Source organism: Lathyrus oleraceus, chromosome 2, assembly GCF_024323335.1.
Source record: "Lathyrus oleraceus cultivar Zhongwan6 chromosome 2, CAAS_Psat_ZW6_1.0, whole genome shotgun sequence".
NCBI classification, from domain to species: Eukaryota; Viridiplantae; Streptophyta; class Magnoliopsida; order Fabales; family Fabaceae; genus Lathyrus; species Lathyrus oleraceus.
Genome location: NC_066580.1, coordinates 232,956,920 through 233,029,008, shown reverse-complemented (window position 1 = coordinate 233,029,008; position 72,089 = coordinate 232,956,920). Strand labels below are relative to the sequence as shown.

At 38.2% G+C, this 72,089-nt stretch overlaps 1 protein-coding gene, 1 non-coding gene and 5 pseudogenes across 2 annotated transcripts; 2 read left to right on the top strand and 5 right to left on the bottom strand.

Moving 5' to 3' along the window:
• Nucleotides 1-16,389: 16,389 nt before the first annotated feature.
• Nucleotides 16,390-17,479, bottom strand: LOC127121327 (photosystem II protein D1). Its single transcript, XM_051051854.1, has one exon. It carries the CDS (start codon nucleotides 17,449-17,451, stop codon nucleotides 16,390-16,392), a length of 1,062 nt encoding a protein of 353 aa, XP_050907811.1. The 5' UTR covers nucleotides 17,452-17,479.
• A 1,357-nt stretch (nucleotides 17,480-18,836) lies between these two features.
• On the bottom strand, nucleotides 18,837-19,832 carry LOC127122712 (maturase K-like; annotated as a pseudogene).
• A 1,084-nt stretch (nucleotides 19,833-20,916) lies between these two features.
• LOC127118988 (ribulose bisphosphate carboxylase large chain-like) lies at nucleotides 20,917-22,464 on the bottom strand (annotated as a pseudogene).
• A 482-nt stretch (nucleotides 22,465-22,946) lies between these two features.
• LOC127118987 (ATP synthase subunit beta, chloroplastic-like) lies at nucleotides 22,947-25,771 on the top strand (annotated as a pseudogene).
• A 2,466-nt stretch (nucleotides 25,772-28,237) lies between these two features.
• Nucleotides 28,238-29,496, top strand: LOC127118986 (NAD(P)H-quinone oxidoreductase subunit J, chloroplastic-like; annotated as a pseudogene).
• Nucleotides 29,497-33,303: 3,807 nt separating this feature from the next.
• TRNAS-GGA (transfer RNA serine (anticodon GGA)) lies at nucleotides 33,304-33,391 on the bottom strand. Its single transcript has one exon. It is a non-coding gene; the product is annotated as a tRNA-Ser (tRNA).
• Nucleotides 33,392-37,466: 4,075 nt separating this feature from the next.
• Nucleotides 37,467-38,076, bottom strand: LOC127121326 (NAD(P)H-quinone oxidoreductase subunit 1, chloroplastic-like; annotated as a pseudogene).
• Between the last annotated feature and the right edge of the window lie 34,013 nt (nucleotides 38,077-72,089).

The following is a 72,089-nucleotide window of genomic DNA, read 5'->3' as shown; positions in this document are numbered from 1 at the left end:
TCACCCAACTGAGTAGGAACGGGATTAAGAACAGAAAAGATCCTAATGGCGTTCACATCCACAAATTTGTCGATGTTGGGGAACAATACCAATCCATAGATGAGCAGCACGAATAAAGCCTCAAAGGCATCCTCACTCATGGCCTTCCCATAAATGGTAGCTTGAGCAATGAGGAAATCAGAAGGAAGACCCTGAATTCCACCTTTGGTGGTCATATGCGCTTCAATCAGGGATTCATCTATGTGGAACAAGTCTGCGATCTCTCGAGAAGTCGGAATACTCTCCAAGCCATTGAACGGCACCTGATCCAGAATAGGAATACCCACAAGATGAGCATACTCCTCAAGCGTAGGCAACAACTGAAAGTGTGGAAAAGAGAAGCAGTGATACAAAGGATCATAGAACTGCGCCAAAGTACTCATCAACCCTTCATCAACCTGAGTAGTCAACAGAGGCAGAAGCTTCCCATAACGAGCTTTGAAACCCAAGGGATCTAATACATAAGATGTCAGATTCCTTAACTCTTTCACATTGGGCTGTCGAAAGCTGTACTTCTTTGTATGCCTTTTTGGTCTTTCCATGTTTGAAAATTTTGCAAATAAACCCTTTAAGTTCCTTGAAAATTTTCTTTTTTATTTGATGATATGGATGCAGATGAATGCATGAATGTATGAATGCAACAATCACACTCAAGGATCAAGCAAAGCACACCAGACAAAGGTCGTGGGATGGTTCATGTTATCCTTAATATCAATCATCCATTTTGGTGGATTATGGTTTTCACCTTATCGACACCCAAGTTCCATTGATATTAAGGATGTCTGAACGACTCAACCATGAATCACGGGTTTGTTCAGAGTCACGAGCATGGAGTCTCGGTTAAGAACCACCCAAAGGGAGTGTACTAGGGTTTAAACCTGCCAAACATGCTCTACCAGAGGTTCCCATAGTCATCATCCCATCTTTCGAATATTATCGGAGGAACGAATACTCGTATTCCAAAAATATTCTCAAGAGAGACTCTTATGAGTGTAGTATCGCGTAACAATCGCATCAGATCTTACATCTGAACGACCTCCGCACTACGTCCTAAAAATAATGCCAAGATGGGCTAGGTAAACTAAGGTCCTTGGCTTCTAAGGCACATGATTGAAAGAATAATGCCTAACCACAAATAACTTGTGTGAAATTATTAATCCAACATGACCTCCACCAAGTGAATGGACTCGCAAGTCAACTTGCTAAGGAATACTCCACACAAGTCGACAAGACTATGCCATTCTCCTATCCTAAGGTGCACTCGAGTTCGGGTATAGAACTCATCTCCCAGAGATCACCAAGCAAACAACAATTGTATATCAAGCAATTCAATCATTACAATCAATACAGTTATCCCAAATTGTACAAAAATATGTCATATAACAAATAAACAATATCACACAACAAGGGTGAAAAGTAGGCAAAACCACCAAGGAGAGCATTATCCCCAGTAGAGTCGCCACTTTTCTATAGCGGTATATTCGTCACTTTATGATTTATTGATTAAATCAAAAGCAAAGCATACAAAGAATCGAGTCGCCACCGTACTTTTATTTATCCAAAGGAATGGCTAAAAAGCGAACAAAAGCCTAAGAAGTTTTACACATAGAAAACTAATGAAAAGGTCAGAGATCTGGGTAAGGAGTTAATTACGCAATGGGAAGGTGTTAGGCACCCAAAACGTCCTAGGTACTCCTAGGGAGCCCTTTTCACAACTTGTTGTACGAAATTTTATTTGTTTATGAAATATTTATTGTGCAAACATGATTGAAGGGATGAGAAAAATAATGTACAAGTTAATATTTTTGTGTTTGAACGGATGAACTCGTTGCCTACGTACCTTTCCATGGAAGGTAAGGATCAAAACGCCGTAGTTCGGCTAAAAGATTTCCAAAATATGAGTGGATTCATTTTAAAACAAAAGCCCTAAGGTCTTTCGTTATCCACGGGAGAAAACTCAACCTTATACAAACAACAAGTCCACCACGTGAGAAAAGCTTCAACTTGCTAGTGAGGGGTTAACCCTATAATAAGCAAGGAAGTCTTACAATTCAATCACTAAGGACAAAAGGTGAGATTAACATCAACCAACTAGGATAAATCAAACCTATGACTAATGTATGAAAACTTATCAAGAATGGACAAAGCCACAAAAACAATTGAGTGAGTGAAATTAACCAATTAGGATTTATTCACAAAAGATGGTCAAAGTTTGATTAGAATTCAATTCAAAAGAAGTATTATGAAAATGAAGTTTGAAAAATCAGAGGCTTAAGGCCTAGGTTTTTTTAATTTTTGAAAACAAATGAAAATGTTTGCACAATAGCTTTTCTTTGGTTTAACATGCAAATGGAGGTTTAAAGAAACACAAAAGGTGGGAGGGTGAGGAAGTAAAACTTCTTAGATGTTCACCTCTTGAGATCATATGTAGATGATCCAAGTGATTCCTTTGGAATAGGCAACAAGCAAATAACAGATGGACAAAGTAAACGGATATCGGATGCCAATCAATGGACTTATTCCAATCTCACAAAACAAAATGGATACCGGATGCCAATCAATGGACTTACACCACTCTCACAAAAACAAAAAGAAACATGGATACCAGATGCCAATCAATGGACTTACACTAGTCTCCTAAAACAAAGAGAAACATGGATACCAGATGCCAATCACTGGACTTATACTAGTCTCACAAAGCAAAGAAACAAGGATACCAGATGCCAATCAATGGACTTATACTAGTCTCACAAAGCAAAGAAACAAGGATACCAGATGCCAATCGATGGACATATACTAGTCTCACAAAGCAAAGAAACAAGGATACCAGATGCCAATCAATGGACTTATACTAGTCTCCCACCATATCATAGGAAAAAAATGCCAATAACTGGACTTACAATTGGCTCCTCAATGGACAAACAAAGTGTTACAAAGTAATGAACAATGATTATGAAATGATATACAAGTAATGATGATACATGCACCAAGGCACACATAAGAAAATATGTACAGATGAATCAAGTAAGCAGACAAACAGGTCAATTAGCACACACTATACACAATCAATTAGGCTCAAGCAAGGTTAGGCTTTACAGCCAACTGGAATGGGGTATTTCAGCTCTTAACCCTAACATTGAGAGTTAGGGTGAAGAAGATGAAATGGAGATGAGGGGTGTGCCTCATAGCTCTTATCCCTGGTCAGGGAGAGCTTTAAACAAATGAAAGTGTGGGAGTTCAGAAAGTTGGAACTCTTCTCCACAAATGATTGACTCTATAAGATCTTGGGTTATTATTCACCATGCATCAACACATGGCGTGAGCAAGGTGAATGACACACTGAGTAGCAGGAGATGGATTACACATCTCTTTTATCTGCCAATTGCCTCATAAGAGGACTTTTCCTGCTTGGCACAAAAGATAAACAACCACAAGCGTTGCCTCTTAAGGAGGACTTCAGACAGGTGCCTGCCCACATAACAGGACAGGTCTTCCAGACTACATGAAGATTAGGGATTATACCTAAGTCGTTAAGCAACAAAGCAAAGGAAAGTTCAAAATGAACTTAAAGTGACCTAGATGGAATTTGCCCATCCTGCATAACAGGATAAATGTCTATGGGCCCAATATTGAACTGGACAAGGATGACACGGTATATGCCTTGTGTTCAATATAGACATAGGGGCAAAAGGGTAATTATACACATAATTATTATCACAGAAGGAATTGTCAGATCACATGACATTTTCGTGTCTTGGGTAGCAGTGATGTGTTGCTAGATACCGCTCACTGTTTATTATATTAAATGCGTGATTTAATATAATTGCCAACGTCACGAAAACCTACAGGGTCACACGCAAAGGACGGATTGATGAGAGATAGAGTAACTAAGGAATACCGTAAGGTACGGTGCCCTTAAGTGGATTATAGAACATCGTAAGGTACGATGTACTTGAGTAGAATACGAAATATGGTAAGGTACCATGGGCTTAAGTGATTTTGGGCATATTATAAGATATGGGCCAAAATACACTTAAGTGGGCTTTTAGCTTGAAGCCCACACAACTGGTTCTATAAATAGAACCCTTGTGCAGAAGCAAAAATTGGCGGTTGCATTCTTTTCGTTTTCTCTCTCTCTCTCTCTCTCTCTCACTCAAAGCCTTCACTCGTACCAGCTAGCACTGAGATTGAAGGAAACCGTTCGTGTGGACTGAGTAGAGACGTTGTCATCGTTCAACGTTCGCGATCGCTTTGTGGATTTGCATCAAAGGTTTTGATTGTCACAAGAGATCTGCACCAAAGGTTTCAATCGTCACAAGAGGTAAATATTCTATCACTGATCATAACCATTCGTAAGGATCTCTAAAGGAGAAATTTTTAATTTCCGCTGCGCTTTGGGTCGCAATTCTCCTTCACAATCAGCAATCTGAATACTTGGGAGTTGAGAGGATAACAATATCCTAACCAGTCTTTTTCATCCAAACGAGATTTGAATTGTGAAAAAGTTAGACAAGTCTAATCATTGGGGAAGGTTGAGAAAAACAAGAAAGGGGGGTTTGAATTGTTTTAACGGATAATAAAAACTTTTGCAAATAAAACACACGCGAAAAATTAAAGCTATCAACACAGAAGTTTTATCCTGGTTCGCTTGAAATTCAAAGCTACTCCAGTCCACCCGGCCAAGGTGATTTCACATTGAATAAGGACTTAATCCACTAATCTTGAAAGATTACAACACTCAGCGTCTAAGAGGATAAATATCTCTTAGCCCTCTCAATATATATATATATATATATATATATATATATATATATATATATATATATTTATGTTCAGCGTGTGCATCTTCAGATAGTTGCTGAAATCTGATTGACTTCAGAGGTTCTTGATATCTTCCTGATAGTGATTACATCAGAGGGTAAAAGTATCAGACCCTAGAGTGCGCATTTCAGATTCAGAGCGTCTGATACCTCTTTCTTCGTTGAGCTTTGTACACTTCCTGTGTGTTCAGAGTCAGAACTTCTACCTGAATAATTTCTAAGTGGTCATTCTGGTCTTGCGTGTATATTTTATGTATGTCTATCTGACCTCTTTTGGATTAGAGTCCTGCACACTTCGATAAATTATGTTAGGGTACCAATTTGTTTCATCCTTTGTTATCATTAAAATCTTAGAGATGAATTGTAGACACAAAATCTTGTTGTTATAATCTCCCCCTTTTTGATGATGACAAAAAACTCAGAGTGATGATGAAACAATGATACTAACATCTAGAATTAAAAAAATTATCTCAGAGTCAGATGAGTGACACCCCCCCGAGATATATCATAACATGTTTTCAGCTATTCTTACCAGATCTTCCTTGTGTAGTAGCTAGTTTTTACCTTTAGATGTTTGTTGCATAGCTTAGAATTTTCATAAGATATTAATATGCGCAGTGCAGCGAGAGGCATTAGATATATTTTCATTAGAGCTGTTTTTATTCTCCCCCTTTTTGTCAGACTAAAAAAGACTTAACACATTAGAGAGTAGTCAAAATCAGATTCATATATGAGAAATAGAATTACAAATAAATAGTTATTTAAAGCAGAGAGAAGAGCACAAAATACATAGCAGATAAGTAAGAGAAACAACAAGCAAAGCCTAGGTGCCTAAGGGTTAGGAGGCGGAGGCATCCTTTGGAGCAGTTGAGTCAACAAGTTCTGAATGTTGTTGTTGACAGAGTCCTGTTGGTCCAGTCTTGCTATCACTATCTGTTGCTCCTTCTGTAGCTCTTCTAGAGTCTTCAGGACAAGAGGAGCGAAATTAGAATGAGATTGCTCCCCCTGAGTTAGAGCATCATTGCTTGCCTTTGCAGCTTCTTCTGCAGCTACGCGTGCTGCCTCTTCAACATCAGCTTTTGCTTTTGCTTCAGCTTCGGTAGTAGCAACAACCTTCTCTGCAGCTTCTCTAGCCCTTTGCTCTTCTTCCAGATGAGCCTTCTCTTCTGCTTCTCTTTTGGCCTTCTCTTCTACCTCTCTGACCAGACGTGCTTGTAGCCTCTCTCCAACTTCTCTGATGAAGTCGTTTCGGACTTGTTCAGAGAGGCCTTTCAGCTTGAAAGCCTTAGAGGTCATCCATCTGATTACTCTGTTCCAGTGAATCCTCATTGCAGAGGGATCGTCACTGATACCAGCATTCTCAGATAGTGATATGATCTTCTCCACTGAAGACTCAGCAAATACAGTAATCGCTTCTTCCAGGGTGGGGAAGGTAGGTTCTGGTTCAGGGGTAGGAGATGGAGATGCTGGTGGTGTGTGAGTGGTTTCAGCGGGAGGTTCAGAGTTATGGATGATAGAGTTTTCAGAGGGTGTTTCGATGGGAGGTTCAGATGGTGTTGTTGTTGGTTGTTCAGATGGTGATGGAATGTTGGCTTCTGATTCAGATGGTTGATGTATGGAAAGGGCACGAGCCTAAAGCTGAGCCAAGGTGGGAGATTGGGGGTCTGCAGGCTCTGAGTTAGAGGAGATGGTGTAGTAAGGTGGGGATGAAGGTGTTGAAGAGGGTGGTGAAATTGGTTCATTGAACATTTCTGCTTCAGAGATGGCCAAGGTTGTGGTGGTGAGGTTGAATTTTTTAAGAGAGGGTGAAGGTTGGTTAGAGGTAGGTGTTTCAGAGGGTTTGGTAGTGGATGGTGAAGGTTCAGAGTGTGTGTAGATATGTGAGGTTTGAGGAAGGGAAAAAGCAAGTTGCTTTAAATGAATAGAGGGAGAGTTAGGAGGTAGAGACTTATTTGGAGATTCAATCAGAGGGACATGAGGTCTTGATATAGAGGGTTCCCCCAACTTTGCTTTCTTGGCCTTCTTTGACTTCTCGGAAGGTTCTCGCATTCTCTTCATGAAATTCGGTGGATGCTCAAGCAGCCAATCCACAGAGAAATATGAGATGTCCACTCCTTAGTTGGCCAGATCCTGCAGATAGTACGCAATAACCTCTGGAGGATTAATTTTTGAGAAGAGGTAGAGGCTATTTGGTATCTTCCTCTGATTTTTCAGGGCTTCCCAGGAGGTGTCCAACAAGGGCTTTACTCGAATCTTCTCAATTACCCCCATGTTCTTCAGATTTCGTGCATTCAGAGGCCTCTCAATGTCAACAGTTACATCCTCCATCAGATTATGATGGATCAGATGATCCACTAAGTCGCTCTCTATCAGAATGCCGGAAATCAACCTTCCCAGAGGGATGTAGGTTCTGGGCTTCATGTTGTTCTTGGTGTCTCTTACAAAGTCCCTCAGGTACTTGAACAACAAGGCTGGTAGATTCGGCTTGAGCCCTTTATGGAGGAAGCAGAGTATACACTTCTGATTAGTGTTGATATAGTCTGAAGAGTTGGACGTTGGGCGGTGATGAATTGTCCCCAGAATGATCTTTAGCCAGACTTTGAGGTTCTGATGAAGTTCATTGTTCTTAGAAGAATTACCCTCAGCGTTCTACTTGAAGATAGTTGGGGCAATTTCCCGGGACATGTATTTTGCCCTAGGGTTGATGTTGTAAATACGTCTTCCCCCTGTCTTATCCATGTTCAGAAGGGAAGAAATTGATTTCTCGATGATGAAGATCTTCACCCCCAGAACATAGGACATAATATAGTGATCATCTGAATCTGCAAAATGCCAGAATTCCTTGACCAGATATGTGTGTACGAGACCATAGAGCCTTTGAAAGTAGGTTTCCCACCCTTGCTTTCTGAGTTCTTCAGTAAGATCTATTCCATTTCTTTTCATGTTTTCGAAATCAACCAAGGATTCACACAAGACTTCAAGCTTGTCAAACGGAGTGGCAAGGTTGATGTGGGGTTTACGATCCAAGATATGGGGTTCTTTGTATGTGGGAGTGGAGACAACGCCAATTGTTGCAGTGGTTTGTTGGGAAGAACTTGGAGGTTGTTCCGCTGATTCCATCTGTTGTGAGTAGTTATACACAGATTGTTGCTGGTAATCCATGAAGAAGATGAAGTTGTTTAAGAACATTGAAGAACTTTGAGGATGCTTGAGAGAGAGAGAGAGAGAGAGAGAGAGAGAGAGAGAGAGAGAGAGAGAGAGAGAGAGGTTTGTGTAGGATGTGAGTGAAAAGTGTGAAAGTGTGAAAACTATAAGTACAAACAAGGGCATGCAAAACTACAATGTTAGATGGAAAATGAATAGTTAAATTTAATGATGGCATAGAAAAAGAGTTGACACGCTAGGGGAGAAATTGATTACAGCTAATGATGGATGTCTAATCCACAAATCAGCACACTGCTCGAGGAGATCTCAAGGGTCCGTCTCTTAATTTCTGCTAGACAGGTGTCTAGAAGATCCAAAGTCAGACATAAGAGAAACCATGTGTTGATCTATCAAATCTTCAGGAATACCAAGGGATTGGATCCTGAGGATTTCTGATTCAGATGACTCCTAACTGGTAGAGTATTAGAGTCAGATCCAGATACCAGATGTTACGTTCAGAGCCTTATTTTGCCATTTCAGAGAAGCACGTCTGATTCGTTCTGGGCAATTTTCAATTTTCAAGTGTTTCAGAATGAATGAGAATCTATCTTTAGCGAGGGGTTTTGTGAAGATATCAGCCCATTGATGGTCTGTATCTATAAATTTTAAAGAGATTACCCATTTCTGAACATAGTCTTTGATAAAATGGTGTTTTATTTCTATGTGATTTGCTCTGAAATTCAAAATAGGGTTCTTACTCAAACAAATAGCAGTAGTATTATCACAGAAGATATGAACGTTACTCTCATGTATCTGAAGATCTTCTAGTTGATTTTTCATCCAGAGCATCTGAGTAGTGCATAATGAAGCTGATATATATTTTGCTTTTGCAGTAGAAAGAACAATGGTTGATTGTCTTTTGCGGGCCCAGGATATAAGATTGTTTCCCAAGAACTGACAGTTTCCAGATGTGCTTTTATGTTCCATTCTATCTCCTGCATAATCTGCATCACAATATCCAGAGAGCCTATACTCTGATGTTTTCTCATACATCAGGCCAATGTTAGGTGTTCCTTTCAGATACCTTAGGATTCTTTTGACTATTGTTAAATGAGATTCCCTTGGGTATGATTGGAATCAGGCACATAAACATACACTAAAAAGAATATCTGGCCGTGTAGCCGTCAGATAGAGAAGAGAGCCTATCATACCACGATAGAGCTTTTCATAAACCTTTTGACTTATTTCTTCTTTCTCCAGAATGCAGGTTGGATGCATGGGTGTCTTTGATGGTTTACATTCTGACATTTCAAATTTCTTCAGAATGTCTTTTATGTATTTACTTTGATATACATATGTAGCTTCTGAAGCTTGATTAATTTGAATTCCCAAAAAGAATTTTAGTTCTTACATCAGACTCATTTCAAATTCTTCCTACATTAACTCAGAGAATTCTTGACAAATAGATGCGTTAACTGAACCAAAAATTATATTATCAACGTATATTTGACATATCATGATATCATTTCTAATGTTTTTACAGAAAAGTGTATAGTCAACCTTTCCTCTAATAAAATCATGTTCTAGAAGGAAGTTGCTTAGTCTTTCATACCAAGCTCTAGGAGCTTGTTTTAGACCATACAGGGATTTTTTCAGTTTAAAAAGATGTTCTGGACATTTAGAGTTTTCAAAACCTAGAGGTTGATGAACATACACTTCTTCTAAGATATAACCATTAAGAAATGCGCTCTTGACATCCATCTGATATAATTTGATGGAATGATTTACAGTGAATGATACAAGTAAGCGAGTAGATTCTAACCTGGTGACTGGAGAAAAGGTTTCGTTGTAGTCAATGCCTTCTTGTTGACTGTAACCTTGTTCTAACATTCATGCTTTATTTCTGACTACTTCTCCCTTTTCATTTAGTTTGTTTCTGAATACCCATCTTGTTCCAATAATATGAGTTCCTTTTGGCTTTGGGACAAGATCCCAGACGTCATTCTTTGTGAGCTGATCAAGTTCTTATTTCATTTCCAGAATCCAGTCATTGTCTTGAAGTGCCTTATCATAGGAAGTAGGCTCAATCAGAGATACTAATCCCAGAGGAGTTTCTTCAGATACTTTGAATGTAGACCTTGTTCTGACAGGTTCATCCTTGTTTCCCAGAATCAATTCTTCAGAGAGTTTTGAACGATTTCTTGATCTTTTCTGGGTAGTTGAGATTTCAATTATTTCTGGATTTTTCTTTTCAGCTTCCTCTGATTCTTTAGTCTTTTCGTCAGAACCTGCAAAAGTTATCTCCAGATCTGCAAGTTTTTCAACTAGCGTTGACTTTTCAGAGTCAAGCTTATCATCAAATCTGACATGTATTGATTCTTCCACAATTTTGGTTTCTGTGTTGTATACTCTGTAGCCCTTAGAGCGTTCTAAGTATCCTAACATAATACCTTTTTATGCTTTTGAATCAAACTTTTTGTTCAGATGTTCTTTAGTATTAAGAATAAAACAGGAGCATCCAAAAGGATGGAAGCAAGAAATGTTGGGTTTTCTTCCCTTACACAGTTCATAATGAGTCTTCTCTAGAATAGGTCTTACAGAGATTCTATTCTGAATATAGCACGTTGTATTTACTGCTTCAACCGAAAAGTGCTTAGCCACATTTGTTTCATTAATCATGGTTCTGGCCATTTCTTGGAGTGTCATATTCTTCCTCTCTACAACCCCATTTTGTTATGGAGTTCTAGGACAGGAGAAATCATGGGATATTCCATTTGCATCAAAAAGTTCTTCAAAGAACTTATTTTCGAATTCGCCACCATGATCACTTCTGACTCTGATGATTTTAGAGTCAAATTTGTTTTGCACTTTAGAACAGAAGCTATTGAATACATAGTGAGAGTCATTCTTATGCTTTAGAAATTTTACCCATGTCCAACGACTAAAATCATCAACAATGACCAATCCACACTTCTTTCCATTGACTGAAGCTGTCTTAACAGGTCCAAACAAGTCAATGTGAAGACGTTACAGAGGCTTAGAGGTAGAAACAACATTTTTCTTTTTAAAAGAAATTTTTGAAAATTTTCCTTTCTGACATGCCTCACATAGAGCTTCTGAAGAAAACTTCAATTTAGGTAGACCTCTGACTAACTCGAGTTTATTTAGCTGAGAAATTCTTCTCATGCTAATGTGGCCCAAGCGTCTATGCCATACCCATTGCTCTTTGTTTACAGACATTAAACATTTTACATTTTGATCTTTTAGATATGAAAGATTTATTTTGTAAATGTTGTTTTTCCTCTTGCCAGTGAATAGAACTGTTCCATTATTCTGATTAATTGCTTTACATATTTTTTGATTGAAGATTGTATCATAACCGTTATCACTTAATTGGCTTATTTATAATAGGTTATGCATTAATCCTTCTACATAGAGAACATCAGATATAGAGGGAAGAGATCCATTACCAATAGTTTTGGAGCCTCTGATTCTTCCTTTCCGATTTCCTCAGAAACCTACGAAGCCAACATCCTTAAGATCCAGGCTTTGGAACATATGCTTTCTTCCCGTCATGTGTCGCGAGCACCCAGAGTCCAGGTACCATGATTGGTGTCTTAACTCTATTGCATAGGATATCTACAACATAAACTATCTTATCTTTTGGTACCCAGAATCTTTTGGGTCCTTTGTGATTAGTTCTCCTAAAGTTTCTTGAAACTTTGGGTTTTCTAGCATTGGTGAAATTTTGTGTTTGTACATGTGTGTAATGATAAGAAAATGGGGATTTAGGTTTGTCATATGTAGAAGATATGTGTTTGTCTTCATTAGAATCATATCCTATTCCTTTTTTCTTATTCTGACTGACTCCATAAATCATAGAGGCCATTCTGCTTTTTTCTATCCCATTTTTCAGAAACTTTTGAAAAGCCTTTTCATATTCGTATATTATTGTGTTAGAAGTTTGTGGGGCTTGAGATAATGCTTCTTCAAGTTTTAAACATTATTTATTTGTAGATTCTTTTTCTCTTTTCAAAATTAGAATGCCATCCTTTAATTCAGAAACTGTTATCTCAAGCTTATCATATTCTTCAATGGTTCCTTCAAGGACCCTTTTTAATGGTTTAAATTTTTGTTTAAGTTTCTGATATGAGTTTAGAGATTCAGATATGCAAGATTCAAGGTCAGAGCGAGAAAGATTAGAAAATACCTCTTCAGGATCAGATTCTCTCTCTGATTAGTTTCCAGATGTGGTATCCATGAATGCCACATTTGCCTGTTCTTCTTCAGAGTCTGATTCTGAGGCGTCAGATCTAGAGTCATCCCAAGTGGCCATGAGTCCCTTCTTAGTTTTGAAGGAATTCTTCTTGAATCCTTCTCTTCTGGAGCTTTCTTTCTTAAGCCTTGGGCATTCGTTTCTGTAGTGACCTGGTTCTTTACATTAATAACATGTTACCTCTTTGTTTGATTTGTTTATGGAAGTTGATTCTGAGCGATCTCCGTTAGGTCTTGGTCTTCTGAAGTTATTATTCCTTTTTATCCAAAGTTGTTTTACTCTTTTGGTTAGAAGGGATAATTCTTCATCATCGTCAGAATCGTTCTTTTCAGAGTCGTCATTATCTTCTTCTTCAACTTGGAGGGCTTTGTTCCTTTCTAGTTTGTGTCTCTCAGATCTGTACTTCAAAGCTACAGATTTGTTCTTCTTTTGGGGCTCATCTTCCTCAAGTTCTATCTCGTGACTTCTGAGGGAGCTGACGAGTTCTTCCAGGCTTATGTTGTTCAGATCCTTTGATAATTTTAATGCAGTGACCATAGGTTTCCATTTCTTCGGCAGGTTTCTGACAATCTTTTTGACATGATCTGCAGTTGTGTAGCCTTTGTCCAGAACCTTGAGTCCTAGAATTAAAGTTTGGAATCTAGGAAACATTACCTCTATAGCTTCATCGTCCTCCATCTTGAAGGCTTCATACTTCTGAATTAGAGCCAGAGCCTTTGTCTCTTTGACTTGTGAGTTGCCTTCCTGGGTCATTCTTAAGGAGTCAAGTATCTCTTTAGCAGTTTCCCTATTGGTGATATTTTCATATTCATTGTAGGAATGATATTCAACAATATTGTTCTGGCTTTGTGATGATTTTTGAAGTCACGCTTTTGGTCATCTGTCATCTTGTTTCTGGCAATAGCAATACCGACATTAGATATAGGAGGTACATAGACAATAGTAACTATATTCCATAGGTCAGCGTCATAACCCAGAAAAAAACTTTTGATTCTGTCTTTCCAGTAATCAAATTTTTCTCCATAAAAAACTGGAGGTTTGGCATTGTAACTGTCTCTTTCATTGGTGTTGGCCATAATGTTTTTCTCACGCTGGATCTCTCTACACTGTTAAATGTTTGATTAGAAAATCAATAATAAAGCCGAAGCTCTGATACCAATTGAAGGTTGAGAAAAACAAGAAAGGGGGGTTTGAATTGTTTTAACGGATAATAAAAACTTTTGCAAAAAAAAGATATGCGAAAAATTAAAGCTATCAACACAGAAGTTTTATGCTGGTTCGCTTGAAACTCAAAGTTATTCCAGTCCACCCGGCTAAGGTTATTTCGCCTTCAAGAAGGACTTAATCCACTAATCTTGAAAGATTACAACACTGAGCATCTAAGAGGATAAAGATCTCTTAGCCCTCTCAAGTTTACAAAGTCACTTGAGGAATATTCAACAGTTAATGAAAAATACAGTTATGTGCTTAGTGCTTCTAAGTAAGCAGAAATTACACAATATAAGAACAGAAGAATAGTCCACACTTGGAGCAACAACTCGTGTGAGCAAGAAAAGAGATTACAATATTGTTTGCAGTATGCTTGTGTGCTTCGCTAATTGTTATGAAGATGATCCATCCGATATATATAGAGAGAAATTTGATGAAGAGACCGTTGGAAGACAAAGATCTTGGCAATGATGGGCGTTTTAATGTAATTAATCTCTTTGCTCTTTCCATAGCAGTTTGGGGCGCATTAACTTTCTTCCAAAAATAGATTCTTGCCATAAGCGGAAGACTTCATAACTAAGTCTTATTGTTCGTTTCTGATTTATAGTGTGCAGAAATCAGAGTTTCTGTTCAGCGTGTGCATCTTCAGATAGTTGCTGAAAGCTGATTGACTTCAGAGGTTCTTGATATCTTTCTGATAGTGATTGCATCAGAGGCTAAAAGCATCAGACCCTAGAGTGCGCTCTTCAGATTCAGAGCGTCTGATACCTCTTTCTTCGTTGAGCTTTGTACACTTCCTGTGTGTTCAGAGTCAGAACTTCTGCCTGAATAACTTCTAAGTGGTCATTTTGGTCTTGCGTGTATATTTGATGTATGTTTATCTGACCTCTTTTTGATTAGAGTCCTGCACACTTAGATAAATTATGTTAGGGTACCAATTTGTTTAATCCTTTGTTATCATCAAAATCTTAGAGATGAATTGTAGACACGGAATCTTGTTCTTATAATTGGTACTTAGAGGGAGACAAGTATATGACCCTTGACTAAGTACGACCAACAATCAGAATACTTTGGAGTCGAGAGGACAATGGGATCCTAACCACTTTTTTTCTCCCTCATAGCACCTAGATTGAACATGTTTTAATCATTAGATATTTTGAGGAGGAAGTCAAGTGTCGGGTCCTCAAGCTAGGTACAAACGACAACCCAAGTACTTGAATGTTGTGTACAAGCACGTACACCCCATTTTTGCATTCCAGTTTGTTGAGAAATTGTTTTTGAAAAGGCACTTGACGTTGGATCAAGTGTTTGATATTTATTATGAAAAAATGTGTGTGAAGAATGGAGATAGAGATAGAATGAGATAGATTGAGAAGAGAATTATATGGATAATGGAATGGATAAGATATACTTGATGTTGGATCAAGAACTCGCGTTTCTATGGTGAATGTAATTTCGAAAACACTTGACGTTAGATCCAGAATACCTTCGTCTTTTGAAAAGGTTTTGTTTTATCGTTTGGTTTTATCTTTTTAGTTAGCATGCATGGTAAACTATAAAATGAAATAAACCTAAGCTACTACACTTGCATGGGATGAGGGTACATATGACCCACAATGGAGGGATGGAACCACACAATACAAAGGGTAAAGAATGGAGATTAAACAAGTTACAAACCAAAAACCATGCCTAAAACAATCAAGTGGCATGGTGTCCTCAAACAATATAAGGTAAAGTGAATGGATTAGAGGGATAATGTCTTGGAATAAATTTAAGATCTCAATGGACATGTGAACACACCAACATATGGAATTAGTATGAATTAAAATAAATGAACTAAATGGACATTATATGGAAAATGCAAATTCAAATGGAAATGGACTATGATGATTAAATGATGATTAACCACAAGATCATGGAAAATGATATGGATATACACAAGCATACATCACATAAATTGAAATGGACTTTTCAATTTAACCCAAATAACAACAATATAAATGAAAAAAATAAATGGAATTAAAGTGAGATTAAATCATTTAAACATGGCATATGTGCATTATGGATCAAGTTAGCAAAATATTTTTAACCTAACTAAACATGCACATGGTAATTAAATCAAACATGTCAAATTATAGATCAATATCAAATCAAAGGTTAATCATTTATTTATTTTCAAGGCATTTTTCCAAAGTGATTATAAATGCTTTTTTGAAATATCTTTAATTGCGAGTGTAAGAAAGTTAGCTAAATTCAATTCTTTTTTTGAGAGACAGGTAATTGATGGAATTCCAAATGGAGTTGGTATTTCCAGTTTTTTTTATAGGAGAGGCTATCAAATATGTGGGAGTTGGGCGAATTTCTTCGTATATTTTCTTTTTTGTATTTATCTTTTTAGTAATTTGTTATTATATATTTCTTTCTATATTTATATAATAAAATTATGGAACATAATAAAATTGACTGTACTATAGTATTCAACCTAAATTGGGGTTATCCGCTAAGAATTATGGTAGAGTTGTTTATGAATGTCTCATCTGAAAAGCATCGGGTAAATCACAAATGTTGCCGTAGCAACTGCAATAGGAGTATAAATTATTTTCTCTTTTTTGTTTGAATTTGAAGAGATTCATGGGCAGGAGAACAACGGGAATTGAACCCGCGCATGGTGGATTCACAATCCACTGCCTTGATCCACTTGGCTACATCCGCCCTCTAACTATGTATAAATTATACCTTTTCATTATTCTTTTCTTATGATCTTCTAAAATATTAAAAAATAAGAAAACATTTATTTCTATATATGTATACAGAAAAAGAATATTAACAAAAAGTAAGGGAGTAATATCCACAATGTTGATATTACTCCTTTACAAAAATTCGTATCTTTAAACAAAAATATTATCCATTTATAGATGGAGCCTTAACCGCAACTAGGTCTAGAGGGAAATTATGAGCATTACGTTCATGCACAACTTCCATACCAAGGTTAGCACGGTTAATAATATCAACCCATATATTAATTACACGACCTTGACTATCAACTACAGATTGGTTAAAATTGAAGCCATTTGAATTGAAAGCCATAATGTTGATACCTAACGCGGTAAACCAGATACCTACTACAGGCCAAGCAACTAGGAAGAAATGTAAAGAGCGAGAATTGTTGAAACTAGCATATTGGAAGATCAATCGACCAAAATAATCATGAGCAGCTACAATATTATAGGTTTCTTCCTCTTGATCGAATCTGTAACCTTCATTAGCAAATTCATTTTCTGTGGTTTCCCAGATCAAACTAGAAGTTACCAAGGAACCGTGCATATCACTGAATAGGGAGCCGTCGAATACACCAGCTACACCTAACATGTGAAATGGGTGCATAAGAATATTATACTCAGCCTGAAATACAATCATAAAGTTAAAAGTACCAGAGATTCCTAGAGGCATACCATCTGAAAAGCTTCCTTGACCAATTGGGTAGATTAAGAAAACTGCAGTAGCAGCTGCAACAGGAGCTAAATATGCAACAACAATCCAAGGGCGCATACCCAAACGAAAACTAAGTTCCCACTCACGACCCATGTAACAAGCTACACCAAGTAAGAAGTGTAGAACAATTAGTTCATAAGGACCTCTGTTATATAACCATTCACCAACGGATGCAGCTTCCCATATCGGGTAAAAGTGCAAACCGATAGCCGCAGAAGTAGGAATAATGGCACCAGAAATAATATTGTTTCCGTAAAGTAGAGATCCAAAAATAGGCTCACGAATACCATCAATATCTACTGGAGGGGCAGCAATGAAAGCGATAATAAATACAAAAGTTGCGGTCATTAAGGTAGGGATCATCAAAACACCAAACCATCCAATGTAAAGACGGTTTTCAGTGCTGGTTATCCAGTTACAGAAGCGACCACATAGGTTTTCACTATCGCGTCTCTCTAAAATTGCAGTCATGGTAAAGTCTTGGGTTTATTGAAATTGAATTATCAGGGACTCCCAAGCACACAAATTCTCTATAACTATAGAACTAAGGGCTTGTTATAAAACAATATAACATGACTTATATACTGGTGTCAACCAATACCAATATCCACCGTATCCTGTTATTGATCTAGGTTCAGACAAATTTTATTTTTTTACCTCATTTCACCATCCATTCAAAAAAAAGAAAAAAGGTTTTATATATTCTCTAGATATGACTTCGCTATGATATGTAATAGTGATCTATTCATTCTTTCGCTATATTAATTATAATATATAATTTATCTATTAATTAGAATGGGTTGCCCGAGACTCGAACCCGGAACTAGTCGGATGGAGTAGAAAATTCCATGTTTAATCAAATAAAACAATAAAAAACCCCTCCCCAAGCCGTGCATGCATTTTTTCATTGCACACGACTTTCCCTATGTATACATCTAAACCTGAGTTACTTTTCCAGAAGAGGAATCTTGAAACTCAACTCTTAACATTTCACAATCCTTTCTATATAGATATATATAATATTTAAGTATCATAACCAATCATTCATCATGGACCAGATCGTTACTGAAAAGAATATCCAAATACTAAATACGATTTTTATGTAACCTCTGCAAAGTAGAGGAATCTCTTGGAAAAATCAAAGAAATAATTTCTTCTTCCTCTCTAAAGAATTCTTGAAGTAATTCTTCTGAACCTGATCTTTTCAAAAAAGCGCGTACAGTACTTTTGTGTTTACAAGCCAAAGTTTTAATACAAGAAAGTCGAAGTATATATTTATTCGATACAAACTTTTTTTTGAGGATCCATTATAATAATGAGAAAGATTTCTGCATATTCACAAAAATCGATCAATAATATCAAAATCGGATGAATCGGCCCAGACCGACTTACTAGTGGGCTCCCCTAATACATTACAAAATTTTGCTTTAGCCAAGAATCTAATTAGAGGAATAACTGGAAATATTATATCCAATTTTTTGATAACAATTTCGATTAGAAATTTATTTTGCAGCATTTGACTTCGTACCACTGAACGATTTAGTCGCACATTTGAAAAATAGCCTAAAAGCTGAAATAAATGTTCAGATAATGGGTTTATATTGATCATTCTTGGTTGAGACCAAACATCAAAAAAACATTTCCATAAATGGATAAAACAGTGTTTCCATTTATTCATCAAAAAGGCGCATTCTTTGAAGCCAGAATGCATTTTCCTTGATATCGAACATAATGAATGTTAGGTTCCTTGAAGAATGTTAAAGGATACAAAAAATCTTTAGCAAAAACTTTTCCAAGATGCTCTCTTTTTCCATAAAAAAAAATTCGCTCAAAAAAAATGCTAAAAGATTTGAATCCTAAATGAGAGGATTTATTATGTAGAAAAACGAGGATATATTCATATTTACATACATAAAAATTATGGAGGAACAAAAATAATCTTGGATTACTTTTTGAATAAGTCGAAATCGATTTTTTGGTAGTAATAAAACTATTCTAATTACAAAAATGATAAAGAAACAACCGTAATAAATGGAAAAAAGGAGCATCTCTCACCCAGTATCGAAGGATTTGAACTAAGATTTCCAGATGGATAGGATATGGTATTCGTATATCTGACACATAATTTAAATATGTAAATTTATCTTCCAAAAAGGGGAAAATGGAATGAATTGATCTCAAATTTTTAAAAGATTTGAGGATTTCTGCCTCCTCGAAGGAAGAGCTTAATTGTCGGAAAAATGGAATTTCCATGACGATGGCAAAACCCTCTGATATTATTTGACAATCCAAATTCTTATTATACCCCCAAAATGGATTTTTGTTAGAATCATTAGCCAAAATGATTAAATGATTTTGTTGATACATTCGAGTAATTAACTGTTTTACAATTAGTAAACTATATTTATTGTTATAACCTACATTTTCCAAAAAAATGGATCTATGAAAATGATGAATATAGGCAAATCCATAAATATACTCCCTAAAAAGAAGTGGGTATAGGAAGTCCTGTTGGCGAGATCTAGATCGTTCTAAAATATACTTGATATTCCTTCATTTTCTAAATTTGATTTGGTCAAAGGATCAGATATTCATTGGATTCTCAAATGATACATAGTGCGATACAATCAAAACAAGGTATTCTATATATATATATATATTCGAATTGAAATAAAAAACAAATATGAATAGATACCTATAAAACGAGTTAAAACTGATTAATGGACTATCTCCCCTTGCTTGTTCCTTCTCATTTTAACAAGCTAGTTAGAAATCCTTTATATTTTTGGACCAATCGCTCTTTTGATTTTGGAAAAAAATATCTTTATCAATATACTCTTTCTTCTACACATTTCTTGCTACCCCATAACATAATGGGGTATAGCTAATAATTAGGACTCATAACAAAAATCCTTAATCCATTCATGGGAAAAAGTTTTTCCACAGCAAGCACTAATCCTTTTTAACGTATAATTAGATGTGGTAATCATTCAAATAAAAAATGAAAGCTCGTTGCTTTTTGTTTCCCTATAATTGGAGCAGCTAAGCTCTATCCCTTTATTAATTCAATAGAACGTAATTCATTTGTTCTGAGTCAACAATTCAAAGAAAAATATTGGTTGTATCCAATATGAATGGATTTTTTTTAGAATTCACCGTTGATACGACATGCTGCTTTTTCCATTCATTCCTTTCTGGATCAGTCGTGGTCTTACAAATCCTACCGATGGTATAGATGAACCAATTAGTTTATAGAAATGTGTAAAAAATGGAGTCGCACTTAAAAGCCGAGTACTCTACCATTGAGTTAGCAACCCTAATCAAATTACAAACAAGGATGTGTATAACCAATCGCATTAAAAAAAGATGCAATTCTATAAATAATAGAATCAAATGTTACATATTACATTAAATTACAATGAAAAAAAAACAGAAAAAAAATTAGAATAAAAAATGATAGACCACTTATTTAGTACAGTACTGTAGTTATTTGTGTATTACTATAGTTTTAAATTACTACTATTTTTTACATATTTTTCATATTTCTATTTCACTTTGAATAAAAAAAAACTTCTTGTTTGTATCAAACAAAATACAACAAATCCACCATTAAGATTAAGTAAAAACCCTATCTGACTTGAGTCAATCGATCCATTTATTCACGATCATATTATATTGGTTGATACACTGTTGTCAATATTAGTTTTGAAAATATATATATATCGATCCTTCGGATCAATAGGATTTATTATAGATACAAACAATAAGTATTATGTACAGTATTCGGCTCAATCCTTTTAGTAAAAGATTAGGCCGAGTTTAATGGAAATTAATAGAACGGATGATATTACTGGATTACAAAGTATCCTTTGCTGGGAATTCAAATTTGATTTCCTTCCAGACTTCACAAGCAGCAGCTAATTCAGGACTCCATTTTCAAGCTTCACGGATAATTGCATTACCCTCGCGAGCAAGATCACGTCTCTCATTCCGAGCTTGTACACATGCTTCCAGAGCTACTCGATTCGCTACGACACTAGGTGCATTTCCCCAAGGGTGTCCTAAAGTTCCTCCACCGAATTGGAGTACAGAATCATCGCCAAATATCTCGGTGAGAGCAGGCATATGCCAAACGTGAATACCCCCTGAAGCAACAGGGATAACACCTGGTAAAGAAACCCAATCCTAAGTGAAATAAATACTGTGACTTCTATCTTTTTTAATATAATCATCACGTAGTAAATCAACAAAACCTAAAGTAATCTCCCTTTCTCCTTCAAGTTTACCTACTACAGTACCAGCGTGAATATGATCTCCACCAGACAAGCGTAAGGCTTTAACTAATACGCAAAAGTGCATACCATGATTTTCTTGTCTATCGATAACTGCATGCATTGCATGGTGGATATGAAGAAGTAGACCATTATCTCGACAATAGTGAGAGAAGGTAGTATTTGCAGTGAATCCACCTGTTAAGTAGTCATGCATTACGATAGGAACACCCAATTCTCTAGTAAATACAACTCTTTTTAGCATTTCTTCACATGTACCCGCAGTAGCATTCAAATAATGTCCTTTGATTTCACCTGTTTCGGCCTGTGATTTATAAATTGCCTCGGCACAAAATAAGAAACGGTCTCTCCAACGCATAAATGGTTGGCAGTTCACATTTTCATCATCTTTGGTAAAATCAAGTCCCCCTCGGAGACATTCATAAACTGCTCTACCATAATTCTTAGCGGATAAACCCAATTTTGGTTTAGTAGTACATCTCAATAGGGGACGTCCATACTTGTTCAATTTATCTCTCTCAACTTGGATTTCGTGAGGAGGACCTTGGAAAGTTTTAACATAAGCATCAGGGATTCGCAAATCTTCCAGACGTAGAGCGTGCAAGGCCTTGAACCCAAATACATTACCTACAATGGAGGTAAACATATTAGTAACAGAACCTTCTTCGAAAAGGTCTAAGGGATAAGATACATAAGTAATAAATTGATTATCTTCTCCAGGAACAGGCTCGATCTCGTAGCAACGTCCTTTATAATGATCGAGGCTCGTAAGTCCATCGCTCCACAGAGTTGTCCATGTACCAGTGGAAGATTCTGCAGCTACCGCTGCACCTGCTTCTTCAGGCGGAACTCCAGGTTGAGGAGTTACTCGGAATGCTGCCAATATATCAGTATCTATGGTTTGATAGTCAGGAGTATAATAAGTCAATTTATAATCTTTAACACCAGTTTTGAACCCAACCTTTGCTTTCGTTTCTGTTTGTGGTGACATAAATCTCCCCCTACAACGCATGAATTAAGAATTATAGCAACAACAACAAGGTCTACTCGACATAACTTAGGAGTTAATAAAACCTTTTTACAAATGATCCATCAACTAATATTATCAATGAATCCGAATGGGTCACTGTTAAATTTTACCATGATATTTGATTTGGGAAATACATCATTATTCTACATTCTTTCATATGTATGGCGCAACCCGACCGTTTTTTTTAGTCTCTTATTTTTTTTTTTAATTTTCGAATATCATTTTCTAATCTAAATAATAAAAAAGATATTCTTGACCTTGACAGTGATCTATGTTGTATATGTAAATCCTAGATGTAAAAATCGGCAGAATTTTCCCAATAAAAAGAAAAATTGGTAAAAATGATATGCTAAGTATAAATCCTATGCCGAGGAAATAAAAAAGAAGGACCAATGAGATAGAAAAACGGAATCATAAACAAAGTTCAGGTTCTAATTCCATAGATAATATAGTATTGTCTATAATCTAGATGACTGGAATGACCTTGAAAATTCAATCATTGAAATTTTAAAATAATTGAATTGATGGGATGGTACCAAGAAAATAGGTTATTAACTTACATTTATTATTCAATATCATTAACCACTTTCTTTGTTATCGAACATCTTCTTTTTTTTAAAAAAAAAACCCCGATATTTTGCAATATGACAATAACTCCTCCCCCTTCTGATACTGAGGTTTCTGTACTTGAAAACAAAAATCTGGGGCGTATCACGCAAATAATCGATCAGGTACTCGATGTAGTTTTTCCACCAGGGAAGATGCCTTATATTTACAATGCTCTGATAGTTCAAGGTCGAGATACGGTTGGCAAACAAATTCACGTAACTTGTGAAGTACAACAATTATTAGGAAATAATCGAATTAGAGTTGTAGCTATGAGTGCTACAAATGGTCTAAAGAGAGGAGTGAAAGTGATTGACACGGGAGCTGCTCTAAGTGATCCAGTCGGCGGAGCAACCCTAGGTCGAATTTTCAACGTGCTTGGAGAGCCTATTGATAATTTCGGTCCTGTAGATACTCGCACTGTTGGTGTAAGCCCTAGAGGCCAATACTTTTGGTACTTGTATCGAATTATTTATTAATCATAAAAGGCATTTTCTTTATTATGGTTGATTAATAAAGTCCCTAGAACAGATAGTCCGTTTAATGTATTAAGTGTGACTTAATCATGAGAACACATTAAACATAAGGACACTATTCTTAAAGTATCCGTAGTCGAGCTTTAATGTGAAGTGGGATAACATTAAAGCATTAAGACTATTATGTTTGTAGACTGATGATCACATCTCATGGATCATGGATAAAGAGTTATCAAGTCTTAAACATAGGTATGAATATTAGGAGTAATATTTATACCGGATTGACCTGCTATGAGAATACTATATAGAAAGTTATGCAAAGTGTCATAAGTTATTATCATGGTGATAATAGTGTATACCACTCTTCGACCTGAAACCACTATGGATCCTAGATGTAGAGTTGAGTGCCTTATTACTGATCCAACGTCATCCGTAACTGGATGACCATAAAGACAGTTGATGAGTACTCCACGAAGCATGCTGAGGGACATGAGTGTCCTAGATGGAATTTGCCAATCCTGCGTAACAGGATAAATGTCTATGGGCCCAATATTGAACTGGACAAGGGTGACACGGTCTATACCTTGTGTTCAATATAGACATAAGGGCAAAGGGGTAATTATACACATAATTATTATCACAGGAGGTTTTGTCAGATCACATGACATTTTCGTGACTTGGGTAGTAGTGATGTGTTGCTAGATACCGCTCACTGTTTATTATGTTAAATGCGTGATTTAATATAATTGCCAACGCCGCGAAAACCTATAGGGTCACACACAAAGGACGGATTGATGAGAGATAGAATAATTAAGGAACACCGTAAGGTACGGTGCACTTAAGTGGGAGACGAAATATGGTAAGGTACCAAATACTTAAGTGATTTTGGCATATTATGAGATATGGTCCAAAATGCACTTAAGTGGGCTTTTTGGCTTGAAGCCCACACAAGTGGTTCTATAAATAGAACCCCTTGGGTAGAAGCATTGTCACTCCATTCCACTCAGACAGAAATTCAAGCAGAGACTTGGAATTTTGTTTCCCTCTTTCTCTCACTCAAAGCCTTCATTCATAACAGCTAGCACTGCGATTGAAGGAATCCGTTCGTGTGGACTGAGTAGAGACGTTGTCATCGTTCAACGTTCGTGATCGCCCCGTGGATCTGTATCAAAGGTTTTGATCATTATCAGAGATCTGCACCAAAGGTTTGAATCGCCACAAGAGGTAACGATTCTATCACTGATCATGCCCATTCGTAAGGATCACTAAATGGAGAAATTTTTAAATTCCGCTGCGCCTTGGATGGCAATTCTCCTACACGCACAACATCTCCTATTCATAGATATGCGCCTGCTTTTATACAGTTAGATACACAATTATCCATTTTTGAAACAGGAATTAAAGTAGTCGATCTTTTAACTCCTTATCACCGTGGCGGAAAAATAGGACTTTTCGGTGGAGCTGGGGTAGGTAAAATAGTACTCATTATGGAATTGATCAATAACATTGCCAAAGTTCATGGAGGTGTATCCGTATTTGGCGGAGTAGGTGAGCGTACTCGTGAGGGAAATGATATTTATATGGAAATGAAAGAATCCAGAGTAATTAATGAAAAAAATATTGCGGAATCAAAAGTAGCTCTAGTCTACGGTCAAATGAATGAACACCATGGAGCTCGTATGAGAGTTGGTTTAACTGCCCTAACTATGGAAGAATATTTCTGAGATGTCAATGAGCAGGACGTCCTTCTATTTATTGATAATATCTACCGTTTTGTCCAAGCCAGATCCGAAGTATCCGCCTTATTGGGCCGAATGCCTTCCGTTGTGGGTTATCAACCCACCCTGGGTACTGAAATGGGTACTTTACAAGAAAGAATTACTTCTACCAAAGAAGGGTCTATAACTTCTATTCAAGCAGTTTATGTACCTGCAAATGATTTGATCGATCCTGTTCCTGCCACGACATTTGCACATTTGGATGCAACTACTGTACTAGCAAGAGGATTAGCTACCAAAGGTATCTATCCAGCAGTAGATCCTTTAGATTCAACGTCAACCATGCTCCAACCTCATATCGTCAGTGAAGAACATTATGAAACTGCATAAAGAGTTAAACAAACGTTACAGCGTTACAAAGAACTTCAGGACATGATAGCTATTCTTGGGTTGGACGAAGTATCCGAAGAGGATCGCTTAACCGTAGCAAGAGCACGAAAAATTAAACGTTTCTTCTCACAACCTTTTTTCGTAGCAGAAGTATTTATCGGTTCTCCAGGGAAATATGTTGGTCTAGCAGAAACAATTAGAGGATTTCAATTGATTCTTTCTGGAGAATTAGATAGTCTTCCTGAACAAGCTTTTTATTTGGTGGGTAATATCGATTAAGCTACTACGAAGGCTACGAACTTAACTTAGAAATGGAGAACAAATTCAAGAAATGACTTTTAATCTTTGTGTACTGACCCCCAATAGAATTGTTTGGGATTCCGAAGTGAAAGAAATTATTTTATCTACTAATAGTGGACAAATTGGGGTATTACAAAATCATGCGCCTATTGCCACAACTTTAGATATAGGTATTTTGAGAATACGCCTTAAGGACCGATGGTTAACGATAGCTCTGATGGGCGGTTTTGCTAGAATAGGCAATAATGAGATCACTATTTTAGTAACTGATGCAGAAAGCGCTAGTGACATTAATCCATAAGAAGCATAACAAACTCTTCAAATAGCAGAAGCAAACTTAAATAAGGCTGAAGGCAAGAGAGAAACAATTGAAGCAAATCTATCTCTCCGGCGAGCTAAGACATGAGTAGAGGCTATCATAGAGACTATCAAGAGATCTCCTAACAAGTTAGTGCAAGAAAAAAGATGGAAAATTACAATAAAAAAATGGTGAGTAGAAAAACTTATTAGATACCGGAATCAATGGTATCTAATAAGTTCTACCAATACCTTACCTACTATTGGATTTGAACCAATGACTCCTGCCGTATGAAATCAATACTCTAACCACTGAGTTAAGTATGTCATTTATCATCCTAAATAAAAAAAGTCGTTGTCTATCAGATCAATGGATTCTAAATGTTATATTACTTATAAACAATACAAACACAATATAAATCAAAGAGTTTGGATCATGTAATGTAATATTTATCTTGACAAGAATTTATTTATCGAATATCATCCAATATGTATGTATCAAAAGCACAAGGGCTATAGCTCAATTAGGTAAAGCACCTTGTTTACACATGCACCAAAGTTTTTTCATAGGAGTCCATCATGTAATTAAAAGAGTTGATCTTAATTGATAAATCGATGTCTTACTCCAGGAACAAAATGTGAGAACAATAGCCTGACAAAGGATTTAGACGTCAAATGGAATCCATAATGGATTGGAGATATTGGTAAGGTGAATACTTAATCTATTCAATGCTAGACAATGAGTCTAGGGACCTAAAAAAATTCTCTTTTCTTACTATCTTCTAAACTTTAAGGTGTATGAAGTTTCATTTCCTATTTTATATTTTTATTTAAGTAGGTTGGTAGAGAGTCCATTTAACTTAAGTTGATCCATGCCAGAAGCAGACATACGTCAGGATAACCTTCTTCTTTGAAAAACTTTGGTAGTGCTCTTAGATTTTCATCTAAGTAAGAAATCAGAGCACAGGGAGTCATTTCCTTTTTCTTTGTGGAAAGAAAAAAGATGGTAGAATAATTGATATTTCTATCAGTTAATGAAAAAGGCCAATGCAAAAAAATGCACGTTGGGTCTTTAAAACAATTCAAATCATTTTGATAAGAATAGTTTGGTCTGTTTTACCGAGAAGGTCTACGGTTCGAGTCCGTATAGCCCTAATATTACTACTGATACTACTCAGATTTCTATTTATTATCTCATATCTGTCATTACAAATAGATTTTTAATAATACTATATTTATTATATTAGTACTATATTGAATACGAAATACTAGTAATACTATACTAGTAGTTTAAATATACTTGAAATACTTTTTGGAATAGAAAGAATGATAGAATGATATTAGTATACTCAGATACTAATTTCAATTTTATTAGAAATAATGTAAACTTAATAAAATACAAAGCATTTCAATTTTGATTAGATTAATGAATCTAAGAATTTGAAAATTTCAATTCAAATTGACTAAGAATTAATATGAATCCAGTATATTTTCCACATTCATAGGAGTATATTTATGTTTTTGCTTTATGAATATGATATTTTTTGGACATTTCTAATAATATCGATCTTGATTCCTATTTTGGCATTTCTCATTTCTGGAATTTTAGCTCCAATTAGGAAAGGGCCAGAAAAACTTTCTAGTTATGAATCTGGAATAGAACCGATGGGCGATGCTTGGTTACAATTTCAAATCCGTTATTATATGTTTGCTCTAGTTTTTGTTGTTTTTGATGTTGAAACAATCTTTCTTTACCCATGGGCAATGAGTTTTGATGTATTGGGGGTATCAGTGTTTCTAGAAGCTTTCATCTTAGTGCTTATCCTAATTGATGGTTTAGTTTATGCATGGCGAAAGGGAGCATTAGAATGGTCTTAATTCTTGAATATTTAGACAATTAAACAAAACATCGAGACAATTGTGAATTCCATTGAGTTTCCCTTACTTGATCAAAAAACCAAAAATTTAGTTATTTCTACTACATTAAATGATCTTTCAAATTGGTCAAGACTATCCAATTTATGTCCGCTTCTGTATGGTACTAGTTGTTGCTTCATTGAATTTGCTTCATTAATAGGATTGCAATTTGACTTCGATCGTTATGGACTGGTACCATGCTTTAGTCCTAGGCAGGGATACCTCATTTTAACAGCGGGCACCGTAACTATGAAAATGGCTCCTTCTTTAGTTCGATTATATGAGCAAATGCCCGAACCAAAATATGTTATTGCTATGGGAGCCTGTACAATTACAGGAGGTATGTTCAGTACCGATTCTTATAGTACTGTTTGGGGCATGGATAAGCTAATTCCTGTGGATGTCTATTTGCCAGGATGTCCACCTAAACCGGAAGCTGTTATAGATGCTATAACAAAACTTCAGAAGAAAATATCTCGAGAAATCGATGAAGATCTAATTAGTTATCAATGAGAGAATATGTCTTTTACTACCAACCACAAATTTTATGTTGGACGCAGTACTCATACCGACAATTCTAATCAAGGATTATTCTATCAAGCATCATCTATTTCAGAGATGACCTCTGACACATTTTTGAAATATAAAAAAGTTCAGTATCCTCCGACGAACGAAAAAGTGAATTAAATATCATCCTTTTGTACAAAATACAATAATAAATAGCAAGCAAGTCAATCTTAAAAAATTTCATTGTAATGTAAATAAAAGGTAAATACTTATACCAATCTGATAAAAAATTCGGGAGAAGTAAAAAAATGCAAGGTAATTTGTCTGCTTCACTAGTCAAACATAGAATAGTTCATAGATCTTTGAGTTTTGATTACCAAGGAATTGAGACTTTACAAATAAAGCCCGAGGATTAGCATTCAATTGCTGTTATTTTATATGTATTTGGTTACAATTATCTACGTTCCCAATGTGCCTGTGATGTAGCACCAGGAGGACTATTAGTGAGTGTCTATCATCTTACGAGAATAGAGTATAGTCTAGATCAACCCGAAGAGGTATGCATAAAAGTATTTACCCCAAGGAAAAATCTGAGAATTCCTTCTCTTTTCTGGGTCTGGAAAAGTGCAGATTTTCAAGAAAGGGAATCTTATGATATGTTAGGAATCCATTATGATAATCATCCGCGTTTGAAACGTATTTTATTGCCCGAAAGTTGGATAGGATGGCCTTTGCGTAAAGATTATATCGCCCCCAATTTTTATGAAATACAAGATGCTCACTAAATGATAAAAATAAGAAAGTAATCAGAACTTCGACAACCCCAGATGTTAAAGAAATATCTGTATGGACATTTTCTTTTTCTTATAGATTAGACAGAATAATAGAGGTTTCATTCCTATCTTATTCTGGATTATGATAAATAAGAAAATTGATAAATAAAAAAGACAATAATATAGGGATTCATTGAGATTCAAAAATGGGATGGAGTAATACTTATTTCGGACGAGCCAATAAGATGAATTGAAAAAGTTCTGCATCATTAACTATGTAAGATGCACATCAGCATCAATTAGATATATGGATAAGAAAAAGAAAAAGTACGATTAAATACAAAGAAATGGACCAGATTTTTGGATAATGTATCTCAGATAAATTTTGACTATTCTCACCTATGAACTCCCCTAGATTCCAGTTTTTGGTCTTTCAACCAACTAATTTAACCATTTGAATATTGTTTCAATTGAAATATTAACATCCGTTATTGTAGCGCACAAAAAATAGAAACAAACTTGAATCATTCATTTTTAGACTTCCTTTTCATACCTAGAATATAAATCTATTCATTCTTCATCTAGAAAGAGCATATCTCCTACACCTACATAAATTATATAGGATGATTAAGACCACTAATAAATATCTATCTATTCCCCCAATTTTTGAAAAGAAATATGGGAATAGATACTCATACATAATGAGTCATCAGGAACCAGATTTGAACCGGTGACACGAGGATTTTCAGTCCTCTACTCTACCAGCTGAGCTATCCCGACCATTCTTGACGCACCATCCTAATTTTAAGAAATTACTTGAGTCTATGTCAACTAAATAAAAAAAGGGCCATCAAAATGAGGGAATTTAATTGGCTTTTGGGGATAGAGGGACTTGAACCCTCACGATTTCTAAAGTCAACGGATTTTCCTCTTACTAAAAATTTCATTGATGTCGGTATTGACATGTAGAATGTGACTCTATCTTTATTCTCGTCTGATTAATCAGTTATTCAAAAAATCCATCAGATTATGGTGGAGTGACTGATTTGAGCAATGAATATTCAGTCATTTTTTCTTCCAATTGTAATTGATTCTAATGTTTCCATTGTGATAGAATCAAAATAGTTACAAATAGAAGTTAGAAATCTTCATTAATAAATTGAATGTTGTCAACTCCATTTGTTAGAACAACTTCCATTGAGTCTCTGCACCTATCCTTTTTTGATTTTCACTTTCTAAACTTTTATTTTTTTTAAGAAAGAAGGATTTGGCTCAGGATTGCCCATTTTGAATTCCAGGGTTTCTATGAATTTGAAAGTTTTCACTTGGTAAGTTTCCAAACCAAGGCTCAATCCAATTAAGTCCGTAGCGTCTACCAATTTCTCCATATCCCCCGTTTTTTCTTTGAGATTGATATCATATCGCATTAGGCTATTTTTTTCATTTGTTTGTATTATGAGTATTATGAGAATTATATGCTGGAACTGTTGAATTTATTCGAAACCTACACTCATATTGGGTGGGGAAAAATTTCCTTCTATTTGTTTTTTCTTGATTGATTTTCTTTCATCTATATCAGCTACCCATAATTTAGTCGAATCAGAAATGATTCTATTATCTATGTATTCACAATTCAATATACAGAGATATATACTACATATATCTCTATCTTAGATGTCCCCCCTTCTATTCTTTTTTGATAGAATTTAGAATACTCTAAAGTTCGATTCTTTTTTTCCTTCGAGCAGACAGATACAAACCTTATAATAACAAAACGAAAAATTATTAAAATCTATTTATTAATTTCTAATTCGACATTTATTTAGAAATTCAATAGAAAGATCTAATTTTTAATTACTTATCCAATCCAATTTCTTTTGATAATCCATCCAATATTTTAGAATTCGAATGGATATGTATAAATCGATATGGATATATTTATGTATAAAATAAAAGACATTCTACATATTTCATCTTAATGCATAATCATTTTGGAATATAAATAACTGTAATCAAATTAGTCATTATTTAATTTTAAATTAAATAAAATGATAATATAATATTGAATATATCTTAATATAGACATTTCTATTTTTATTTCTATTGAAGATGATATTCTATATACTCTTTACTATTTTCTATATATATATAAAGAGTATATATACTCTTTACTATTTTCTATATATATATATATATATATATATATATATATATATATATATATATATATATATTATATTAGAAAGAAATATAAGGTATTCTAGAATATTAAAGAATATCTAAAGAATATATACATAGAAATAATATTCCTATATAATTTTACTTTTAATATTTAAAAGTAGATATAATAGATAAAATTATATAAAATAAATTTAAATAATAAGGATCGGGATAAATACATATAATAAATATGAATTTTTAATAATAGAAATAGATAAAATATAATAAATAATCGAAATTTAAAGAATCTAAAATATTAAAAAATGGGATTAAAAACTAAAAAAAAAGAGAATCTTACTATATGAATGAAAATTCTTGTTTATCAAATTATTTTTTTATGGATCAAAAAAAATTGGATAAATGGACAATAAAGAGTATTTGAGGTAACTGGTAATTAAAATAGTTTTTATTCGTATTTTAAAATGATTCCGTTTTTTATCATATGTTATATACTAGAATATCAAATAAATATAGGATATTCTAAATTTTTTTGTATGTTTGTATTTATTGGATTATGTTATGATATAGTAATTGTGTTATGAAGAGCTAATATGAAATAGTTAATAACTAGGAAGGATCCCAGTAGTTTAGGAAAAAATTCTGAGAAATGAACAATTTGTATTATGAGAGCCCGCTTAGCCCAGAGGTTAGAGCATTGTAATGCGATGGTCATCGGTTTGATTCCGATAGCCGGCTTTTTTCTCTATTTTTTTTCCAGATAAGGGATAATCTCTTATTATTTTAGGAAAATAATAGGAAGTTCCTTTTCTGTAGAACAAAGCAATAAAATAACCGCCTTTTTTATTTATATAGAAATATAATAGAATTCAATTCGGATACTAATAGAATCTTTCCAATTGTTCTTTGTACTACACTATTTCTAATACAATACTTTAAGTAGATTTTACTTCATTTATAATATTTGTCATTTAGTTTAGTTTTAATTTTTCTTTATGAAAATTTCCATTTTAAAAAGGAGTGTTTATGTCACGTTACAAGGGGCCTCGTTTTAAAAAAATACCGCGTTTGGGGGCTTTACCAGGACTAACCAGAAAAGAGCTTCCAGTTGGAAGCGAACAATCGCGCTCCAGTAAAAAATCTCAATATCGTATTCGTTTAGAAGAAAAACAAAAATTGCGTTTTCATTATGGTCTTACAGAATGACAATTGCTTAAATACATTCGTATCGCTGGAAAAGTGAAAGGGTCAACGGGTGAAGTTTTACTCTAGTTACTGGAAATGCGTTTGGATAACATACTTTTTCGATTGGGTATGGCTGCAACTATTCCTCAAGCCCGTCAATTAGTTAACCACAAACATGTTTTAGTTAATGGTCGTATATTAGATATACCAAGTTATCGTTGTAAACCTGAAGATATTATTATAGCCAAGGATGAAAAAAAATCGAGAACTCTGATTCAAAATTCTCTTGAATCAGCCCCCTGCAAATAATTGCCAACCCATTTGATTCTTCCATTCCAATATAAAGGATTAGTCAAGCAAATAATAGATAGTAAATGGGTTGGTTTGGAAATTAATGAATTGCTGGTTGTAGAATATTATTCTCGTCAGACTTAAACCTCGTCAAAATGACAAGAATTTTGGTCCGAGTATTTTTCCCCATTCGTGTATAGAAGTGGGTGTAGGAAAATTGTTATTCCTTACCCACTTGATCCACAATTTTCTATATTATAGAAACAAACTAGGAATAGAGAATGCATATCAAAGTTGCAATAACGTTATCTATTATTATTTCAAACATTGAGGTCAGTAACATTGATGAATTTGGTAAGGGTGCGGAAAGAGAGGGATTTGAACCCTCGGTAAACAAAAAGCCTACATAGCAGTTCCAGTGCTACGCCTTGAACCACTCGGCCATCTCTCCTACATAATGATTATGTCCCTAAACAGAGTGAATAGTAAGCCATTTATATCCCATTTGCATAGGCGCACACAATCAATTGAAACTAAAAAAAATGGAAAAAAATTGTATTTTTTTTGAAAAAAAAAAATCTACTTCAAGGCCTACCGTAGAATAAAGTAATTTGATTAAGAAGTCCATTTTTACTTTATTTCGTACTGTATTGTACAATTCCTTTATTTGGGGAATTTTTTTATCACGCGATAAAAAAGGAAATTATAGAATGGATACCTATGACTAGATCTAGGATAAATGGAAATTTTATTGATAAGACCTTTACCATTGTAGCCAATATCTTATTACGAATAATTCCGACAACTCCTGGAGAAAAAGAGGCATTCACTTATTACAGAGATGGTGAAATTTGATTACTTTTTTTACCGACTTCAGAGACAAATAAAAACAAATTGAAAAGAAAACCTACGCTTGCTGAAGGTGAAGTTTGGAAATAAAAAAAATGATTAATCCCTTCTATCGTGTATTCCCGATTAACGCAACCTCAATATGCTTCAATTTTAGGTAGTATTAAGCGAAAGGTTATACCTATATATACCTATGGGGTTAGGTGAATCCTACTCCACTAGTACCAATAGGCGGCATGGGGGAAGAAGCACTACGCTAGGGAATCAACAACAGGAGAAAACTTTGTAAAAAAAATCCTTCCTTTCTTCTTATCGGGATCGGGACTAACTAGAATGGTTGGGACAACAAACATCCATCTCGTTCGTATTTTGGATACCCATATAACCATCGAAGACTGTTGAAGTGACTAATTCCGGGAAATTAAGTGGCATTGAGGACAAAGAAATTTTTGAAGTTACTATTTATCCAGTAATAACTAACTAAATGTTAATAAAAGATCATTTACAGAAAGGTTGGCTAGAGATTTCGTGTAAAAACACTAGTCCCGCTCAGTTGATAATGAGAATATTGCAATCTTTTTTGATTCCATGGATGTTTATCATTATCCACATAAAGGAGGAGCCGTATAAGATGACTATCTCACATACGGTTCTGGAACGAAGATTCTTTGAACTGAGTGACGATCGTAATGGATGTTAGCTCAATCAGAAGGAATTTATGCGGGAGCTTTTACATAATTATTATGAGGCTATGCGACTAGAAATTGATCCCTATGATCTAAGTTATATACTTTATAACACAGGCCTTATCCATACAAGTAGCAGAGAACATATAAAAGCTTTGGAATACTATTTTCGGGCACTCGAACGAAACCCTTTCTTACCTTAAGCTTTTAACAATATGGTTGTGATCTGTCATTACGTGCGACTATCTCCACTATAGAAAGAAAAAAGAAAAGAACGTCCACTAATAGTAATAAATACTAGACAAATAATAGAAATAGGCTTTCTACATAGATATCGTTCGAAACAACGATTTTTATGAGCTGTAGGAAAGAAACTTCATAGAAGTAAAAATATGAAGAAATAGAATATATATGCCTAGATACTTTTTTCTATGGATAAAAGATCTATTTGATAGAGGAAGCACCGTAAAGATCAATTAACAAGGTTTTCGGCTGATACAACAAGAACTGCTTACTTATATGATGATAGATTAGAAATCAACTTATGTAATAAAGTTGGTCCCCTAAGGTTTTGAGCAGCGGTGTAGTATCATATCCCAAAGATAGTAAGTCTTTTCTTATGAAGAAAAGTATTTCTCAAAGATTCTATAGAAATAGATATATTATATATGAAATGATATATGAAATCAAGATGGTTACCTTTCAGAAAATGAGAATAAGGGCGTTAGTGTTAATGTCGATGCTTTATTCTTCAGAAGGTAGGAGAAAAAATAAAACTAAAAACAAACGATTAAATTGAATTATTAATCCAAAGGCAAGTTTGAAACTCATGTAATTAACCTCTTTTCTTATTATTAACTCCATGGAAGATCAAAAGAATTGACTATTGAGCTGTATGAGACAGGAAACTCTCAAGTACGGTTCTAAGGGAAGGATTTTACTCACCTAATCCAACCGCGGAGAACAGGCCATTCGATAGGGAGATTATGAAATTACAGAATCTTGGTTTGATCAAGCTGCTGAATATTGGAAACAAGCTATAGCTCTTACCCCTGGTAATTATATCGAGGCACAAAATTGGTTGAAGATCACAGGGCGTTTTGAATAAGAACAGTCTTTTATTATTTTTTTTTTTTTTTTCAATTTTCTCACATTCATTTCTGTCGAATTCTATGTGACGTGAAAGAGTTTTATCAAGATTCTTTTTTTTATTACCGATATATTTGTTAATGAATCAAAATTTATAAGGAGTTGGTTAATGATGCTCGAACATGTACTTATTTTGAGTGCCTATTTATTTTCTATTGGTATCTATGGATTGGTCACGAGCCAAAATATGGTTAGAGCCCTTATGTGTCTTGAACTTATACTGAATGTAGTTAATATAAATCTAGTAACCTTTTCTGATTTTTTTGATAATCGCCAATTAAAAGGAAATATTTTTTCAATTTTTGTTATAACTATTGCAGCCGCTGAAGCGGCTATCGGACTGCCTATTGTTTCTTCAATTGCTCGTAACAGAAAATCAACCCGTATCAATCAATCGAATTTGTTGAATAAATAGCATTAATCCTATCATAATTAATAATAAAGTCTAATTTCACATAGTGAAATATTAATCAATTCATTTGAGTATTTATTCGACACAACTTATGATCATATCATGTTTGGATTGCCTAAATCATAAGAAATCAAAGTATCCTGGTCCTCTTCTATTCCCTCTTCTAAATTTATCTAGACACCTTTTTTTATGAATAGTTAACAATATTATCACAAATCATTGATTCATCTGGTATATAAATATACGATTCATTTACGAGTTTACTAGATCAAAATTTTCATTTTTGAACATCAACAATTACTATATATATATAATGTCACATTCAATAAAGATTTATGATACATGTATAGGATGTACTCAATGTGTCCGAGCCTGTCCCACAAATGTATTAGAAATGATACCTTGGGGTGGATGTAAAGCTAAGCAAATAGCTACTGCCCCAAGAACAGAGGATTGTGTTGGTTGTAAGAGGTGTGAGTCCGCTTGTCCCACGGATTTCTTAAGTGTTCGAGTTTATTTATGGCATGAAACAACTCGAAGTATGGGTCTAGCTTATTGATTCGTTTCAAACAACACCACACGAATACGTTTTTTATTGGAAAAAACTCGTGCTCAAAATAAAATAGAAAATCTTTTTTCTAGTTTGAGCACAGGCTTTTCTGGCCCAAGTGTATATTATTTTTATCACGAATTATTTTCCTTGGTTAACAATCGTTGTTGTTTTGCCAATAGCCGCAGGTTCCTTAATTTTCTTATTTCCTCATTGGGGAAATAAGGTAATTAGGTGGTATAGCATTTGTATATGCTTAATCGATCTCCTTCTAACAACCTATGCATTTTCTTATCATTTCCAATTGGATGATCCACTGATTCCGAATTAGTATTCTTTTTATATTCTGCATAAATTTTCTTTTGGATAATTTACAAAATCTGCGTTACTAATCCTTTGTGTATCTTGGTGTTTCTAACCATCCACTCTTTTTTATTAATCCCCCTTATTTTTATATATCTATGAGAATTCATAAAAATGGTAACTAAAACTCAATAAGGTTGGTCTTTTGAGACCGCTTCAAAACAGGATGACAAATTATCCAATCTTGGGTTAAATGGCCTATTTTGTTTATCATTTTATTTCATTCTTATACATAGAAAATGAGACTCCATATTTTTACTGCCCTTTCATTCAAATCATCATACTATCTACTAACTAGAAGTAACAGAGTATTCTGAAATTAGATTAAATTGAAGTTGTTTTATTTCACTCATATAACTATCTAATTTAGTTCTTCAATCAGAATTGTGAAAAAGAAAATAAGGATAATGAAGGTTTATATTCAATTTATTAGCCTCCTTTCCTATATAGTACTATATAGAAATATAGTACTATAAAGAGAGGAGCATAATAATAGCATCGAATAGCTTTTTCGGTTTCAACGAATCACACGTAGAGATATTGATAAGACACATAAAGTTAATGGTATTTTATAACTAATCGATTGAGCAACAGCTCGTAGACCACCCAAAAAGGAATATTTATTATTTGAGCCATATCTTGACATAAGAAGTCCAATGGGAGCAATACTCGAAATAGTAATCCATAAAAAACACCTATATTGAAATCAGATAAAACAAAGTTATAGCCAAAGGGAATTACTGAATAACTTATTAGAATGGCTATGACTGATAGAGATGGTCCAATACTGAATAAATGAATATCTCCCCTAGATGGAATAAGATTCTCTTTGAATAGTAGTTTTGTTCCGTCTGCTAGAGCTTGAAGAATTCCAAAAGGACCAACATATTCAGGTCCAATACGCTGTTGTACCCCTGCAGATATTTCTCTTTCTAACCATACAATTGCTAGTACACTTAGTGTGATTCCCAAGACAAGAATAAAAATTGGTACAAGTATCCATAGAATTCCATAGACCTCTTTGAAAGATTCCAATCTGAAAAAGGAGTTTATTTCTTGGACTTTGGTTGTATCAATTATCATTTCAACGATCAACTTCTCCCATAATGATATCTATGCTACCTAGTATTGTCATAATATCAACCAATTTCATTCTTTTAACTAATCGAGGTAGAATTTGCAAATTGATAAAACCAGGTGTAATACCCCAAAATTTACCCTTCATTTTTCTTGGAAGCATGGGATTATATTTTACATTTCATTGGCATCATACTAGGTCATAATCATTGCATACTGCATTAGTGACTTGGGAAATCAGGTTTTGATTGATCACTCCTTAACAGAAGGAGCCCACACAAAGCAAGATTGAGAATTGGACTTCATTCTCTAAATATACAAGTCTCAAGAGTCTCAGGGGTCTCCAGGTATCTTATTATGGTCCTCAGTTCATCAGTGGAGGATTCAGAACTATCAGAGTATTCATCTGGATTTAATCAGGAAATTAGGGTTTCATGGCTACCTGCAACAGGAAATGTTTGGTTGGAAGTAGAGGGGCTCATCCATGTCATGATTAGAGAGGCATCTTTTCCTAGGAAGACTCACAATTATCTCAGAAAGATCCATTGGCAATCAGTGCAATCAGTTCTTGATCATTTTGCCCTAAAATTAGGGTTTGGTATAAAATCAGTTTATTTCTGATTCTTTGGGTGAAACTCTTTTCCATGGCCCTCCATATGTCCACAAGGGTCTACATACAAAAAAATCAGCTCTTTATTTGAGCCAGAGATGCTTCAATTGATCACTGGAATCGGGAATCAGACAGTTTGGGAAAGTCAACTACGGGGCCAGAAAAGTCAACTCCTGACATTTTGAGAGTGGAATCTAAAAATTCATGCCTAGGGGAGCCTACATGTGAAATTTGATCAAGGTTGGATCATGGATTCATCATTTAATCAGGAATGGGAAAAGTTACTTAATTTGGAAATGGTTGACTTTCCATTTAGGGCAAGTTTTCATGATTGTTGCACTCACTTTAAGCCCATTTTCCATCAAGATAAAAGCTCCATTTGAAACTTTATCCAACATAAACGTTGTTCCTCTTGTTCCAAGCTTTCTAGAGATATAAATTTTGCTCCATTTGGATCAAGATTGAGAAAGTTATGCTTGGTCAAAGTGAGACATTTTTTTAGGACACTTAGGAAAATTTCTAAGTCCAAAAATCTTCAAAGTTTGTCAAGACTTCTTGGCCAGTTTTCTTGCACTTCAAGGCATCATTTGAAAATGTTTTCTTCACAATAATTATACCTTGCCATGTCCTCTTTCACCTCCTTTTGGAATCATCTTATTTGGATTCATGGTTTGAGAGATGCATTCACTTAAAGTGGGCATCATGACTTGATTTTCTAGGCAGATTTTGGGCCTAGCTGGCCCAACCATTTTGCAAATGGTGTGACATGACTTTGAGACCATTTTTCACCTTCTTCCATTCATCATTTCCATTTGTGCTCAACATGAAAGATGACATACTCCATGAGATCTTTCTACTGTTTGCATTGCCTCACCAATTGGTAGCTTGCTCATCAAGTTACATGGCCACAAAGTCACGACCTTGGAATGTTTTCTTGCTTGCCAAACCAGCCATGTTGTATGCTGCACAAACCAAGTCATGTTTGTTTCCTCATTTGGCCATGCATTGAATATTCACTCACTTAATTTTGGCCCAAAATAATAACATTTCACATGCCCTCTTTCTACACCTCACTTGGCATTATTTTGATTATGGATAAATCATGGATTTCTGAGCCCATTAAGATTATTTGACCACCATATTTAAGAGACAAAAAACCCTAAACCTAAGAGAGGCATTGGAATTTCGTTGGAAGCAAGCAAGGCAAGGTCACATAGCAGACTTCATTTTCTCATCAAGTTCTTGAAGTGAGGCACAAAGGAAGCATCATATTCTTCCATTCTCTCCATAATCAAGAGGCAATGGACCTAGCTTCCACTAGGTAACTTTATGACTCCATTTCCATGGCCATGTATTGATACATCTATATCATTACCATGTTTGTTTCATGCCATGCCATGCCCATCATCATGCTTGCTTCCATGCTAATCATGCTATGCCTGTTTTTTAAAGCCCTCAACATGAAGCAATGTTCATGTTATGGATTTATGCTGTTATTTTATGTTCATATCCGTGCCCATATTGACATCTTATTGTCAATATTTCTCCATGATTAAGCCATCATTTTACTCAAACCAAGTTACCATGATAATCTACACATTTCATACATGAGATCTGGATTTTATTTCATGCCATTCGGTGCGTTATAATGCTTGTATTCTTGAGTGGAAGTTTGGAAAAACTCACTGCATGGGCTGCGTTTCCTTGTGCATGGCGTTAGGGTTTGTTCCATGAGGAAGATGACTACGTGTCATCTTATGAACCATTGGATCCAAGACACATCTTTTAATCCTGGTCGTGCATGCTATTTTGTCCTGTAGTGACTTAAGTGGCCTTGACCAATTGATACAATGTCACATGCATTATTTTAATAAAATGTTCATTTAATATTTTGTCACGCTGGACTTAATTTTGGTTGGACTTTGGGCCTGCACCATTCGCTTTCAACACCCCCTTTTTTCAGGCCCATCAGCACTAACACACTCTCTTTTCATTTTTCTTTTTTAATTTCCATTTATTTTTTGTTTTGATTTTATTTATTTTAAAATATTTTATTTATTCATAAAAATATCCAAAAATATGTTCCACATTTCTTGATGCATTAATTAATTTTATTTAATTTTTATTTTCGTATTTATTTAATGTTAATATTTTATTTCAATTATTAATTCTAAATGGTTCATATTAGCATACATTTTTTTATTGATTTTATTTTTATAACTTAAAATTATTTTTAGCTTTTGATTTTTGGGATGAAGGTTGACCACTGTCCCATGGTCAATGACCTTTTCTTGGAATTTTATTTCCCATTTTCAATTTATTTTGGATTTATTTTTGACCTAGTCTTGTTGATTGACTTTTGGTTTGACCTCTATTTTATTTCAATTGATTCAATAACCAATTTTCATTATTTTTAAAATCTTTTTGGGGGATGATGATGTCCTGACCCCACCTTATTTAGTTTAATTTTCATTAATTTTCTTGATTAATTTGCTATTTATTTGACATTTTTTAAGTTGGCTCGATTTTTCAGTTGACTTCTTTATGATCGATGTTTGACTTAGGGATTGCTTATGGAAATTGAAGAGATCTTTTGATCCTCCCTTGTTAATCTTATATGCCATGTATTAGAGGCCTTTTACCTTGATTTTATTTGATCCTTACCTCATTTCCTGATTAAATTATTCAGTGGATTCGTTGTGTGCATCTTTTCATCTGTCTGATTCATCAGTTACCTTTTACACTTGTCTCTTTCATCCATGCTTAATATTGCTTGATTGTTTAACATGTTCATACTCCCATGCATTGTTTAATGCTCCATTATTTGATACTTTGGTTTGATTATACACCTGTTTACTTATCTGATTTAATTGATAGCTGTTGCCTACTTGTATGATGATTGAGGCATATATTCTTATTGTTTAATTGCCATGACCAATCCCCATTCATAACAAATGTACCCCTCTCCCATGAAGTGTATAATATTTATTCTTTTAATATTTATTCATCTGTTAATACAAGAATTAAAACGAACATCCGATAATCATTTCAAAACAAGATCAAAAGCTCGATCCAATGTCGAGTAATCATTTTCAAAACTTAACAGAACCATCACGTATTCATCCATCCTTTTGTAAGTCGATTGCTTCATGCATCGCCATTTCTCTTGTAAGTCGATTGCTTCATGCATCGCCATCTACCTGTAAGTCGATTGCCTCAGGCATCGCCATCTACCCTTATCCGTGGCTCCTCTCCTTGCTCCATCCGTCGACTCTTGTTCCATTTAGGTAGCACCCATTAGGTAGAACCCTTTGTATGATAACATAGGTAGAATTCCCTTATTCTTTGCATGCTAACATTAGGTAGATGTTCCTTCTGTAAATCCTAACACATAGGTCCACATTGCATGACAACACTAGGGCAGAGCTTCCCCACTTTTAGACCTTCCGTGCGTCTCCGATCTTGTGGCATGTCAATCTGTTCTATTGCAAAGAGGTAACTGCCTAAGACTCGATTCAGCGAGCTGCGACACCTACTGCTAGGATGTTGAACACATTGCCCACATTCCTTTGACACAGCTGGTGTCCTCTTCTGTAAGTCCATGTTCAGATGGAAATCCTTAACCCCTAGTTAGTCGAACTACGACCACTCTGATTCTCATTCCAGATGAGATACGTAGGCACAAGATGCAATGTCTTACCGAGTTTAACTGACGACTAACAACTAATCCTCGCTTGCTTTCGCCCTTGTTGCGATTCTTTTCTCTCGCCCTCGTTGCGATCGAGACCTTCCCTTTCTCTTGCCCTAGTTGCAATCGAGATCCTTTGTTCCCGTAGGCATAAGACGCGCCGTCTTAGTGAGCACACTTCTCTTTAACCCATAGGTAGCCGAGCTACGAAGACTCTGATTCTCATACTCAGATGAGATATGTAGGCAGTGGATGCGACATCCTTGCGAGTCATTTTCATTTTCTTTTAACCCTTTTTTAGCAGATAGAACCTCAGATATACATACACCTTTTAGACTAGAACAACAAGAGTGGATCCCGTAGAGTACTACGGATGCGTAGGGGTGCTAATACCTTCCCTTCGCATAATCGACTCCCGAACCCTAGATTTGGTTGCGAGACCTTGTCTTTTCCTTTCTCTTCAGGTTTTCTTCGATCGTTTCCTTTCCCTCCTTTGGGATAAATAACGAACGATGGCGAATCTTCTATTTTCTTTTTACTCGTCGGTTGTTTTTTCGCCTAGTTGCGACAGCTGGCGACTCTGCTGGGGAGTCTGGTTTCCCTATGCGAGTCCCTCCTAGCTTTTGTGAGTTTCTTGTTTGTTGGGTGTTTATTCTTTTGTACAGTTATTTACTTTCAGCATTTATTTGCTTTATCTTATTGCATTGTGCACATATGATTGTTGTACCTATTGGATCTGTTGGGTTGTTTATTGGGATGGGTTGTTCTATGAGAGATAAGCCCACTACCCAGGCTTGAGCGTACATACAGGTTTTAGAGTGGATAGTCATGAGGCTTGCGTAGCATGTTGCTACGTTAAGTCGTTCATGAAGACCCACACCCAGATGAGGTTTCTTTTGGATATATTCTATCCTATGGGTGTTCCACAACGACAGTATGCTCCTCTAAAAATCGTCGACTCTGGTGACCATTTCCCGAGGACTCAGTCGAGGCCTCTCCTCCGAGACGCGGTTATGTTAGCTCTGGTGGGCGCATTCTCGCTGCTCAATCCGAGGACCCCAAGGCTGGGAACTTGCTTTTAGGGTGTCCTGTTGAGGGGAGTCAGTGGAGGTCTTTTGTCTCGTAATAATGCCAAACCTTCAGTGGTAAACGTATTATTCTCGACTGAAGGGTTAGAAGCTGACAAACTTTTGTTCTTAGAACCTACTAGTGAGGGGCGGGCTAAATTCAGGAAACCTTAACCTTCAACCAACCCGGTTTTCTGATATTCTTGTTGGAGAAGAACTTTGATCTCTTACATGTTCCTCAGTGGTTTTCTTTTCGGACAGTGCGACCTGACAGATGTTCAAGCAGATACAGCAATCCCGATTCCCATGTCACTGCATTGCATCACATCATTGTGCATTCATATCATTTAACACATGTTTATCTATTCCCAGGGGTTTATATCTTCTTTCTGATTCTAGTCGGGGTTTTTTGGTTCTCATCCACGACTCGATCTTCTTACATTGTTTATCTAACGTGAGACTGGAATCAAGGGGTAGAATATCCTTTTGGAATTGATAAACATGTCATTGCATTTGCATACACATTAGCATGTCTTGCATAACAGGTACCGCCGCAGTGTTCTCATCTTGTTTGATCGTCCACTAGCAGGATAGCTGACTCGGGCATTCACCGATACGGTACCCGAAGAAATCAACAAAGAGCAATGGAAGGTTTACAAGAAGAGCTCACTGAGATGAGGATTCACATGAATCAGTTCATGGAAGTGGTCCAAGGAGTGGCTCAGGGACAGCAGGAGCTTAGATTGTTGGTACAGAGGAATCCCCCTGCTACTCAACCGGAGGTTGTGGCAGATCCTCCGGCTGGAGAGGCTAATGGACCCAACGGACCGGGGCCTGTTCCTATCCCACGTGTCAACCTTGATCAACAACCCATCCATGATGATCAGGAGGATCAGTTCCCCCTGCTTCAGGAGGACTTTGGCATGGGCCATGGTATGAACCGTATGTTTCGGAGACTGGAAGAGAGGTTGAAAGCTGTGGAAGGGCAGAATGCTCTTGGTGTGGATGTTGCTGACTTGAGGCTGGTCCCAGGTGTGAGAGTTCCACCAAAGTTCAGAGTCCCAGTTTTTGACAAATACAATGGCAACTCTTGCCCGAAGACTCATGTACAAGCTTACTTCCGCAAGATGGCTGCGTATTCTGATGATGAGAAGCTGCTCAAGTACTTCTTCCAGAACAGCCTAGCTGGGGCATCCTTGGAGTGGTATATGAGGCTGGACAGAGCCCATATTCGCTGCTGGAGAGACTTGGCTGAGGCCTTTGTGAAGAAATATCAGTACAATGCGGATATGGCACCTGACAGAACTCAACTCCAGAATTTGTCTCTCAAGAGCAATGAGTGCTTCAAAGAGTATGCTCAACGCTGGAGAGAGATGGCTTCCCGTGTTCAACCTCCGATGTTGGAAATAGAGATGGCCAACATGTTTATGAACACACTGCCTGGATCTTATTTGGAGCGTATGATGGGTTGCAACGCCTCCAATTTTGCTGATGTGGTCTCTACCGGTGAGAGGGTAGAAAACTACTTGAAGACATGTAAGATCCAAAATGGGGTTGGATCATCTTCGGGGTCAAAGAAGCCGTTCTTAGGAGGACAAAAGAGGAGAGAAGGGGATGCAAATTCCGTGTCTTCTTATCAGAGTAGGGGTAACCGAAGGAACAATTTTCAGAATTACCATCAGCAACCTTATGTTGCAGCTGTGACCATTCCGGTTGCAGCACCAGTGCAACAACAACAACCCCAACGTCAACAAAATCAGTACCAACAACAACAGGGTAACAAACATGCTTATCAACAAAGACAGAGGATGACGGATAGGCGTTTCGACACTCTTCCGATGTCGTACGCCCAATTGCTTCCCAACCTTCAGTAGTTGCAACTTGTGCAGTTACGCACTCTGGCTCCTCCTGTTGGCAGGCTTCCAGTGGGTTATGACGCCAATGCTAGGTGTGAGTTCCACTCTGGGGCACCTGGCCACACTATTGAGAACTGCAAAGCTTTTAAGCACGTAGTTCAGGACCTTATCGACTCAAAGGCCATTAACTTTGCGCCAGCTCCTAATGTTGTCAACAATCCTATGCCGCAGCATGGTAGAGCAAATGTTAACATGGTTGAAGGAGAAGTCAAATTAGTCAAGGAGGTGTTGAAGCTGAAGACTCCGCTATTAGAAATCAAAGAATACTTGCTAGAGGCAGATGTTTTCCCCGGTTGTGGGAGCGGTTGTTTGGGTTGTATTGCACAGAGTGAGAGTTGTGTGAAGCTGCAGCAGGGTATCCAGGCCTTGCTTGACGATGGTATCCTCCAAGCTGAAGACCTATCTGCCCAAAGGTCTGTTGAAGGGGTTGTTGAAGAGAATGCAGATGTTGACCTTCTCTTTCCTGAAGATGCTGAATAATTTACATATGTTGTCCCTGCTGATTTTGTAATTCCCAATGATGTAATTAATTTTTCTGATGTTGTTGCTGATATACCAAACATTGTGCTTGATTCTGATGTACTTGTTGAACTTGATTCCGATGTTTCGGATGTTTGTACTTCAACAAATAAGATTTCTGAGTATGACTGTGACGTTGCCACTATCACAATTTTTTACCCGACCGCCCAGATCAGTGTACCAGTAGCGCAACCGGTACTACCAGTGCGACCGCATCAATCCACTATGACCATCACGACCCCTGGTCCTCTATCTTTCACCAGCGAAAGGGCCATTCCTTGGCATTACGGGGGGAGTGTGTACACGCATGATCATAGAGTGGAGCAGCCACTGAAACTAGAAGAGGTGCAGGATCAGAAGTCTAAACCTGGAATTGAGATAAAAGATCCCACAGTGGACAATAATGGTGGAATCGGGCGATTCACCCGAAGTGGTAGACTGTTCTCACCACCAGTTACCCAACCTGATAGTGCTGACGCCGCGGCGAAGGCCAAAGGCAAGCAAGTTGTGAATGAGGGTACCTCTGCACCACAGGCTGACTCTGAGCTTGCTTTTGCGAAAGATGTGGACGAGCTCTTGAGAATTATAAAGAAAAGCGACTACAAGGTAGTCGATCAGTTGATTTAGACGCTGTCTAAGATATCTATTCTATCACTCCTGCTGTGTTCGGAGGCACACAGGGAGGCACTCCTGAAGGTACTTAATGCTGCATATGTGCCTCAGGAGAACTCAGTGAACCAACTAGAAGGGATCGTTGCAAATGTTCATGCAAGCAACGAGTTGGGTTTTACTGATTCTGACTTGACACCAGATGGACGCAATCATAACAAGGCTTTGCACATTTCGATGGAATGCAAAGACACTGTGCTATCTGATGTCCTGGTGGATACAATTTCCTCTCTCAATGTGCTACCCAAGAGAGCCCTATCAAAGCTAGATGTAGAAGGTTTGATCTTGAGGCCTTCCAATCTTGTTGTGAAAGCCTTCAATGGTTCTAAGAGGTCGCTGTTCGGAGAGGTAGAATTGCCAATTCTGATTAGATCACAAACCTTCAACACCGTCTTCTATGTGATGGATATCAGTCCTTCATATAGCTGCTTGATGGGTCGTCCTTGGATCCACAATACTGGGGCAGTCTCCTCGACCTTGCATCAAAAGATCAAGTTCCCGGTCAACGGAAGAATTATCACTGTCTGTGGTGAGGAGGATATTCTGGTCAGTCACCTGTCTGCATTCAAGTATGTAGAGGTAGAAGGTGAGATTCATGAGACCCTATGTCAGGCCTTTGAGGCAGTTCAAGTCAAGGATGCAGCTCCAGTGGAAGAGGTTGAAGCAGGTGCCTCTATTTTGTCCTTCAAGCAGGCACAAGCCTTGGTAAATTCAGGTGTTGCTCCCGGTTGGGGACGTCTGTTGGATTTACCTATGAAGGAAGACAAGTTTGGGATTGGGTATCAGCCAACATTGACTTCTACAACTTCAACGCCTCAGATTCGTCAGGGGCCGATTACTTTCTCCAGTGCTGGCATCATTCAGTACGGCCAGGTCTCTGCAGTCAACGAAGAAGATGGGGATAAAGATTGCGACATTAACAATTGGGTGCGTCCAAGGGTCCCGGGTGAAGTTCTCCATAATTGGTCTTCTGAAGAGATTATCCAAGTCACTCTTCTTGAAGAGTAATTTTCTTTGTTTATTTGTGCATATCCAAGTCTTATGTTCCGCCCAGGGCGTAATGACTCATTGTAGGGCTCATCTATGTGAATACCTGCATTTTTTATCGTAAATAAAGGACGTCTTTTTGCATTCAAAAATTTTGTTCACTGTCTTTCTATTTTTGCAATTTTCAAAAAAATCAAAAAAATATTTTGGCAATGTTTTGTTTAGTTTTCACTCCTTATTCACACTCATAAGCAAATACCATCACTCATGCAGATGCACATCACTGGATCCTATTGATAACAGTTCTGCTATGGCTCGCTTCGACTTTGAAAATCCAATCTTTCAAGCTGAAGAAGAGGGTGATGAAGACTGTGAACTCCCTGAGGAACTTGCCAGGTTGTTAAAACAGGAGGAAAGGGTCATTCAACCGCATCAAGAGTCTATTGAAGTGATTAATCTCGGCACCGAGGAGGCCAAGAGAGAAATCAAGATAGGGGCTGCTTTGGAAGATAATGTGAAGAATGGGCTGATTGAATTGCTGCAAGAGTATGTTGACATCTTCGCTTGGTCTTATCAGGACATGCCAGGGCTTGACCCGGACATTGTGGTACACCGTTTACCTCTCAAAGAGGATTGTCCTCATGTCAAGCAGAAGCTCAGAAGAACAAGACCAGAGATGGCTGTCAAGATAAGGGAAGAAGTGCAAAAACAGTTGGATGCAGGGTTTCTAGCGGTTACAAATTATCCGCCATGGGTCACAAATATCGTTCCAGTACCTAAGAAGGACGGAAAGGTACGGATGTGTGTCGACTACCGGGATCTGAACAGAGCTAGTCCTAAAGATGATTTCCCATTACCCCACATCGACGTTTTGGTGGATAACACGGCTCAGTTCTTGGTATTCTCCTTCATGGATGGCTTTTCTGGCTACAATCAAATTAAGATGGCATCAGAAGACGTGGAGAAGACAACTTTTATAACCCCATGGGGCACCTTCTGCTACAAGGTGATGCCGTTTGGCCTGAAAAACGCTGGGGCAACATATCAACGAGCTATGGTGACTCTTTTCCATGATATGATTCATCATGAAATCGAGGTTTATGTTGATGATATGATTTCCAAGTCTCAGATAGAAGAAGAACATCTGGTGAATTTGCAGAAACTGTTTGAGCGTTTGAGGAAATTCAAGCTGAGGCTTAATCCGAACAAGTGTACTTTCGGGGTGAGATCTGGAAAGTTGCTGGGTTTTATTGTTAGTGAAAAAGGGATCGAGGTGGATCCGGCTAAAGTGAAGGCAATACAAGAAATGCCTGAGCCAAGAATAGAAAAACAAGTATGTGGTTTCTTAGGGAGGTTGAACTACATTGCAAGGTTCATTTCTCACCTAACAGCCACGTGTGAGCCAATATTCAAATTGTTAAGAAAAAGATCAGGCTATCAGGTGGAATGATGATTGTCAAAGGGCTTTCGAGAAGATAAAAGAGTATTTGCAGAATCCTTCGATCCTTATGCCTCCAGTCCCAGGGAGACCGCTGATTATGTATTTGACAGTTCTTGATAATTCCATGGGTTGTGTTCTCGGTCAACACGACGAGACAGGTAGGAAAGAGCATACCATCTACTACCTGAGTAAAAAATCCACAGATTACGAGTCGAGATACTCAATGCTTGAAAAGACATGTTGTGCACTTGCATGGGCTGCTAAGCGATTGAGACAATACATGCTGACTCACACAACCTTACTGATCTCCAAGATGGATCCAATCAAATATATATTTGAGAAGCCAGCTCTCACCGGAAGGGTTGCTCGTTGGCAAATGGTACTGATAGAGTACGACATCCAGTATACATCCCAGAAAGCCATTAAAGGAAGTATTTTGTCAGACTATCTTGCTCAGCAACCGATTGATGATTATGAGCCGATGAAGTTTGATTTTCCGGATGAAGACATCATGTTCCTCAGGATGAAAGATTGTGAAGATCCAGTTGTTGAGGAGGGACCTGATCCAGATGAAAAGTGGACTTTGATGTTTGATGGGGCTGTCAATGCCAAAGGAAGTGGAATTGGTGCTGTTATTACCTCTCTGAAAGGTGCCCACATGCCTTTCACCGCTCGTCTGACTTTTGAGTGCACCAATAATGAAGCTGAGTATGAAGACTGTATCTTGGGTATTGAGCAAGCCATTGATTTGAGAGTCAAGACTCTGGACATCTTCGGAGATTCAGCTCTAGTGATCAATCAAGTGAATGGTGATTGGAGTACTCTCCAGCCTAATCTGGTCCCCTACAGAGATTACACGAGAAGACTGTTGACTTTCTTCACAACAGTAAAGTTGTATCATATACCTCGTGATGAGAACTAGATGGCAGATGCTCTCGCTACTCTATCCTCCATGATCAAGGTGATTCGGTGGAACTATGCTCCCAGGATCGATGTTATGCGCCTTGATAGGGCCGCGTATGTGTTTGCTGCTAAACTGGTAGTTGATGACAAGCCCTGGTACCACGACATCAAGTGCTTTCTGAAGAATCAAGAGTACCCTGCAGGGGCATCCAACAATGATAGAAAGACTTTGAGAAGATTGGCAGGCGGTTTCTTCTTGAACAAAGACGATGTGCTGTATAAGAGGAACTTCGACATGGTTTTGCTCAGATGCGTGGATAGACACGAAGAGGACATGTTAATGCAGGAACTTCATGAAGGCTCTTCCGGTACTCATGCCAGCGGACATGCAATGGCTAAGAAATTGTTGAGAGCGAGTTATTACTGGATGACCATGGAATCTGATTGTTTCAAATATGCTCGGAAGTGTCATAAATTCCAGATTTATGTTCATAAGGTGCATGTGCCGCCAAATCCTCTAAATGTGATGTCTTTGCCGTGGCCGTTTGCCATGTGGGTGTCGCATTACGCGAAAAACCGGCGGGAACAGACACAGAGCCGCCACCGTGTGTTATTTATCCCAAAAGGAGGGAAAGGAAATGCTCGAAGTAAACCTGGAAAGGAAATGGTCTCACTACCAGAGATTGATGGGATCGGGAGTCGGTTATGCGAAGGGAAGGTATTAGCACCCCTACGCATCCGTCGTACTCGACGGGATCCACGCTCAGAAAGAATAGAAGAAAGGTTGCTAGATAACTGCTCAAAAACTGCACACACTGGAATAAAACACAGATGGAAAGAGAGGGGAACGAGCTCGCTAGGATATCGCATCCTATGCCTACGTATCTCATCTGGAATGAGAATCAGAGCTACCGTAGTTCGGCTAACGCACGTCAAACAAAACGCTAAACAAAGACGCTGAGACGTCAGAGCAAACACCCAAACACAAACTGGAAACAGAATGCCAATCGCTGGGCTTACATCCGACTCCACAAAAGAAACGCAAACAGGAAACTGACTGCCAATCGCTGGACTTACGTCAGACTCCAAACAAGCAAACACACACAGGAAACCGACTGCCAATCGCTGACTTACGTCAGACTCCAAACAAGCAAACACACACATGAAACCGACTGCCAATCGCTGGACTTAAGTCAGACTCCAAACACACACAAAAGGGTTGAAAAAAGAAAAGGGCGCCCGGAGAGATCTACTCATCTCCTGCCTACGTACCTCTTCTGGTATGAGGATCAGGGCGACATAGTTCCCCTGAACAGGGGAGAAATTTCTATCCTAACCAGAGACTAGGGAGATAACAGACTACTAGGGAGACTACGACTCGAGCCTAGAAGTTGTCATGCATACGATCCCTATGTTGAAGTCTCTAACAAGAGTTTGACTCACACAGGCAGTGAGTCAACTCAAGTCTATCTCTATGTACGGTCAACATCCTCGAAAGTTGATCATACTACTCCTACAGAAAGGAGATGAGAAGCAAAACAGATAAACATCGAAAGCAAATAACACACACTATACACAACCAATGGGCTCAAGCAAGGTTGGGCTTTAGTCAAGGGGTCATATCAACCTCGACAAACAAGCCAACTGGAAAGGGTGGTCAGGTTCTTAACCTCTAACATTGAGAGTTAGGGTGAGCAAATGAAATGGAGATGAGGGTTATGCCTCATAGCTCTTAACCCAGGCCTGGGTGAGCTTGACTAAATGAAAGTGTGGGAGTCCAGAATGTGGGACTCTATTCCACATGACTTGACACAACAAGATTTTGGGTTTTTATTCAAAGTGCATCAACACAGGGTGTGAGCAAGATGAATGACACAACTGAGTAGCAGGGGGTGGATTGCACACCCCTTTTATCTGTCAATGCCTCTTCACTTAGGAGGTCTTTTCATGTACAAGGCACAAAGATAAACAAGCACAAACATTGCCTCTTAAGGAGGGCTTCAGACAGGTGCCTGCCAACATAACATGACAGGTCTTCCAGACTACATGAAGTTCAAGTAATTTACCTCAGTGGTATGCCAACCACAAGCAAAGCAAAACAAAGTTCAAATGAACTTAAAGCAACTTAGGTACTTGTGTAAACAACTAAACAAATCAGTACAGTGTTCAGACAAACAGACAACAATCAACAACAAACAGACAATCCCAATGTACAACATATAAGCCATAAGGCAAACTCAAGTGAATTATCATCAACCTACAAAACAAACAAATTTTAGCAATCAATAGCAAATATCAACATTCAAATGATGAAGCAACATCAACCATGGAGATTGGATGCTTGGTCCTGAAATTCAAAGCTCACATGTAAGTACAAACCCCTAGGTCAAAGCCTAGGGTCAAAGGTGAAGAAATAATTCAAAACAGGAGCTAATTTTCAACACAATTCAACTTCAAACACATATTAACATGTCCTAAAAAGGACCAAAAAAAAATCATCAAGCAAAGGCATCTTATGTGCAAGAGAAGTCAAAGACAATTTCAAAGCATTCAAATGGACATGGAGAATGAAAATTCCAAATCAAAACAGAAATGATTCAAATAATTCTGGAAACAATTATGAGCATTCAACACATCCAACATGATCATCATACCAAAAATCAGAATCAACGAAGGTCATTTGATATGGAAATGAAATTGTACAAGTTGATCATCCAATGGTGTAACACAAATTGTCACACCATGCTAACATGTACATAAAACAGAAATGACACATGGAAAAAATGTCAAACCAAAACGAAAACATCCATCAACATGTTAACAACAATCATACAAAATTTCAATGCATTTGGATCAATATCAAGCATTTCATGATAAGATGAATGGAGCAAGGTCACAAATGTACACATGTTCACATATTCTAACACCAATAAAAATCCAGCCATGCACAACTTCAGAATTTAATATCATCAAATAGAGGACATCTTAAGGATCAAGTAGCAAAAAACCAGGGATTATTTGGAGCATTTTTCAATTTATTATGATTTTCTAAAGTTAGCAAAAAAAATTGAAATAAAAATGGCATAGCATGTAATTATTGGAGGGAAATAGGAAAATTGGAATTGATTTGAAATTATGCTGCCAGCCAGAATCGAACTGAGAAACGCGCTAGCCAATCAGGTGCAGCGCTTTGCATGAAACGACGACGTTCTGCAGGAAAACCCTAGCTTCATGCTAGCGACGGTCCAGACGGACACAAAACGGACGCTACATCGTCTTCCTCGTGAAGACGATGATGAACAATATGAAGTTCATACGAATTTTCCAGAATTTTTCCAGATTTTCTAGAATTTCAAAATTCATACATCCCTTGAAAGCTCATGTTATGGAGGTTACGAATCAAGCATCATTTCATCTTAAAACATCAAGACCAAAGAGAATCGAAGGAAAACTTTCTAGATCTACAAACTTTCAATCAACCATAACTTCATGAATATTGCATCATTTTACATGAAATTTTCACCAGAATCATCAGCATTCAATGTTCTACAAGATTATGCATACAAAACAGAGAACTAAAAGGATCGAAAATGTGACCTCTTGAAGAACAGTTCTTGAAAACGCACGATCCAAGGCCTTGTAATGATCCAAATCAACTCTAGAACACTTGTAACGATGATTGATGAAGAATTTGAAGCTTGGAAACGTGTAGATCTAGCTCAATTCTCACTTGCCATGGTTATGTTCTTGAACTTCAACTGCACAATTTCCACATGAATTCCACAATCCAAGGCTTGATCTGCACTTAATCAACACCAGAGAACAAGAATGTGGAAGAATATTTCAATGTTCTTTGAAGATTTTTCAAGTTTTGGTTGAGAGAAAAAATGGAGGGAAAAACTTCTAGATCTAAAAAATGGTGAAAATGATTAACCTCCTTTAAATTCTGTTATGATTATCAATATATACTCTGTCCTTATCTCATTTTAATTAAAATTAATCAAAGTTAATTAGAGATTAAGCAAAATAAGGGTGCATGGCAAAAATTGGAAATTTGGTGGTGTGTGAAGCATGCACACGTGAACAATTACATTTGCTTGATCAAAGTCACTAAAAATCATTTTTTAAACACATTGGCAATGGTAGAAAGTTCTCATGATGCACCATTTTTAAATTTTCCAAATTCCCTCCAAAATTGACTTGAAAAAAAGCAAATGATCATATAATGCAAATTCATGCAATGTGATGAATGGTTTGGAAACTTCATGTCATGACAAGCATTTTAGAAAAAAAAAGGCACCAAATTTGGAGTTATGAATCAAAAGTTATGCCCTTTTGAAGTTCCATGCACACTTGGCAATTATTGGACCATATCTCCTCAACCATTCATCATAAATTCATGATCTTGGACTTTTTGGAAATGGGAGAAAGAGATCTTCAACTTTCATGTTGGACAAAAATTCATTTGAAGCTTCTTTGATGATGTAAGATCAAGTTGAATTTGAACCAAAACCTTTCCATTTTTGGAAACTTTCAAATTACAGGTCACTTTCCATTTTTGGCAACTTTTGATCTGACCTCAAATTCTTCAAGATATGCATTTGTAATGATGAATAAGCCTCTTTTGGACATGAATGAGATGTTGAAACTCATTTCTCCACTTCCAAACCCTCAGTTGACTCCCTGTTGACTTTTATGAGCCCTAAATGATTTGAACATGCACAGATGACCTTGAGCCTCAACCACTTGATGAAATGGCTCAAAATAAAACCCTAACTTATGCAAGCTCAATAAAATCAACTGATGATCTCCATCTCAATAAAGAACTCATCTCCTTGAGAATCCCTGGTTGAAAGAAAACCATTGATTAGGGTTGACCAGAGGTCAAAACCCTAATCCTAAGGAACATGATCAGGCACAATGAACCTTTTGAAGATGATAAAACCATGATGATGGTGATATATCCTTGCAAATAATACAATGCTCAACCTCTTTGAAGAACCAAGAACACCCTAATTGAAGCTCAAACCCTCAGATGGTTAGTGATCAATTTATGAAGACCCTCAGGCTTGAATCTCTTAACCTCTCTATCTTCTGAGCAAGACTTAGGAGGATGACTTGTTTATTTTCACATGACATGCAATATGCAATGACTAATGCCCTAAAAATGAAATGCAATATGCTAAGCTAGTCCCAAGAGAGGAGGGCAAATTTTGAGATGTTACAGCTGCTCCTATTCAATCTATTGTGAACTTGTCGATATGAACAGCCTCGGCTTTCAGATGATCAGGGTGAAGAGTGATTGAATACCAAGAACAGACGAACAATTTGCACTCTGATGGGAAATAATTAACAATGCCTGTCAGAATCGGCAAAGAAGTGATCTCAAAAGAAAAATTCATCTGGTACGGAGATAGTCAGCTTGAATACCGAAAAGAATGTTGACCTGGATACCAAAATAAATGGTAACACAGGAATAACCATGGCCTGAACGCCACATCCGCTGGGGAATATTATATATTTTTTGCTTTTCTTGAACCCCAAAACTTTTTCTCTTTTTCCTTTTCTTGAACCCCAAACTTCTTTGATTAATTTTTTCGTTTTTCTTGAACCCCGAACAATTATTTTCGCGCATATGATCCCTGATCACCGCATTTGAACCCCGACAACTTCATAACAATCCTGTTTGCCAAACAATGAACCCTGATCTCCAGTTGAACCCCAGTAGCCTGACGATAACTCACGATCGCCATTGTGAACCCCATTCTCCAGAAGACGCCCCGTGTCTCCCTTTCTCCATTTGAACCCCGCTCTCCATTTTCTTGTGATAATTCCGCTGGCAACGCCGGAAATAACACCAAAACACCACTCTGATGGCGACAAATCAGAGGGCACACCTTCACAGAAGGAAGGTAATCATGTGCATTTCTTCCTCCGAAGATACCCATAACGACTTCTGTTGGCCTTGCCAAAGTCTAAGGTGACACATGATCAGAAGACAATCCTGAGGACCTCATCCCGGATATAATCTTCAACTCCAATCTCCATTTGAACCCCGTTCTCCAGAAAATGCCGCGACATTTCCTTTTCTCCATTCGATTTTCACGCTGATCGCGTAACGTTCTTTGATTTTATTTCCATCTCCGTCCGACGGAAAATTTTCCACCAATATCGCATTACTGGGGAACATTATTGCTCCAACGTCATGATGCCGAACTCCTCAGAGTAACATCTTCCAACCTCTATCTCGCACGACAGAAATCTCCTCCAGTATCGCACTACTGGGGAATACGGTTGACCCAACACCACGATGCTAAAATCCTCAGAGTAACATCTCCACCATCCGACAAAACCAAATCTCAAGCTGTAACCACGACTTGAGTAACTGATGTTTGCAATGCTGATGCTGATCTTCCAACTAGCAAAACCACTTCTCAAACGGTAACCACAGCTTGAGTAGCATCTTCACCAACTGGCGAAACCAATTCTCAAATGGTAACCACGACTTGAGACTAGCTTATGCTTGCAATGCTTATGCAGGTTTTTTTTAGCGTAATGCTCCATAACTATGGAAATGCTACGCAATTAGGTATGCAATATGCTATGCTTATCTAAATGATGAATGCATAAAAAGTATCCCCCTCAAGGGACTCTTCTGGGGAGCTCGAGGCACTCTGCTGAGGAACTCAATAACACTCCGATCTCCACCCTGCTGGGGAATAGCACTGTTGCTGGGGAAAGGACCACCCTCACCGGGATGACCTCCACTGAACCCGATCTGCTTAGGGACTTCGCTGGGGAAGAAACCACCAACGCGCTCTGCGGGGAAAACAACAATCTTCGACTTGCTGGGGAACTAACCAGCTCCGCCATGCTAGGGGAGATAACTACCAATAAACACCTCCGTTGGGAAATAGCAACCTTCAGGCCTGGCTGCTGAGGAAACACCGATCTCAAATCTGATGGGGAGATAACCATCCCGACCCTGCTAGGGAAGACACAGACCTTGAATTTGCTGGGGAGGTAACAATCCCAACTCTGCTTGGGGAAACCAGGAAAGCCTGGCACAGAACACCCGTCGACTCGTCGAATCCTGGTATTCAACATCCAAATCCAGTGTCAGCTTTCCACTTTTGAGAGCTCCCAGACTCATCTGGACTTTTCTGATTCATCACCTTGTAGTCCCGACTTCCCCGTGCTCGACGGATATCGAACTCCTTAGATTAATACAAACTTTCCAGTCCTCAGACTTTGAAGAGTCTTCTTGATTAACCCTCCAGGATCGTCACACGTCTTTCGTCGTCTTTTCACCATTCTTCAATCATCGTCCTTAATTGGACTCTACGGGGATCTTTTGTCAAAAGCTTCATATTACAACCTGCAAGTGAGTGAAAATATCTAACAGCACCCGCAAAAGAGATCGTTAGATAAAAACGTGCCCCAGGCGTGCCAAAATTTCAACACCTGCGTCACTCCACCTTCCGAATAAGATTTCAAGTTTTCAATCTTATAAACATGCATTGGAAGGGACCTGTATGTCTCAAAATGCAAAGTTTCTTTATCAAAATAAACAGATGTTTTTGCAATCAAAGCGGTAATGAAAACAAAAACAAAATTATTTGACTGAATATGCATTTTATTGATTAAAAAAAGGTTGCTCAAAAACTAAGCAATACAAAGGAAGCAATTCCTGAAAAGAGGTAATTGCGCACAAAAGGAAAAATCTATCCTAATGGCAATGTGAAAACCGTAATCTCATCGAGTTCCAACTCGGTTACACCCCATATGTCCTCAAGACTCTCCGCACTTTCTGCCTTCTGAACAAGACGCTTCCGATCGATCCCCATCGGGGATTATCCATGTCATATCCAAAGTGTAAATGATCATGTTGGACGCAGTTGTTCGTTTCAATCCCTCTTTTGCCTGGACCGCCCTTTCGGGTTTTCAGTCCACCGGGATACCCTTTCTTTCCCAAGTCGCCCTTGTGGGGTTTTCGACTTGCCGGGTGTACAGTTTTTTTTATTTTTCTCCCTAATTTTTGCCCGAACCTTTTTTTATTTTTTTCTTGGTTCGCCGGGATGCCCATTTTTGCCTGGACTATTTTATTCTTTTCGTCCAGCGGGTCTCTTATACGAAGTATTTTTTAACTGCGTCCGTATTTACAGGGGATGGAAAATCCTCGCCATCCATGGTCGTCAACAACAAGGCTCCTCCAGAGAAAACCTTCTTGACCACGAATGGACCTTCATAATTGGGTGTCCATTTGCCCCTTCGATCATTTTGAGGAGGAAGGATCCTTTTCAACACCATATCGCCTACATGGTATACCCGAGGTCGCACCTTACGGTCAAAAGCACGCTTCATCCGCTGCTGGTACAACTGCCCATGACAGATGGCCGCCAGCCTCTTCTCCTCAATCAGGCTCAACTCTTCGTACCGAGTCCTTACCCATTCAGCCTCTTGCAATTTTACGTCCATCAGGACCCGTAACGACGGAATCTGAACCTCGACCGGTAACATGGCTTCCATTCCATACACAAGATAGAAAGGCGTTGCCCCAGTAGATGTACGCACCGAGGTACGATACCCATGCAATGCAAACGGCAACATCTCATGCCAATCTTTATAGGTTACGACCATCTTCTGCACAATCTTCTTAATATTCTTATTGGCTGCCTCAACCGCCCCATTCATCTTCGGACGATAAGGAGAAGAATTGTGATGCTCAATCTTGAATTCCCGACACAGTTCTACCATCATCTTGTTGTTCAAATTAGAACCATTATCAGTAATGATTCTTTCGGGAACCCCATATCTGCAAATGATGTCTCTCTTCAGGAATCTGGCGACGACCTGCTTCGTCACGTTTGCATAGGAGGCTGCTTCCACCCACTTGGTGAAGTAATCAATAGCCACTAATATGAACAGGTGCCCATTCGAAGCCGTAGGCTCAATCTTCCCGATCATATCAATGCCCCACATCGCAAACGGCCACAGGGACGACATTAAGCTTAACGGATTTGGAGGCACGTGCACCTTGTCAACATAAATCTGGCATTTATGACACTTCCGCACGAAATTGAAACATTGGGCCTCCATTGTCATCCAATAATATCCGGCTCTCAACAGCTTCTTCACCATTGCATTCCCACTGGCATGGGTACCGAATGACCCCTCATGAACCTCTTTCATCAATTGGCTTGCTTCTTTGTCATCAACACATCTGAGCAAGACCCAATCAAAATTCCGCTTGTACAAAACCCCATCCTTGTTCAGATAGAACACCATGGCCAACCTCCTCAGAGTCTTTCGGTCCTTCTTGGATGCTCCCTCAGGATACTCTTGGGTTTCCAGATAGCGCTTGATATCGTAATACCACGGCTTCTCATCATCAGGCACTGTGTCAACAGCAAACACATAAGTCGGTCTATCCAGACGTCCCACCTCAACACTAGGGAACTGATTCCACCACTGCACCTTAATCAAGGTAGCCAGAGTAGCCAAAGCATCTGCTAAAGGATTCTCCTCTCTCGGCACATGATGCAATACCACCTTGGTGAAAAACGTCAACAATCTCCTCGTATAATCCCGGTATGGAATTAAATGAGATTGATGCGTATACCATTTTCCGTTAACTTGGTTCACAACCAAAGCTGAATCTCCATATATAACAAGGTTCTTGATCCGCAAATCAATCGCCTCTTCAATCCCCAAGATACAAGCTTCGTATTCAGCCACGTTGTTGGTGCACTCAAATGTTAGCCGGGCAGCAAAAGGAATGTGGGATCCTTTCGGCGTAACCAAAACAGCACCAACTCCGCTACCATTCACGTTAACAGCCCCATCAAACAGCATAATCCATTCGGACTCGGGGTCAGGCCCCTCCTCCGGGATTGGTTCCTCACAATCTTTCGATTTGAGAAACATGATGTCCTCATCAGGGAACTCAACTTCATCGGTTGATAATCCTCAATGGGTTGCTGGGCGAGGTAATCAGACATTACGCTCCCCTTTATCGCCTTCTGAGAGGTATACTGAATATCATACTCGGTCAAAATCATTTGCCATCTCGCAACCCGTCCGATCAATGCTGGCTTTTCAAAAATGTACTTGATCGGATCCATCTTGGAAATCAACAAAGTGGTATGAACTAGCATATACTGCCTCAGTCGGCGAGTAGCCCATACCAAAGCACAACAAGTTTTCTCGAGCATTGAATATCTTGTTTCACAGTCGGTAAACTTTTTGCTAAGGTAGTATATGGCATGCTCTTTTCGACCAGACTCGTCATGCTGCCCCAATACACACCCCATGGACCCCTCTAGGACCGTCAAGTACATAATTAACGGTCGTCCCTCTACAGGAGGCATCAGAATCGGAGGCTCCTGCAAATACTCTTTTATCTTTTCAAATGCCGCTTGGCAATCATTATTCCACCTGACCGTTTGATCCTTTCTTAACAACTTGAATATGGGTTCACACGTGGCTGTTAGATGAGATATGAACCGTGAAATGTAGTTCAATCTACCTAAGAAACCACGAACCTCCTTCTCTGTTCTCGGTTCAGGCATTTCTTGTATTGCTTTTACTTTAGCAGGATCAACCTCGATTCCTCTCTCGCTTACAATAAACCCCAGCAACTTACCGGATCGCACTCCGAAACTCCAGCCGGTCAAACAACTTGGCCAGATCTACCAGATGCCCCTCCTCTGTTTGGGACTTTGCTATCATGTCATCAACATAGCATTCAATCTCATGATGAATCATATCATGAAACAAAGTCACCATGGCCCTCTGATAAGTAGCACCGACATTCTTGAGACCGAATGGCATCACCTTATAGCAAAAAATGCCCCACGGTGTGATGAACGTTATTTTCTCCATATCATCTGGCGACATTTTGATTTGATTATAGCCTGAAAAGCCATCCATGAAGGAAAACACCGAGAACTGAGCCGTATTATCTACCAACACATCAATGTGAGGTAGTGGGAAATCATCCTTCGGGCTAGCTCTATTCAAATCCCGGTAGTCCACACACATTCTCACCTTTCCATCCTTCTTTGGCACCGACACAATGTTTGCGACCCAAGGCGGATAATTAGTGACAGCGAGGAACCCAACATCCAACTGCTTCTGAACCTCCTCTTTAATTTTCATGGCCATCTCGGGTCGAGTTCTGCGCAACTTCTGCTTTACTGGAGGATAATCCGCTCTCAACGGTAACTTGTGCACAACAATATCGGTACCCAACCCTGGCATATCTTGATAAGACCAGGCGAAGATATCAACATATTCTTTCAACAGCACTACCATTCTGCTCTTAACACTCGCCTCCAAAGCAGCCCCAACTTTCACCTCTTTCCTGACCTCGTCGGTACCCAGATTCACAACCTCAACTTGCTCTTCATGCGGTTGAATCACCTTCTCCTCTTGTTTCAGCAACCAGGCTAATTCCTCCGGCTGTTCACAATCTTCTTCGCCTTCGTCTTCGGCATGATAGATCGGATTGTCGAAGTCATATGAGGGTGTAACAGGATTGTTATCAATGAGATCCGGAGAAAGACCGCATTTGCATGAATGTTGATTCATGCATTGCGTTAGAACCGGATCGAAGCAAATTAAAAGAAAAATGAAAACAAACATTGCCATTTTTATTTTTGTTTTTTAAACTGCAAAACTAAATGAAAAACAGGGAACACCGCTTTTAATGAAAAATATCCATTTATTACTGATGCAAATTTTGTAAAATGAACACATGAGGTGGCCCTTACAATGAACCATTACGTTTCGGGCAAAACGTATGGCTTCCATGCAAATAGAATTGAAAAACAGGAAATATTACTCTTCAAGTAGAGTGACAGTGATGATCTTTTCGGCCTTCTAGTTCCGGACTTCCATCCCTGGTACGCACGACTTTATCCATTGATCTATCTCACAGTCACTGTCAACTTCTTCACCCACCATACAGATGTGATCTGGATCCAGCATTCCAGCACTGGTGAACGTGAATGACGTACGACGTCCTCTGCCCTGTCCAGACGAGCCTCGGCCCGGCTGATAACCAACCCCAAATCGGTCTTTCTTAGCAGCGATATCCATCATCTTTCCCCAACCAGGAGCTTCTCCATTCTTCACCACCTCGGCAGCCTGCTTGTATGAAGAATTGGGCGACTTCTCCTTTTTAGCAAAAATAGCATTCTCCACCTGGACGGTTTCGAATGCTTGACTTGGCGTTTCCCATATCTCACCGTCCATTTCAACATACTTGAACGATGATAGGTGGCTGACGAAGATATCCTCCTCCCCACAAACGGTGACGACCTAGTCGTCCCAGATATACTTCAGTTTCTGGTGCAAAGTTGAAGTCACTGCCCCAGCAGCATGTATCCATGGGCGACCCAACAGGCAACTGTATGCCGGCTGAATATCCATGACATAAAATATAGACTTAAACACCTCAGGCCCGATCTTCACGGGGAGCTCCACTTCCCCAAACACAGCCCACTTCGAACCGTCAAAAGCTCTCACCACCAGGTTCGTGGGTGTCAAGATTAACCCTTCACAGTCCAGCTTCGCCAGGGATTTCTTTGGCAACACATTTAAAGAGGAGCCGGTATCAACCAACACGTGCGAGAGCACGACTCCTTTACACTCCATGGCAATGTGTAATGCCCTGTTATGATTTCGCCCATCTACAGTTAGGTCCATATCAGTGAAACCCAGCCCATGGCTGGCATTGACGTTTGACACCATTGTCTTCAACTGGTTGATGGTTATCTCCTGGGGAACATAGGCTCTCTTCAGTATTTTCAACAAACACTACGCCAAATAAGGGAAAAGAGGGCGCTTATTTTGGCCTATAACAGCGCTTTTAAGCGCCCTCTAAAGTGGCGCTGGCATAGGTAAAGACAACGCTTTGTTTTCCTGGAGAAAACGCTGTCTAAAGTGGCCCTTTAAGGGCCACATTATAGTGCGCTTTCAGAAAAAAGCGCCCTCTGGAGTGGTCCATAAAGGGACACCTTAGAGGGCGCTTTCTGGAAAAAGCGCCCTCTAAAGTTGTCAATGTAAAGTGTTTAGAGGGCGCTTTCTAGAAAAAGCGCCCTCTAAAGTTGTTAATGTAAAGTGTTTAGAGGGCGCTTTTTGGACAAAGCGCCCTCTAAAGTTGTCAACGTGAAGTGTTTAGAGGGCGCTTCCTACAGAAAGCGCCCTCTAAAGTGTTAGTTATTTTAAAATTTTTTTTTTGAAAAACAGTGGATATTTAATTGGTAACCTGTTCGCATGCTGCAAAAGTGTAAAATTCATATTGATTTCATCCTTTAATCCAATGTTATACACCATTAATCCATTGATATATACAACATGAATCCATTTATATACAACATTAATCCTCCATATATACAACATTAATATATGATTCTTTGATCAACAATATACAACAACATATTCATGATTTAGTAAAAGTACAACAACAATATACAACATATATACAACAACAGCATACAACAACAACATTCCATACATATATGTACAACAATATACAACCTAGCTATATGATTCTTTGATCAACAATGAATTGACACAATTCATCCTTCATTTCATCCAAATGAGCTCTTGAGTAAGATTTGTATTCCTCAAAGTACTACAATTAAGAGAATAAAACATATTCATGATTTAGTAACAAATTAGATGAAATATCCAATAATATTAAAATAAACCCTAAGTTATTATTCCATACCATTTTTGGGATGTCTATACGATTCAACGCAATGATATCTCTCATAAATCTCAATACAAAAAATCCGCAATCGACCGAATTATTTTGCTGAGGACACTACACAGAAAAACAAACAATATATATATAGTTAATTTCTTACAAACACTATTATAAGCAAAAAAACAAACACTATTATAAGCAAAAATAAGATACTTAATATATACCTGAACTCTGACCCAGGTAATGTCCTTCCTATTGCGGTAATTCTTTTTCGATCTAAATTTTAGTATTGCCCTAACAAAATAAAAACGTATATTGAGATCAATCTGACAGACATAATTAAATATACAAATACACACGAATATTTAGGGGAATTTCACTTACGCGTCAACCGTCTTCTTCATACTCGGATATTTACTCCAATCACCCGATAACGAATCGAGATAATATACCATTAGTCTCGAAAGATCCATAGCAACCAACACCCAGTGACCACTGTAAAATAAAACAAAAATTTAGATGCATGAAAATTTTCTACGTAAAAGATATACATAGATTAGAATGAAATTATTAGAAAGAAAATCTAACCCGTTGCCAGAATTAAACGGTAAAAAATACAAACTGGGTGTAGTATTATCGCCGGCCGCCATGAATCTATCGACTAGTTCATTCTTTACGGATGTTGGATTTTTCGTTATAAGCGTTGTGTTGATACGGGAAGCAGCAATAAAATTGAATCGGTTACACAATTCAGTTCCCCGCATCAATGTTACATACATATACCTTAAATAGAAACATAATAAACATTAGACTACTCATTGAAATGTGTAAATAAATTGTTCAACTAAGTAAATAATAGATTGATCGAAGTACCATATGTATGTATGAATGACAGCGATGCCCAATTCTTCGTGTTCAAAAAGTTGTTGCATGTCCTCCTTTGCAATTATTTCGGAATGAGCATATCCGAAAACACCTTCATCAAAATCTACACTACGGATGGCGCCGTGTATAATATCGGACTCTTCCACCATTTTCTCAAGACGCATCATAATTTGAGATTTTGTCCCGGACGTCGTTGGAGGAATATCGTTACCAGCTTTTTTCAACTTTCGACCGGGAACCTAAAAATTCATATAAATTAAATCATGACTTTTTGTGATGCAACAGAATCGTTGCGTATATAATTCAATGGGTATATATATTTGTACCTCTTTTTGAGATGCAACCGACTCGATGCGTCTTGAAATCCCTTTACCAGCTTTATGCGTGGGTCTTGTAGGAGTCTAACATTACCATGTAATAATGATTGATTAAATATCATAATTGTAGCTGAATTGAAATGTGAATACTAAATATTCATAATCATTTATAACATATATACCTCGGCATCTGGGAAAATTAGATCTGACGGCCATCCAACAAAGGATCCGACTGCATCTCGCATCAACGTTGTCTCTGAAACAACGTCAGGTAATGGTAGAAGCGCGTCGGTATCTAATACAAGATCAACCGAAACTTTCATATATCCCACCGGGAGGGGATTATGGTGAAGTAATTCACCCGAAGTGTTGTGCACTTTTCCCTTGCCAACCATGCGATAAGTTGGTGACGATAGATACAGCTGACAAGGTGTAATGCCCTAAACCAATAATAAATGTTATTGTTAACGTGTATATGCGTCAAGTAAAAAAGTGCTATTTTAATTTCATAATAACATATATAATTACCTCGGGAAATTTCGGTTGACAATTGATACTAGCTCGGTCACTAGTATCTTTTGCCTCGGAAGCGCACCTTTCCTCTCTATACCTTGCATTCTCGTTTTGCAGTTGGAGTACTTGTGCCCTTAACTCCGCCAAGGTCTCCATCACCTCTTTGTTGGTAGGATTTTTTGTTTTTGGTTTTTTATAAAATGACGACGGAGTCACACCAAAACCCTTACCCCTCACACGACCGGAATACTCAGGAACATTTAGTACTCGACTAAGTACGCTCCTGCAATCCTGGACCTCGGTTGAAGGTAAGGTTTTGGATAAAGTCTCCTGAAATATTATTAGAGGAGATTAAAAATGAATTATATGTCTAACAAAATTTTCGATATAATTAAATAAATAATGTTACATATACTTACACATTCGTCATAAACATTTTGGACCGCTTCAACGACAACCCCATCCTTCCCAACCCGAGCAGCCTTCCATAATACGTGCTCCAGAAGAGATGTTGCGTCACTTTTCTCTTCGGCTAGCTACACATTGAATTAGATTATAAGATCATCAATTATAACATATTGTGACAATGTATAAGCTCATAGCATTTGAATATACTCACAATTCTTTGTTGTAACCGTGCATATCCCGTACGCCCTTTTTTGTACGGATACGCGGGTTTTGATGCCCTTTTCCGATTTTTGTCGCTTACTTCCTGGATAAAAAAGTTTAAGGCATATTAGAACCAAGTAACTTAACAATTGTATAATACCATAATTAATAGACATTACATGGAATTTTTCGTTTCTTCGTTTGGCGACAAAGTTATCCCATTCATCGGCTGAAATAATCTCGGCATACTTCATTGGCCGTTCTGCTTCAACAAATTTTCCTTCCTCATCCTTGAGAAATTTGTTGGACAAAAAGGACCGAAATCCTCGGAGTCTTTTTCCGGCCAATTGAATACAATATTTTTGCCGGCTTTCATCGATGTGAAAGGATCTCTAAAAAACATACACATGGAGTGTGTTATTATAAAGTAATATTATAACAATATATGGTCAACAAATAGTCAACAAAAAAAACATATAACAATATATGGTAAGTACCTGTATCTCAGACCATATTTTTTCTTTGCCAACCTTCAATTCCGGACTTCTCCAATTATCACATGTAATCGGAATATGTTGTCGAACAAGGAAACCAATGTAACTTGCCAACATTGAACCGTTAGGCTCAATTAGTTGGTCTTCAGCACTCCAATGTACTTCAAATTTTACACCCTTGTCTCTTGCACGAATGATTGACTTCATAACAGTCAATCCTCGTTTGATTTCTTTTTCAACATTGTTACGTGATCCATTCGCGTCATGGGTATCGTCTTGGTTAGCCATTTTATCTGTAATATAGAAATGATTCAATAAGACCCAAGTAAGACAATGACCATATTCGTGAAGCTACACAAAAAACACATTCATATACCTTCCATTTCTCTCATGTTACAACAATCTAAACTCTTTTTTTTTTATCATTATTGAATACAAACTCACACACACCTACTGCATACAAAAGACCAATGCAAACTTATGGTGTTTGGAACATGAACAAACTTGCATCCATAATCATCAAACTTCCAAGAACAAGCTCAAACACACTTCAAATGATATCAGTTTTCAATCAGAAATAAAAAACTCAGTTTGCCCTAAACAACATTAATCAACATAATGCACAAAATGTAAAACTAAGTTTAGAAAATGCCCTAATCAAACACATGATGAAAGTGAACGGTAACGATGGAGAAGAGAAATACCTTCAAGGTGACGGTAACGATGGAGAAGAAAGTGAACAATGACGGTGGACGCAGATAACTCAGTGAACGTGAACGCAGCAGCAGAAAAAGGCGACGGCGACGATGACGGTGAGGGAGGGAGAACGAACGGAGGACGAGAGTAATCGCAGTAGAGAGTAATCGCAGTAGAGAGAAAACCCAGTTACGTAAACAAAATAGCTTATAGAGAGGGAAAATAAAGAGACATGCAGTATATGTTATAATTTTAATATTTACTAAAGGGGACCTTAGAGGGCACTTTTGTAAAAAAAGCGCCCTCTAAAGGGGGCCTAAGAGGGCGCTTCTGAAAGCGCTCTCTAAGGCTTTCCAAAAGCGCCGTATAAACTGGAAATGTACATGGACATAGAGAGCGCTTTTTAAAAGCGCCCTCTAAGGTTACCCTTAGAGGGCGCTTTCAATAAAGCGTCCTCTATTGGTGTCCCTCCATTTCCTCATTATTTTTTCGCTTCACTTTAGAGTGCGCTTTGTTACAAAAGCGCCCTCTAAAGTGCGCTGTCTATTCCAGTAGTATGCTCCTTATTTTTTCTCTTCACTTTAGAGTGCGCTTTTGTAATAAAGCGCCCTCTAAGGGGCGCTGTCTATTCCAGTTTTTGGCGTAGTGAAAGCCTCTCTATGCCCCTCAGAGCTTAGCAACAGTGACAAGATTGAGATCTTGGATGGGGTCTGCTGCAGATGGTCAACAAGCTTGTACTCTGACTTCTTGATGATTCTAAAAAATTCTTCAGCTTCATCATCAAGTTCTCTCTCCGACCCACCAGGCGCCGGTGTCACCACAGGAGTGCCTTCATTTACCACCTGCTTCCCTCTTCCCCTGGCTAAAGCCTCGGCCTTATCTTTCTTTTCTCTCTCTTTATCCCCATTCCTCAAAGCATCAGGGGCAAACAACCATCCACTGTGAGTGAAACCACTAGGTCCGGCAATATCCACCTTTGAAACGGTGGTTTCACCTGCAGTCTGATCCTCCAACTTCTCCCCATTACAATAAACCTCTCCACCATAATGCCACGGCACAGCGTCATCTTTGTCATAAGGAATTGGCCCAGGTACCGTGATAGTAACTGGAGCCGCATCTGCCAGCGTTGACAAATCAACCGGGTCGAAGTAAATGGTTATGGTGGAGACATCTTCCTTCCCCGAATCAACCTTCTCAAACCTGAGGCTTCCTTCATCCATCATCCTCTGGACAGCCTCCCTCAATAATACACACCCATCGGGAACAACGGTGCATGCAGCACAATAGTTATCACAGCCCGGGAAGACCCCATTCCTCAACAACTGCCTCTTGACCTCAGCCAAGGGAGTCTTCAACTGATCCACCTTCATCAGCCCGATCGTTCTACCATCTTCAGAAATTGCATTCACCCCCATTTGACCATGCGCGGGCATGGGATTAGCGTTCACATTTGGAGATGGAGCAAAGTTGATTGCCTTAGAATCCACCAAGTCCTGGACCACATGCTTAAAAGTTTTACAATTTTCCATATTGTGTCCAGGAGCACCTAAGTGAAATTCACATTTGGCGTTTTCATCATAGTTGGGAGGCCTCTGATCAGGTCTCAAAGGAGCCAAAGTCCTCAACTAAACCAACCCCAAGTCCTTCAACTTTTTCAACAAGAATGAGTAGGTTACAGGTGGCCTATCAAATTGACGATCGGCCATTCGCCCTCTCACTTGATACCCGACCCTCTGCGGTCTCTGTTGAAATGGCTGTCGTTGCTGTGGTTGTTGTTGTTGTTGTGCAGGCTGATTGTCAGCAGGAATTGTTACCGCAACAGTGTGCTGGTAGTAACGATCCCTACTCTGTCCCCTCTGGGCATATACAACACTGGTATCACTCTCCTTCTTCCTCTGACCATTCCCAAAGGGCTTCTTCGATCCAGACGATGAAGCACTACCCTGAATCTTTCCCATTTTTAACCAGCTTTCTATTCTTTCTCCGGCCACCACTATATCAGCAAAGTTGGTAACCGAGCATCCAACCATTCTTTCTGCAAATGTCCCCTGAAGGGTACCCATGAACAGATATGACATTTCTCTATCTACCAACGGAGGTTGGACTCGGGCAGCCAGCTCCCTCCACCTCTGTGCATATTCTTTAAACCCCTCATTAGGCTTCTGAGACATACCCTGCAGCTGGGTACGACTATGAGCCATATCAGCATTGAATTGGTATTGTTTAAAGAATGCATCCCCAAGATCCTGCCAGCTCTTGATATCAGACGACCTCAGTTTGGTGTACCATTCCAAAGACCCCCCAGACAGACTGTCCTGGAAGAAATACATCCAAAGTTTCTGGTCCATTGTATAAGCAGAAATCTTTCGGACGAAAGCCTGGAGATGAGTTTCCGGGCAAGAACTCCCATTATACTTGTCAAACGCAGGCGCTTTGAACTTTTGCGGGATCACAATCCCCTCAACAAGCCCCATATTCGACATGTTAACAACCCCCGGAGTAGCATAGCTTTCAAGAGCCCTGATTTTCTCCGCCAGCACCTGGATCTCTCTGTTTGATGGTTGAACACCGTATTGCCCGAACTGTTCATTCAACATAGAGAACTGATCTGCTTCTCTGTCTTCCTCTCTATCCTCCTCGGCCCCGAAGAAAGGAGGAAACAAACTGTCCTTCAGATTATTGCCCATCGAAACCGGTCTACCGCCTGTGGCAACACCAAAACCACCCCCATTGTTGATCACCGCGCCAGCAGTTGTCTTCTTTCCGAGATCTCCTCCATCCCTGGAACCCCCAAGGCCATGGTTGGAGACACCCTCTAAATTGATACCACTGTTAGCAGCTGAAGCCCGCTCGAGCTTCTCCACCTTATCAGCAAGTGCTTTTTGCCCCACGGCAAACCCTTGCATGACATTGATCAGTTTATTCATTTTCTCCTTCAGCTCGAGAATATCTGTGTTGGGTAGATCCATCAGCCTGGATGTGTTGCGTCTAGTAGGATATCGGTGCGGACGTGCTGTGTGCAAAGGAATGATTCTACGTGCGCGAGCAATGATTCCTGAAACAATCGAGCACGTTAGAAACCGACACCTGCAAAATAGAAGACAAGTTATTATGATTCATGCATTAATGCAATGTCTATCCATATGAGGAACACTCTGTCTTTTGATCCTGGTTTCATCGAGACAGATGATAATTTGACAGCAACATTCTGACATTCAATCATCTGGTTTCATCATACAGAGCAAAGAATTATGATTTAGCAAAGATATCACCCAACCACGTGTGTGTTATGTGAGTGAAGCGTGGCAAAGCAAATAAATCTTGAAGATCAATCACCGAATGAAAATAACCACTGTATACCAAAAGTGCACAATACATGCAAGAGTCATACATCAAGTCTGATACAAATCAAATTAAAATTCTCCAGAAACAGAAAGGAAATACAAGCAAGTGAATTCCGTCAACAGGCCTGACGGTAATCCAACACAAATAAGAAAGGTCTAAACTGACGAAGGTCCCACAGAAGACCCTACATCATCAACCATCCTGTTAACCTTTACGGCGAACCTGAGCTCAATGTTCTCCTGCTGCAATCTCCCTATCTCATTCTGGTGAATCTTCATCTGTCGGAAGTAATGATCCCTCTCAGCAAGATAATGATCTCTCCCGGCAATATAATGATCTCTCTCAGCAATGATCTTCACGTTCTCTGCTTCCTTAATCTTCAGATTTGCCTCCCACTCAGTGATACAGGTTCTGACTCTGTCTTCCCTCTGATCCCTCACAAGGATTTGTCTCCTCTTCTCATATTCGATGACCTTCGAAGCTCTAGCCAACCTCTCCTTGGTGATGTCGTGCTCCCTCGTGGATGACTCTAAAGCTTGACTAACCTTACCATAATAAGCGGTGTCTATCTCAAAGCGCTTCACCACAAGAGCATGCCTCTTATCCTGGTCTTCCATTTTCCCTTTGATTTCCTAATTAGCCATCCGAATTCTAGCAACACTCATCTCCAACTCAATCTTCTCTGCTTGCAGCTGATCTCTGGCTTTCTTCATCTCAAGGAACTCTTCCATGCTGACAGAAGAACGTGGTCCCTCAATTAATGGACACCAAGGATCACCCCCAGGAAATGGTAGATGTGTGAGCTCAATCCTCTTCCTAAGCCAATCATCAAGTGGAGGAAGAGACCTGCTATTAACCTTGCCAAAAAGAACCTTGCCCTTCCTCTGAATATTGCGCCATGCCCCAGACACTTGTCCCAACTGTAACAGATTACCCTCAGCTGGGAAGTAGAAAGACTCCTGAACCTCACACTCGAGAGGAGGAACCTCCATAGCAAATCCCATTTGTCTCCTAAGGAGCGTCGGGTTGTAATTAGTGCAACCTTGAACTCCTATAAGAGGCACATTGGGAAAGCTCCCACAACTATAAATGAAGTTTCGTCCAGCCACACCATTATGAGTCCAAGCTATGTCCTTGGCTCGCAAACCCATCAACTTGGTCGCCCAATTAACCGTAGGATCAAGAGAAACAAAAGCACCTCTGGAAGGCAGATATCCCATGAACCACTTGTGCAACAGTTGAGCACAACATCTAATCAATCCCCCACGTTGCTTCTCGTTCCGATTATGGACCGAGTAATAGACATCTCCAACCAGGGTAGGAATAGGATTCCTCTGCACAAACAGCCGGATAGCATTAATATCTACAAAGTTCTTCTGGTTAGGAAACATGATGATTCCATAGATGCTCATAACAAGCAAAGCACAAACGGTCCTCCAATTATCCACAACAGCATGCTCCTTGGCTTTAGCCTCCAAGAAACTCAGATGAAAACCGGGAAACTTTCCCTTCTCCTTCAAACCCCTTTTGGTCACCTCTGGGCTCAAATAAAGAGCACGAGAAATTTCAGCAATATCGGGTTCTCCCTTAGTGGCATAGAATGGAATCTGATCCCTGATCGGAAACCCCAGGATGCTGGCATAGTCATCCATCAAAGGCCCCAACAGATAATCCGGGAAAACAAAGC

Excerpts from the sequence above, each read along its gene's own strand:
- LOC127121327 (XM_051051854.1), bottom strand. The coding sequence starts at position 17,451 with ATGACTGCAATTTTAGAGAGACGCGATAGTGAAAACCTATGTGGTCGC.